Raw genomic sequence first — 60,948 nt, 5'->3', positions numbered from 1 at the left:
GGCATAGCCATTGTTTCTAACACTTTTGCACATTAGATTTCCCAGCTTCATGCTTTCCCAAACCTTTACAACTTTCTGAACGGCAAAAGATGAGATTTTGAAGGATATTAATGTCCATACAATGAAATTCAATGGTGTCCAAAACAACGTCGGACCCTATTGACCTGCACTGTATGGAGAAGGAAAAAACCCAACACAGTCTCTCAAAATAAACTTCTCTTCCATTGAAGAAAATGCATAAAGTTGGAACAATGAGTGCACCATCCCTTTAATGATATTGGTGCATAACTAATGAAGGAAACACTTTGTCCCAGGAAGATCATTTAAAGAGAAATCTTGACACGTTAAACCAGATGAAGCTAATCATAGACTTATATTCTGTAGCTTTTCGGCTTGCTTTTGACTTATACCTTCTTCACTCACCCCTTTTCATTTCCACAAATAAGATGAGAGATTGATGAAAAATTAGGCCACAGTTAAAACATGGCCATCTTTATTACAAGTCACACATAGGTTTGAGCCCTCCTGGACTGTTAGGGGGTGGGGGAGACAAATAAATAAAAGCAACTTGATTTAAGGCAATTCTAAAGCTTAGACAGACCATTGTATCAAGACAGGCATTAACCACTATTGTAAACAAGCTGTGGTTTGGGTTTACTGAGACTTTACTGTCCAACAAAACATTAGACTTACAGTTTGAGTGGGATGAACAAAAGTTTGGAGTCTAAATTATCAAAAACAACAGTTCAGCAATCCCATTCTGGGAGTTTCCATAAACCACAGGCTCTTAATGTCATGGCTGTTTTTGTTCTATGTTAATACATCTGATAAGCAATAAATAAATACATTTTTAAATGTAAAACTGCATTGAAGACAAATAAGGTTCGAGTGTCTTTACATTGCACCAAGTTCACAGTTCTGAAGTGTTGTTACATTCATTCATCCACGGAACGCTGCCCAGCGTTCCAGCCAGAAACAGAACTGTAGTCCTGACAGGAGCTTTACCACCCGTTTCTGTGGACAAAGAGGCATCTGATCGCCTCGTCTTGGTGATGGCAGTCACAAATAAATCAAGAGAGCAACGGTCGCTGCCCATCCCGCCTTCAAGCGTCCATATGGTCCGGTCTCAGCAGCTAACGGTGCTTGGCTGCTGTTTGCTCACAAAGTCTGAGATAAAGTCAAACTCGTTCTGTCCCAGGAAGAGTTCAGGGAGTTCCTGCACCCTGTCCAATCCTAGCTCCATAACCAGCGATGTCAAAACCTCTTCGTCGATCAAATCTGCGTCCATGCCGTTGAGACTGAGAGCCGGGCCGGCCATATGTTGCATGTTGCTTAGCTGGGCCTGACCCATGCGAAACTGTGCCCCGTTCCCCATGTGGTTGCCGTTCATGTGTCCCAGCGGGTGTCCATGGTACTGCGTGTTGAGTTTCTGAAGGTGCATGCTGGCCATGAGCTGTTGGGAAGTGAGACCCCCGCTCATGTACTGTTGTTGTTGTTGCTGCTGTGGCGGAGGCTGTTGCTGCTGCGCTTGGTGCATGTGGTGGTGCTGTTGATGCTGCTGCTGTTGGTGCTGCTGAACGTGATGTTGCTGTTGCTGCTGGCCCTGGTTGTTGAACATCATGTTCGACTGCATTTGGTGGTGACCCATCTGTCCATTCATAGGCCCCACCATATTGGCCCGCTGGCGCATGGCGGCCTCCAGGTTTCCTTGAGGCCCCGCTCCATAGTGCATCATCTGTCCGTTGGGCATGGCTCTCAGGCTGGGCTGGGGCGCGTGCTGCTGGGGGCCCGCCTGCAGGCCTCCGTTCATGCCAATCCGGTAGCCATGCAGACCCCCATTTCCCTGGCTGTGGTTCATGGGCATCATCATGTGCTCTGCCATAGAATCTCCCTTCATTAAAAACAGATGAGATTAGACTTAGAATTGAAGTGATGACAACAGAAGGAAGTCCTTTTAATCTCAGCCAAATCAAAGTAAATATGTGCAGTTTAATTCTATAATTCTAACAGTTTGTCAACATTCAGTAGTGACTACACTAATTTTCCCTCTATAGACAGGTAGGAGAGGTGTTTGACTATTTTTTTTCACCCTCCAACCCACCTGACTACCCACTCAACACACTACAACCTCTTAAGACCCAATGGTGCACATCCAAACAACACTTAAAATTGAGTGGGGTATTCCTCCCCGTTCTAAACCGTTCACACATAGCCTTATCTAATTTCCATCTAAATAAATGCTAAGTATGTTTAACCACTGGAGATAAACAATGAGGGTAACTGAAAACGCATTTGAATTAGGCTAAACCATTATTTTAGTAGAAGAAAAAAAAGAAACGCCCATAATCTATATTACAATGCTGTACTTTACACACAGAAAATTAAAGAATGCAAAGCATAAATCCAAAGAAAGTCACCGTGCAGTCAAGCAAACAATGGATCTGCCACCCTGAGCTCTAAAGCACTGGCGGTGTCTCAAAATCTACTGAGCTGCCTACCAAGACAGCGTTTTGGGCATCACGGACGCGTGCAAAAGCCCAAAAATGCTGCACGCGCTTTTAGCGACTATAATGCTGTCTAGATAGGCAGCACACTGTGTTTTGAGACACAGTCCGTGAGTTTCTCAAGCGTTTTGAATCTCTTACCCCGTGTCCTATGATCAGTGACTCCGCCGCGGCAGGACAATTGAGCTTTATCGGTTCAAAAGCCTCTGAAGAACTATACTTTATATTCCACAAGGTGAAGCTTCATACTCCAGCGGACCGACACACAAAAGAACGCTGCTCACTATCTTCAAACGAGTGTGTGTTTTCTGGGTCAACTCCACGGCTTATATACATGAGAAAAGCGGAGAGGTGGAGCTATCGTTGACTCTCTATCCTTTGTTGCCATTGGCCCTGCTGCTTAATATCAGTGTGCATAGAAACCCCTAGCGGTTTCTGTCAAACACTGGCCAATTTCTGTCCACAATTTTGGGTTGTTATTCTGTTTCTGATTTAAAGTGAAGAGGAAATCCCTTTCGAAGAAGTTGATCTGTGTGATGTAAAGCAAAGATAGATAGATAGATAGATAGATAGATAGATAGATAGATAGATAGATAGATAGATAGATAGATAGATAGATAGATAGATAGATAGATAGATAGATAGATAGATAGATAGATAGATAGATAGATAGATAGATAGATAGATAGATAGATAGATAGATAGATAGTGTTTATATATGTGTACAGTCTTGAAATGCTGAAATGTGTGTTTTGTGTATATTATGTCCATAATGTTGCAATGCAAATAAAGCTTCTTGCATCTGAATCTAGATAGCAAACATATCTAGCTGAAGACAAAACAGTTTTGGACTATTAATCTTATTGTATATCTGTAGTATATGTCCTTACATGTTGGTCTCCAGAGCTGTTTTTGTTTTGGTCGGTGTGAGTGTGTGTGATCTGGCGGCTCTGTGGCAGTCCATGTGACCCAGCGCTCTGCTGTGCTGTGTCTTTGCTGGGTGAGAGAGAGGGGAGGGGAAAGGAATGCTGGTGCTATTCTGGGCCACCGGCTGAAGTGGTGGTGGTGAGCATGCAAGGCTGGGCCGCATGTGCAATTTATTGGAAGTTGCAGATCACAAGGTAGACTAAATGGTGGGAGAGCAGTTCTGGTGATCTTAATGAAGATGCTGTAATGTAGCAAGACCCAAACTAGGCCCTGGTCACTTGCCTTGCTCCAAACACAACAACACTGGGCTTGTCTGTTTGGGAGAACAGGGAATCAACATCCTCTGTTTGGTCACAATAGCTCTCTGTTTACTCAGAGGTCAACACTGGTCAGAGCAGAACCTCACACCTCTAAAGTGCATTATCTCTTGACAAATTAACATATCAATTCCAGTGTCTTTGTTTCATGTTATTGCCAAGATCATGGGTGTAATTTGTATGATAATCTGTTAGCACCTTCAACAGCTTGCTGCACCTCTAAAGTGTTAAAGGCAAATTTTGTGGTGTTAGGAGGTATGTGACAGAAGTCACATCAGTTTCACATTATAGGTCCAAAGTTAAGTAATCATGATAAGCATAAACTGATTTTTATAGCAGTCCAATCTAGCCCAACTAAAATGTTCAGCTTGTACAGAACTGAGCAACAAGATCATCTTCAGCAAGACCAGCTAGTTCTTTTTGTTCCTTCCATGTCATTGTTTATCTGGATATGAAAGGTCATCAGTTGAAAATTGTTTATAGTATATAGGGCTTGCTCATGATTATAGCACTAGTCATGTGATTATGGATCATCTGGCATTACCAAACTCCTTGAAGAAAACTGTTCTGTATTGAGCTTCTGCTGCCTGAAGCATAAAATACATACTTTTTCAAGCAGTTAGTAAATAGAGGCTTGTTCAAAATATTTGCTCTATATATTATTTCTTTCATTTTTGTTGTAGTTTTGTAGTGTTTGTTTTGGTGTTTGGTATTTGAATTACTTATTTCATCTGGAAATTCCATTCATGTTTTAGGTAGCTGAGGTCTTTTTGTTTTTTAAATATTAGGTTAAAATTTTATGAATGTATAAATAAAAGTGTGTATTCTATGTGCTAGTCACCAAGTGTTTCAAGTTTCCCACCATGCTTTTCGTTCACTAGTTCATTTTATATGGTCCTGCAGTGCGACACAAATGCAGTGTTGTGGGAACCTCATTACAAGTAACCTGAGTTACGTAATCAGATTACTTTTTCAATGACCTAGTATAGTAACACATTACTTTTACATTTTCAACAAAATATCTGAGTTGCTTTTTCAAATAAGTAACACAAGTTTTCCCTTTTATTGACTGCCAGCTCTCCTGTCCCCATGTTGAGAGAATTCGGGAATGAGGTGCAGAGGCTCATCTAGACTAAATGTTAGCATGCATTTACTCATCTCGCTTGCACAAAAGCAGATTCACTATTCCTCAAAATGAATAAAAACAGTGAAATGGAAACTATTAACCAAACCTGCCATAATTAAAATGTTGAATAATACATAATTGATGTATTTAATCTAACTTTATCTTTGCTGTTGACCTTTGATAAACCAATTAAAAACCAATAAAAATCCCAGGATGTCCTTCAAAAAGAGTAGAGGTGTAACCCCGGCATCCTGGCCAAATTTGCCCATTGGCCTCTGTCCATAATGGCCTCCTAATCATCCCAGTATACTAATTGGCTTCATCACTCTGTCTCTTCTCTACCAATAAGTTGGTGTGTGGTAGGCGTTCTGGCGCAATATGGCTGCCGTCGCATGATCCAGGTGGATGCTGCACATTGGTGGTGGTTGAGGAGATTCCCCCTTCCATATGTAATGTGCTTTGAGTGACCAGAAAAGTGCTATATAAATGCAACAAATTATTATTATTAATTCAACCTGCTATCAAGCAAAAAATGTAGTTAAACATCACATTTGTGTTCATTTTTTGTTTTGTTTTTATTGCTGAAGTAAGTCATTTCATTTTTGGTATGAAAGGGCCTTTACATTTTCAAAAATAGAACTTTTGTTATTTTGTTATTTAAAACAAACAAACAACCAAGTCCAGCCCAGGAGAGAAAAAGTAGTACAAAAAATAACGTAATGCATTACTTTCCATAATAAGTAACTTAGTAACGCAATTAGTTCCTTTTTTAGGAAGTAACACAATATTGTAACGCATTACTTTCCCCCACACACTGGGGGAAAGGTGCCCTAGAACTTTTTTTTCAAAAGATGTAATATAAGTCTAAGGTGTCCCCTGAATGTGTCTGTGAAGTTTCAGCTCAAAATACCCCATACATTCTTTTTAATTTATTTTTTTAACTGCCTATTTTGGGGCATAATTAGAAATGAGCGATTCAGGGTGTGTGGCCCTTTACTTCTCGTGCTTCACGCCCCAAGAGCTCGCGCTTGCCTTAAACAACATAAAAAAAGTTCAAACAGCTAATATAACCATCAAAATGGATCTTTACAAAGTGTTCGTCATGCAGCATGTCTAATCGCGTAAGTACAGTGTTACAGAGTTTGAGGCTATGCTCCGTGGCTAACGGCTAATGCTACACTGTTGGAGATTTATAAAGAATGAAGTTGTGTTTATGAATTATACAGACTGCAAGTGTTTAAAAATGAAAATAGCGACGGCTCTCCGTTTCCGAGAATACAGTAATAAACAATGGTAACTTTAACCACATTTAACAGTACATTAGCAACATGCTAACGAAACATTTAGAAAGACAATTTACAAATATCACTAAAAATATCATGTTATCATGGATCATGTCAGTTATTATTGCTCCATCTGCCATTTTTCACTATTGTTCTTGCTTGCTAGTCTGTTGATTCAGCTGTGCACATCCAGACGTTAATACTGGCTGCCCTTGTGTAATGCCTCGATCATGGGCTGGCATATGCAAATATTGGGGGCGTACACCCCGACTGTTACGTAACGGTCGGTGTTATGTTGAGATTCGCCTATTCTTCTGAGATCTTTTAAACAAATGAGATTTATATAAGAAGGAGGAAACAATGGAGTTTGAGACTCACTGTATGTCATTTCCATGTACTGAACTCTTGTTATTTAACTATGCCGAGGTAAATTCAATTTTTGAATCTAGGGCACCTTTAAGAGACAAATATTACAAATATTTCATTAATTGATAGGAGTCTTTAAGAGGCCGTTTACATGACACCATTTTCAACTGAAAACGAGAAACATTTTATGCGTTTTGGCCATTAATTTACACAACAACTGCATTTTGGGGGACCGAAAAAGCGAACTTTTGAAATGTGTTTCAAAGTGCAAGCTTATCTTCTACATATAAACTACAAAACCCCGAATTTTTGAAAACGGTAACATCACATATGCTCATGCGTATTACGTGTTCAGTCTATAGGCATGTAGTGTTTCTTTACAATTGACATCGCCAACTACTGGTCTGGCATGCATAATACAGCTTTTTTTTAGTTGTTTTCGTGGATCCACATGGATGGGGATCATTTTGACAACGTTGTCGTCTGTACGCAAAAACGCAATGGAAAAACTTTTCAGTTTTTAGTACATCTTTGTTGTGTAAAAGTACCCTTAAGTAATGAAAACAGCATGTCACACCACATGACATGTTATCTTCTCTAAACTTTTAAGACTTTATTCATGTTGTCTCTTTTATATTTTGAGTTGCACCTCAGGCAACTAATTGCTAATGGGGATCCAAATAAAGAATACAATACAAAGACTTTCACCAAGCTGTGTGTACATACAAAGAGTAAGATCTCTGTTTTTAATAATCATTTATCTAGGGTCAGGTGTTCTGATTCACCAACAGAATAAAGCAGCTGTGGTTAGAATCAATATTTTACTGAGAATAATCACACCACATATTCACAATTACCTGTGCATTAGACCTCATCCGCCCCTCGGGGCAGATGCACAGTCCATTGAGAACTCAGCTGTGGGAGCTGCTTATTTACCTACAATGCCACAGCTCTGCAAGAGTGTAGATGTAGACATGGAGGATTAATGTCCATTGACGCACAAACCATTCAAACATATGATTAAGCCTAAACATGCCCGTGGATATCAGCAACACCACAGCCCTGAAAACTTGCCCTACAGTTAGTGGTTTAGCGGCTAGCTTAGACACCTATTTTGCTGGCTTGTTCGTACACTACAGTGTGTGTATCTGGCCAGCCGCGGGCTCGTCCTCCCCCACACCTGATTAGCAAAGAGGCAAGAAGCTGGAGGAGGGGCCAGCCAACTGCCACCAAGAGCCGCCTGCTACTCAAGAGAGGCTAAATACAGTTGATATTGAGACTGCAGATTGTATACGTAAAATTGACAGCTTTATCAGACTACGTTCACTACCATTTACATGTTCACCAAAGAATTACTGTTTGTTGTGGATATGCTAAGCTGTAGGCATATTACATACTTTTTAAATTCACATTCTTGAGCTTATTCTGAATGACTCATCAGTCCGCATATGGTCTTCATAATTTTTAATCAATATATATTAACTACATGCTCTTCATCTTTTTGACTTACACTGATGTCACTTGGATAACCAATATTGCTAACCAACAGCCAAATATCTAGGCACCGTTTAAGCTCGATCTGGCTCCATTCTAAATATGCGACACCCACTTTTCACCATCTAGTTAATTCCTGAAATTGAATTGTTGAATTTGGAAATACACTTCCGTTCAAAAGTTTGGAGTCGGGAAGATTTTTTTTTTTGAATGAAAATATTCAGCAAAGACAATGATTCCTGAAAAATTCTCTAACGTTTTCCACAAAAATATTAAGCAGCAGAACTTTTTTTCAACATTGATAATAATAAGACATGTTTCTTGAGCACCAGGATATTAGAATGATTTCTGAAGGATCATGTGACACTGAACACTGGAGTAATGGCTGCTGAAAATTCAGTGTATGCCCATCACAGGAATAACTGACATTTTAAAATATAATAAAATGGAAAACAGTTTTAAATTGTAATAATTTTTCACAATATTACTGTTTTTACTGTATATTTGTCAAAAACCAACCCCAAATGTTTGAATGGTAGTGTACACCACATTGAGAAAGTAAAAAGAGTAAATCATATATGTTACAGCATGCTATAGACCTTATGTAGCTCCGCCCCTTTTCAGCGCTGCGCTCGTTCTTTTGACTTCCGGTTTGTATTTCCACAGCGATCTTATGTATTTATGAATGAACTGCTCATTTTAAAATCTTCCCGGTCTATTGACATTTGTTAAGACATCTGCTTTAAACATAACAATGCTCATGATAACTTTCATTAACTCTATAACAGGTAAATCCACTTCACCAGCTAATTATTCTTTGACAGCGTTGCCATAGAAATATACAGAGCTACCGCAAAAACGGAAGTTCAAATATTCTAAAGATGGCGGCGCTCTTGTTTCTCTGGAAAATAAGGTCTATAGCATATGCAAGAGTTTCTCAGACACATTGCCCTGCTTTGCTATGAGAAGATCAGACTTACAGCCACCCCAACCCCCTCCAACCCAGTTACAGAAACACTTCACTATCTACCTTGTTTATTTAGCTCCAAAATGACCCCTTGCTCTCTCACACAAGATTTAAGCAGCTGGATATTGGTGCAAAGCTGTTGTTTTCGCCATTGTGTTTTCAATAGATTTCTTAGTAGGGGCTGGGAACTCGTTTTCATCAGTATTCTGGCATGAAGTTATTACAAATTGTAAGTAATATGTGTCAACAGGGTCACATCAGGTCAGGGTTTGGGTTCTGGCTGCCTTACAAGTGCACTCCCTATAAATACATGACGCAATTATGAGTTGCAACAGATCGAATATGATTTAGCTGTGCGATTTGTTGTTGACTTCCATGGAATGTTTGGCAATTTATTTAAAAACAGCTAAATCAGTCAGATTATTACATATGTGATAACATTTCTATTACGTGCGTCTTACACAGACAAGACTCATCATAAGGTGTGACGGCTGTAATATAACAAAACCTTTATCTTGTGACTGGCCTCTTAACTTCCAATGTCACAATTATTAGTGAAACAGTAGAAGGTGAAACAGTAGAAGGTCTGGCAATTTATTTAAAAACAGCTAAATCAGTCAGATTATTACATATGTGATTACATTTCTATTACGTGCATTTTACACAGACAAGACTCATCATAAGGTATGACGGCTGTAATATAACAAAACCTTTATCTTGTGACTGGCCTCATAACTTCCAATGTCACAATTATAGGGCATAGTTCAGATTTTCCCAAGACTGCGCTGTATGACAGCAGGAGCAGGACCTTCTACTGTTTCACCAAAACAGAAACACACCTGCTGGGCTTCAGAGAATCTTCTCCCCACCCCCACACATCCAACCCTTCCCCCAAGACCCTGCATATCCATAATGCTTTGTCTAATTCTACAGATCAACTTCTCCTGAAGCACCAAGACTTAACACATACACTTAGCAAACTAAAGAGTGTTACCACCCACTCAAGACACAGGCCATTGAAAGAGTTCATCTCAGTGCTCTAGAACCATCACAGGCGTTACCTTCTAAAGCTTAGTGGTTGGCCCATAATCACCAAGCTGCCTGTTGGAGCATTCACAGATAATTAAGTAAAAGGTGTTCCATTTTGTTGACATTTTGCTACATTTTGCTACATGCAGACATGGGTGCATGGTGGTTTCAGCACCTGCAGACCCAGTTTTGTTCACGCAAAACAATCTGTTTCAGTTGTGATGTGTGCACCATTTTTGCATGATCTGGTTCTCTCACTGCACAGCTGACGGGCGCAGCTGTGAGACCTGTAAGAATACACGTCCCATATTGTTGTTGTTCTAAAGGTGTGTGACTCAGTGTTTATGTCTCTCACTGTATACAGTGGAGCGGTTAGACAGAAAGCATTGTGGGTGCCCATGGCCTTGAATGTACAACAAACAGATGGTCCTTAAAACTATTTAACGTTTTTTTTTTATTTTTTTTTATGTTGTGTACATTATATATATATATATATATATATATTTGAGGATAAGTTCCTCAAATAAGTATATATTTATTGTATGTGAGCAAGACAGGTCAAATTTATTGTATGTGAGCAAGACAGGACAAGATCTCAGATTTAAACTGTCAGAAAAAAATTAATCTTAATTATGTCCGATAACACTTAAGCAAAGTCAAAGGTCAAAGTGTCTGAATAATTGTTGGTTCCAATTCTTTATCAATTTTACTGGTAGTCCACTGTATGAAGAATTTCTGGGTATAATATGTCACAGTTTACTTTATTTTGCTATCCTCACTTAAATTTTTACTACGCTATAGTTCATTTATGTATCAAAACTATCAAAAATGTCTGAATAATTTTTGGTTTGACTGTACAGTCAAACCAAAAATGTACAAAGACCTTTGAGGTGTGACAGGACAAAATGAGGGAGGATACTGATATTTGATGTTTAAAACTTGCTTTTTTTCATGCTAGGCTAATTTTATGTTAGATAATAATCTCAGAAAAAATGAATGAATTTGTGTCTATAATGCTTTAAAAAGTTACAGAAGCGGCAGAGTGCACCATATTCATGGCAAGTGTTTGAACAACTATTCATTCTTAATCTTCTTTGAAGACATACAAACAGTTGTTGATATATGTAACTGAGTTTTTTTTTATCTAAGATAAATTGAGCTGATAATGCAGGCACCAAAATTGCATGATAACCCAGTTTTTTCCCTGATTACTGTCACACTGAAATCACCCAGTTCTATGTTAGCTGTCAAAACCACCTTGTAAACTGTAACAAGAGTGCAGTGCTCTCAGTTTTATTTTCCTGTCATCATCGAACAGCGAAACTAAAGTTTGATTCTATCAGCACTCACTTGCGAGCCACCCCTCCTTACCTTATTTTGTGTTGTGGTGGTGAAGTGGCTGTGGGGGTGGGGGTTTGTTATTGTTCAGACTTCTCATACGAGAAATGTCTATAAATACACGCAATGCTTCCTCTTGGTGAACAGAACGCCCCATCACTGGGAAGTGGAGGCTGCTGGACATGGTGAGTCAGGGCCATGGGAGAGGACAGTGGGTGGATACACAGCCTCTGAGGAAGAGTCTCTCTCTTTTGCACTGGAGGGTCTTGTTTCAGGGAGCGAGAGCAGCTTTTGGCTTCTCTAAACCCCCTTTAGAGAGTGCCACATCCTGTTGAAAGCAGCCCTGAAAATGAAACTAGAATCATAATCATCACAAACTAGTGCACAAATTAACAAAATTTAATATTATCTAGCACTGTATACATGGTCTATACTGTACCTGTTCAGAAGTACAGTGAACTGTTAAACGGTGTTGAGATTCCCTTTCCACTGTTAGTAAATCACTGTTTACTCCACAGTTGTTCATGCCTAGGTACTGAAAGTGTTGATTATTTATGGGTTATGGAGACAGGGCTATCCATCAGTTCTCGTTCTGTGGATACAGGGGAGATCAATGACATGCCTTTGTGCTGTCACTATAAGGTTGTTTTTATTCCAAAATATCCAAAAGCTATGCGGCTATGCACCATAAACACTCTCCAAGCATTAATGTAACTGCATATTAAACATCCTTTATTAGTATTAGTACTGTAATACAATTTATTTTATGCAAAAGCAAACTTTTTTTTTCTTGGCATAGAGTACACAAATACTGGATATTTGGTATAAAATAAAATTTCAGAAATTACTACTTTGTTGTTTGTTTGGGAATGGGTTTGTGTCATACCAAAAATTGCAAAACAAAATAACATATTTGGAACAGATTTGAAATGTCATATTAATAACAAATTGAAACTCGCAATGTTTCATAAAAGAGAACCACAATTACAAGAAATAGAAAGTAAATGAGCAACTTTAGATGGTGTTGTTATGAGGAACAAGGCAGTGATTCCTTACCTTGGAAACTCCCATATGCATTCAGTAATGCCACGATTTCTCTGTGAGTGTCATGTTTATTCAATAGATGACAAGAAATGGTCTTATCTGCGGGAGCTGGATGTGATCTTTAAATGTTTGATGATCTCCAATCTTTTGTGTCATTTAGGGATTATTAAACCGTGGGTATTTTTCACAGGAATTTCATTACTGGGGTTTTGAGCTGTAAAAGGGGGTATTTGCATATGAGATGTAATGGAGCACAATGGTGACATTTTACTTTAGCCATTGTTTGTTGACATTTGAAAACGGCCTTATCTACCCATTGTGTAATCGCATAAAGTTTAAAAAAAAACACTGAAAACCATCACACTACTGGGAAACCCTTTTAATAGTTAATTTGACACTAGTTAGTAATGATTAAATAGTTGCAACTATGAAGCGGTATACAAATAAACTTTAATGGAATTGTGAATTAACAAATTGACGTTTAAGATATTTTTATGCCGTTTTGACTTTCGCTTTTCTCAATAGTTAATCATTTTATTTCACAACCGTTCCTCCAATCTCTGATCTGAAGGCACTTGGCATACAGCCACGACTAAAGATGGCTGGCAGCCTGAATAAACTGAGAGAGTGAGAGGGACCTGTATGGATAACAGATAAGTATCTTGCGTGAGAATCCTCGGGAGACGAGACGAGGTGGGAGAGAGAGAGAGGGAAAAGAGCTGAGCGTGCAGCGACGCTAAGAATGCTGCATGAATCTTTTATTATCCCCTAGCCCAGTTAATGAGGTGGTGCTTCTTTAATAATTAGCAGGGAGACTGAGGCGTATTTCCATAGCAGAGCCTAAGGATGCAGAGGGCATCGGGGACGGTACGAAGAATGTGGGACGCATCAGAGACGAGCTGGAAACCACATGCTGAGTTGCGAGAGAAAGATACACATGTGTTTTCAGATGCAGAAGGTCGTATGTGTGCTTGAGCAATGATCACAGTATTTACACTTGGTCTAGCTATCTGATTGGGATAAGACCCATCCTAGATGCCTCAGAAGGTGGTTTGAGACACACCCAGATGTATTTATACTTGCAACTCGGTTCAGGCCACATATGTAAACTTCACTCCCCCAAATGGAAATATGTCAACATACGGAAGTTTAAGAGACTCATTCAATTGTGGATGAGACACATGGATGGAGAAACCACAAAACTAAAACACTAACGGAAACTAAGAGAGAGATCAACAGAAAAAAATCATACCCAGCATTAGCATCATCATGGAAGTGAATGCAGGTTGGAAAAGTAGATCAAATTTATATCCAATCACATTCATGGAAGTATAAATGGAATATGAATAACCACAGACAGCAATCTGATCAATCAAGACACACAAAGTAACCAAATAGGCCCTATGAAGTTGTATTAGTGTACTTTTCAAGGCTGAAACTACTGTACATATGTAGGATTTGTAAAAAATAAAATAAAAAAAACATTTAAAATATTTAAAAAATTAAAAAATATTGTAACCTTTAGGCTCAAATGGCACCTGCCACCTTATTACTTGTACTTGTCGAGTTGTAAGAGTGTAAGATCCCTGTACTGTTTCGCTAAAAACACACAACATACAAAAGAACGAGCCAAGAGCCACATTCTTGACACCCAACCCCATTACCCTCCCCCACCAATATACACCCCTCCCCCACCAGAGCACACCGGCCTTCGTTCACACACACAGACTCTCAGGGGCGGGCCGGCTGTGCTGCTTGCCCTCGATGTGTGTGTGTGTGTGTATACAAGGTGGAGAGGGGGATGTTTTCTCTTTAGACAGCTAATTGACTCACAGATGTCAGGATGAGCCGGCACAGGGGTGTCAGCAGAACCAGGGGCCTCAATTGCATATGGCAGGGTATCGCGCCTGCCATACCTTGGTCACCCGGTAAATGCTAAAGAATTACACATCAAGATACAAATTATTAAATCAGTTGTAAATTAAATTTTTTTTAAATGGCAACAAAAAGAAAAGAACAACTGAGTTAGGTATAGATAGGCCAATTTGCTCTAACTCGTTCAAGCAAAAATTGCGATTCTGACTGTCTGACAACCGAGGAGAACAGAGATATTCACCTGAGAGAAGTACACACATACTTTTTTGAGGTTTATGCTGTAGGCCGCATGTCTTGTGTTTTATTAGCATGGATTATAATTGATATCTCAAAATGAGTTTAGATGAGATTGTGTGCTTCTTTTTTTTGGTCATGACAAATTCGGTCCTCCCTCGAAATCAGGTGTCCCCAAACTGTCAGTTAATGATTTTCCTTAGTATACGAATTATGTTAATTTAAAATACCCATATAGCTTACTCTATAATGCATAAGAAAACAAATTAGTGCAGCATAAAACCAACCGAACATCATTTCTTACATTTGATTAACTGTTAATTAATAAATTATAATTATAATAGCCTAAAGTGAATAGGCTAATTGAACATCACTAATTTGTTTTATTTAAAACTGAAATATTTGGGCATTCAACACTTAATTTAACACATAATTACATTAAAGATGATTGTGAATACATGTAGGGTAAGTGCAAGTGCATGTATAAACTAAGCTATCAGGCTAATCAGGTATCTATGCTATGCTAGTACATAAGCTACCTAACACAGACATAAATGGTCATTATAACAGCATTGAAACTGCATTTATCATAACATGATTTTGTAGGAATTGTAAACAGGAGCTAAAGAGAGTACCTATTAAAAGCAATTTGAACCAATTTGATGGGATCACGTGGGGTCCTAATGGAGACCTGATTTCGAGGGGGTGGGGGGGGGAGTATTTGTCACTACTCTGGCGCAAACTGTTGCTTACTTACATGGATGTACATAGGAGGTCGCGATTTTTGATTAATACATAAAACGTAGTAATAAAACAACAACAATATATGGCACAAGTTGCATGGGATTATTTTATGACACATTTGCATCCTCTTTTAAAGAAAAAACTTAATGCAAGTCACCATACTTTGTCATTAAAGGTGCTAAAGAGGATCTTTTCGTCGACTGAGAAACTAAAGACTGTTACTGAGTTTTTGAAATGAGCGCATACGTAAGAACAACCCCCCTCCTTCACAGCTCGATTCGAGGGAACGCCTCCCAAAACTCGTGCACAAGTATTGGAACACGAGTGTTTACCACCGGCATTCGCTGTGTCGTGTTAGTGGATTCATTACGTCGGACTCACCGCAGGTAACTCATAATCTGCAGTTGTTACTCCTGTCTCCTGACAAAAACATTGCATGCGGCGCCTGTAGAGTGTGGAAAGTTACTGGAGCGCGCAGCCGCGCACGTCTCGCACAAGGAACGTCATGGCAGTGATTGACAAGCCAGAGGACCAATCCGCGCACGTCTTTCACAAGGAACGTAACGGCAGTGATTGACAAGCCAGAGGGCCAATCGTTTACGCGATGAGCGCGTAAACGATTGGCTGATGTTTTTAAGGCCCTACCTCGTGCACAGATGATGTATATTAATATTATTACTTTCAGTGCACCTAATAAATAGTCTTTTATCAGTTAGTAAAGACAGTTTCAAGTAATATTGCAAAAATGTATAAAACAAAACATCCTCTTTAGCACCTTTAAATTGACAAGCGTGAGCAGGGCTTTTTTGTGTGCGTTTCAAAAAAGGTCACATTGGGTGAGTAAATAATTACAGAATTTTCAGTTTTATGTGAACCGTCCCAGAGACAGTCAGAGAAAAATAAGTTGTGAAGAGGTAAATAAAGTCCAAGTGGATGAAAGCTATCGTTTTACTAATGACTGCAGAGAATGGTGGAGTTTTTATGATTTTTAAGTCATTCAAAGTCAGAGGTTGTCACTGTGAATTTTACAGATTTTTAAATAATTCATTTTAAATAATTCTATTGTGTAACATGGACTTCACTTGACCGGTTTATGAGATCTTTTAGTCAACTGACGCCTCACACACATGCACACAGTCAAAACGGTCTGCAAACTAATTTGTTATGGCCACGTCAAGGGCATAGTTCTTCTGCTATAAATAAATCCAATGCACAAACAGAGTTTGCGGAGCATGAGCACACGACCGCTAGCCAATCAGTCCTCGTACATGCACATGCATGCACACCAAAACACACAAAAACACACCCAAACAGACACACAACACCTCATGAGATGCATTCACTGGTACAAACAAACAAACCATGCTGTAACTCATCCTAAGATGGTGTTTTTGGTGTTGAGCACAAGACAACCGTGAGGGTTTTAATTCTCCAGAGAAAAACTGATTTTAAGTGATAATAATAATAACAACAACAACATATAAAAGTTTCAAGACAGAGCTACCATGAGTCCTGAGGGTTTTAATCAAGACCAAAATGCTGATTTATTGAGATAAGACTATTTATAGTTTTTTTCTTCAGATTTCCATGCACATTTTTGATTCTAATCAAACATGGGATTCATTTTAGAGCTGGCTGTTTTGGCTTAAGGCATTTGCTGGAACCAAGGCCACTGAAAATGTGGCCGCCCATTGTTGTGTTTTATTGAGAAAAGACACCTTGCTACACAATATACTCTGTTTTTATGTCAAAGAAAGAATCAAAACTTATAGAGGTCTATTTTAAAGGGATTATTTGAAATGACAATGTGGCTTTGTTTTTTGTGCCTGACATAAAATTTACATTATTATGGTTTATAATTTCTTAATTAATATCTGTCATATAAAGTGATATAATGACGTCACGTTGAGCAGTAATATCTGCTTCGATGACGTCACAGCAGTTGTTATCAGAAAACTCCAAAATAATCAAAGATCTTGAGCCTCATGAAAAACAAGCGCATACACTCCTACACGTATTAAGAAATCCCTGTTATTTTGCAATGCCACACATAGCAAATCCCCCCACCAGACAAAATATCACACATTCAAGAGCAAAACACTCAAATCCTCCACCTTTACTCAGTGTGACTGTATGTGTGATTCCAAAAACATGCAAGTGTTTGTGCCACAAGTTACCCAAATCTCAGCTGAATGCGAGCCAAAGCTCACGTTGGATGTCGAGTCAACCCTATCCGCTGCCCACAAGTGCAAAGTTTGTATCCTGTTATTCTACTCGCCCACGCCGCTGTTGTCATCCTTTGCTAGGAAACTGTGGGGGAGATGACCGGTGCCACCAGCAGGGTTTTACTTCCAGTACTGTGGAGTGACAGGAGGCTGGAGAAAGCAACAGGACACACTAAAGGGCATACTGGAAAAAAAAGACATTGTAATCAGTATTTTGGTCTTGTTGTGTATGAATGTCATTAAATAATAATAAGATTTCAAACCAATAGTATGTATGATATACTTTCTGTGCAAAAATAGGTTTCAAAATATATAAATACAACTTTGTTCAAAATGAAGACAAAGGGTATTTGGACACCTTCTAGACGTTAAATGTTGTTGGGACGTATGATAATGTGATGAACTAACCTGTGGTTACTCTACTAAGACATCTCTGTGGGGAACTTGAGGAGGAAATTACTTCATATATCCACTAAACATGACCTTGAGACCAGCTGGTTAACAGAAACAACTGGTTTAACCGAAAAAAGAACGCTTTTCGAGAAATGGTTTAAATCTTTTGTTTTCCTGATGCCAGTTGGTTGGATATTTTGAATCTAATGCAATGACATACAGACATTTTTAAAGACATAAGTGTTTGAATACATTTTGGAGCAGCTATTCTCTAAAAACAAATGTTAAATTCAGTTCATTCAATTCAGTTCTGTATTGTATAAAAAAGTATATACATTACTTTTATTATACAATAAAATAAATATATTTGACATATCCAGTGTATTTTTCTCACTGAGCTTGTCATAATTGATAGAGTTACCTTAAAGTCATGATGAAACAGAGGTAGTGACAGATCTGTAACAGCTTATTGAAAAATGTTAGTTCACCCAAAAATGAAATTTCTGTCATTAATTACTCACCCTCATGTCGTTCCAAACCCTTAAGTCCTTTGTTTATCTTCTGAAGACAAATTAAGATATTTTTGATGAAATCCAAGAGGTTTCTGATCCCTCCATAGAAAGCAACGCAAGTACCACATTCAAGGTCCAGAAAGATAGTAAAGACATCATTACGTGACCACAGTGGTTCAACCTTAATGTTATGAAGCGACAAGAATACATTTTGTGTGCAAAAACAAAACAAAAATAATGACTTTATTCAACAATAATAGTTTTAATGAGCTTCTCTTCCCTGTCATTCTCCTATGCTCTTTACGTTGTAGACAAAGTGCAGCGCTTCCAGGTTCTCAAACTCAGTATTGGCCAATAATGAGCCGGCGTTCTGACGTAGAACCTGGAAGCGCTGCAGTGTGTCTACAACGTAAACAGCATAGGAGAATGACGGAAGAGAAGAAATTGTTGAATAAAGCCCTTATTTTTTGTTTTGTTTTTGCGCACAAAAAGTATTCTCGTCGCATCATGACATTAATGTTGAACCACTGTAGTCACACTGACTATTTTAATGATGTCTTTCTTTACTACCTTTCTGGACCTTGTGGTGATTACGTTTCTTTCTATAGGGGGATCAGAAAAAATTACTAACTCGGATTTCATAAAAAATATGTTCATTTGTGTTCTGAAGATGAACAAAGGGCTTACGGGTGTGGAATGATATTAGGGTAATTAATGACAGAAATTTAATTTTTGGGTGAACTAACCCTTTAATTGCATTTTGTGAAGTGGGCGTTACACTCAACAATGAAGGCGGGTCTGAATACAGGTTTGTGGTTGATTATGGGTGGGGTTTAAGCAGACTAAATAAAGTCTGCTATATGTCACCAGAGAGAACTCTGTCATTCACTGGACAATCAAGTTATGGTTAAGGTCAAAAATTACATCAAGTGATGAATCATTCACTATACGATCAATAAGATGCATTTAGAAAACAGAATTTTAATTTCATGCCGACTTTAAAAATGTGTTATCAATCAGGCAGCTAACTATAAACATGCTGACAGTTTAACTAACCTGCTCAGTGAGACTCTTTTCAAACTGACCGTTTGAAATCTGCAATAGTGCCCCTTATGATAACATGATACATTATGAATAGCTGTCAACACATTTTGGAATTCAACAACATACCAAATTAACCTTAAATATATTTATATATAGCTAGGAGAGTTTGCATTCACATTTATTACAGGCCTTAATGCATGTTCACACCAACAACAATAACTGTAAAGATAACTATAATGTTAAGTAACTACTGTACACCAAAAGTGTATCAATACATTACTCACCAACTGACAATAATGTTCTGTTTATAAGCGCATGTTGCAGTTATGTTGCCTGCCACTTTAAATGCTCGAGCTCTTTGAGGTCGGGTGTTTTTATCATTCATCAGCTAGAAAAAAAAACATTCCTCTGCAAGTGATTCTAACAATATTATTCCTTCGTGTCATTATCGTTATGACTGTGGTGTGTGGACTTTCTGTTTTCATAGTATTAGAACAATTATTAAAAGTTTATAGTTTGAGATATCATTATAGTTATCGCCCTTGGTGTGACAGGCTCTTTAGTCATGAATGTAAATGCCCACACTATGTTCTCACATGCTTTGTCATGGGAGTACGTGCTCTTGCATCACAGGAAGTGAATATGAACACTGTGACCAACTGCATTGCATGATTATCATCATGTGTTTTGTGCATCTTGTTAAGTACATTCAACAGAAATTGCTGCCTTTATTGGTTCTTGATTCAAAAGGAAAGAAATTTGACAAGCAATTATGTTAAAAGGAAAACACCTCTTTAATTGTGCTTTTAATTAGCCACCTTTAATGGTTTTTACTTGCTAGACATTGTCTTTATGTTCATGAGCCTAAAGTAAAAGACAAAGACCGCATGGACAGTGGAATATGACAATGGAAACCGATAAAGACATCTACCTCAGCACTATCAAAGTGGATAATGCTTCATTAGCATTCAGCCCCATGTGCACAATGATGACATTATCATCAAAATGAGCTGCAGCTTTGTTGACATGCTGGTACTGCTGGGGTTTCCTGGAGCTTTTGGGAACAGGATGTAGCTGGTAGCTCACTTAACCTCTGGTCTGGCCATAAAAATTGCCAGAGCTAAATGAAAAAGGTCTTCGGATTGTTTTGTTTTTTTGGTTTTGTTGTTGCGTGTGTAGGCCCTGCATTGTCCTGATGGTTATTATTTCCTGTGATATTGCACAATTACTTATTCTACCACAGGGAAGAAATGCAGAATGTTTAAATTCTGAACATTGTGTCAAAAGGGGTGTGCTGAAACATCAAGGTTTCGATATTCATAAACACACACACAACAGGATTTGGAAACAGACAGGAGGCGGTTACTTCCTCTCGTTGAACAAGACGAGACATAAAAGACAGAGAGACTTCCTTTCATCTCTGATACAAAATTATGAATTTTGAACTAATCTGATACTACATGCTTGTAAGCGATACCATCGCCAATAATTCAGGCGAGAAAATTAATTAGGAAAGCATGCAAAAAAATGAATGGCAAGGCATCGCCAAAAGTTAGACCACAGAGGTTTATGCCGTCAATGATCTTAAGCCATACATTGTCAGAGTGCTCCTTCTAAAGAATACTGGATGGCAAAATCAATACGTATATTGAGTGTCACATGATTTCCTCAGATGACCTTCACACAGTTTGGATGAATGGTGTGGAGAATCAGTAATGCGTCGGCCGTGGCCCATGTGATACCTCCCAATTGCAGCACAAACACATGTTTGTCAATCCTCACAAACACTCTACTATTTGTTTGTCTGTCTCCTGCTGTAAAGGTCTCCCTCAATCAATATGTGCATGTCTCTGAATACTCAAACTACACTACGACAGTCAACCATACATCCTAAACTACCATACAGTAAACTACACTTCGCTTTACTAAAGTCAACCTATTAAGGCTTACTGAAACCTATAACAATTAAAATAAACAAGACATTATTGTGAGATATGGGTCAATGACGTTACGCTGTTTTTTTGTGTCCATAATATGGTTTAGTTAAATGTAATCGATTCTCATTTTTACGAACCGATATCGATTCCTAAATCCCAAGAATCGATTAGTCTAGTCTGTTTTCAGTTGATAAATGAGCAGAATATGTAGCGCCTCCCATCCAATAAATCGCAATAATCTTTGTGCTTTGTTACTTTTGATATGAAGCAAATTCTCAGATTTCAAATGACGTCCATCTTATTATGAGATTCAAAAAAATAAATACAGTTTTGGCGCTGTTTAATGTGGCGTGACAGATCGCTTTAGCGCCTCAGTTAAAGAGAAGCGGCAGCACGGAGCGCATATGAACATCCTCTCCTCCGCTTTAATACCAGTTACAGCGCAAAATAAACATGAATAAACATCTGAAGGTATGTTAAAATATACAGTACATCTTACCGAAATTCATATCATGTCTCGTGTAATAGATCAACCTCGGAAAGACGTCAATAAAACAGCTTGTAAACAATGTCACGTCACATTTACCTCAGAAAAACATATTCAGTGACCATAAAATCATTAGTCAGCTAGAAAAGTGAACTCTAGAAAGCAACATTCTGATAAATATAGCTATGAACCATTACATATTCATTATAATTTTTTTAATGTTCTTTAATATTTAATGCATGTTTAAATAAATCAGTTATGACAGCCGCGATTTAAATGTTTATATTTCAAAAAAACGAACTGGAGTAGAAATATGATTATGTAATTCTAAACTTTATTTATAATAAAAACATCATTGAGTGTAATTTAAGTGTTTGCATATAAATAAGTTAATTTAACCTTCAATATTATTATAGTAGTACCAACTGACTTACATGTGTAGCTTACAGCATTAGTTGAGAGATTTTTTTCCTTTAGAAAATTTGCCATGTACTGTAACAAATACTACATCCAAAATAATCAATATCGAATCGAAATCAAATCGAATGCACGTGAATAGTAATTGAATCGAAACGTGAAAATTGTGTCAATACCCAGCCCTAATAAAAACTATGTACCAAATAATTGATCTTGTTTAAAAAAGGTTAAATTACCAATAAATAAATTCTCAGTATATAAAAGTAAATGGAACACCATTGTTCTGGATATTATAATTAATTTGGGGAGTCAAGTCAAATTCCTGAAGTGTCAAGGTGGCATAACCACCTTTCAGTGAGCCATTTTCTTAAAATTGTGCAAGAAGACCATGTGACATGAGTATTAACTTTTTAAAATATTCCCATCAAGGCCATGTGCTTAGGTGTCCATGATAATGCCAATTTGAACTATTTTCAAGTGTTTTTTTTTGTTTTTTTTTATTGAGAATTTCACCTTTTTTAAACAAGATTTTAACAAGTTTTTACGGTTACACCACAATGACATTTTTGCAATCATCCTCCAAATATTCTCCCAAAATGAATTAAAACAGACTTGGTCCTCAAAAAAGAGAATGTATGCAAGTAATTTGCTAATTTATTTTGAAATGTTAACCCTTTTAAATTTAATTAAACCATATGGACACACACACAAAAAAATTGCGTCACGTCATTGACCCATATACAGATAAAAAGAGGATGAATTCTTGTTTTCTTGGTGGCACAGTAAGTAAAGCAGCCTAATGGCTTTTTAAGAGTAATGATTCACGCAGTTCTGAGAGTCATAACTGATCTGGGATGCGTTTCCCAGAGCCAACTATAGTCGAAAGTTCCGTCGTTACCAACACAACCGAACTTGCAACCATAGTTGGCTAACAATGCTTTTGGGAAACGCACCCCGATTAGATTCGGCAAGTTCATTCATTGAACGATTTGTCAGACTGGTTCGTGAGTCATTTTGAGCGGTTCGATACAAGAACCGACTCATAAGATTAATCTGTTTGTGAAACGGAAACGGTCCACCACAAGAGGAGTGTGTTTGTTATTGCGTGCAGAGCGTGAGGAGCGGTTAAAGTGGTAAAGGAAACACTCTACCTATAATTACGTATATTTCACACTTTCACCCACTTATTTCCAATCTGTGACCATTTCCACTCACAGTTTGCGGTGTCTCCATTCACATCTTCTATTGAAGTTTGCTTCACCAAATGCATTCATCCTGAACAACCTGCAACGTCATCAAATACAGACGCAAATAGTGTCGCGCCAGTTCAGGTATGGTGACAGTTGAGCAAATAAATATATTTATTAATTTATCATTTGTCATACTCAAAACTCCCGAATTAAGTGCTAAATGTTTGTTGTTATTAAAGGATTAGTTAACCGAAAAAGGAAAATTCTGTCATTACTCACCCTCATGTCGTTCCAAACCCGTAAGACCTTCGTTCATCTTCGGAACACAAATTAAGATATTTTTGATGAAATCAGAGAGGTATATGACTCCATAGACACCAATAACCACCACTTTCAACGTCCAGAAAGGTACTAAAGACATTGTTAAAAAAAAAAGAAAAGACGTGACTGAAGTGGTTCAACCTTAATTTTATGAAATGATGAGAATACTTTTTTGTGCACAAAAATAAAACAAAAATAACGACTTAATTCAACAATATCTTCTCTTCTGTCATTCTCATATGCTGTTTACGTTCAGCACTCCCAGGTTCTACGTCAGAACGGCAACTCATTATTGCCTGGCTCCTGCACAAATGCACTGAACTTAAACAGCTTATGACACAGAGGAGAAGATATTGTTGAATAAAGTCATTATTTTTTTGTTTTGTGCACAAAAAGTATTCTCGTCACTTCATAAAATTAAGGTTGAACCACTGGAGTAACATTGACTGTTTTAACGATGTCTTTAGTACCTTTTTGGACCTTGAAAGTGGTGGTTAAATTGCTGTCTATGGACAAGTCATACCTCTTGGATTTCATCAAAAATATCTTCATTTGTGTTCTGAAGATAAACGAAGGCCTTATGGATGTGGGACGACATGAGGGTGAGTAATTAATGACAGAATTTTCATTTTGGGTAAACTAACCCTTTAATATGAATATGAAATTGTCTTCTCAACATCTTAAAACTTTTTTATATAGTAGGTAAAAAGCAGCATGTGAAGTACACAGAAGACCTTCCAGTGAAATTCTGAAGTGCACATCAAACGGACACTTTACTATCCCATAAGGCAGCGGGAGAGGGTGAATGGCAGTGAAGCAATATAACAGATGCTGGTAGGTCACATGACAATGACAACATGACGAATGTAGTATATCCAGATTACATTCATTGGCTGAATCTCAAGTGGCACACTTCATAGCACTTTCGGTCTTGTGGATTTACAAAGTCCACGAGACCGTAGGGTGTCCCATTCATCATTTTAGGTTTTCAGAAGGGTGCTCGCGAGTGCCCCCTTTGCTGCCGCTATACGCCCTCGATGCGCACTTCAGCTGAGCCCGCAAGTTTGCGAGCTACGCAGAGGACTTTACCTAGCAGTCAAAACGGCATTACGTCATGAAAGTGCAGACTCAGAGGAAGACTGCGAGTGTTTAGGGTGCCATTTGTGATCCAGCCATACTGTACACATTCATACTATGGCCTTGTCCCAAATGGCACACTTCATGGGCACTTGCGGTCTTGCAGACTTACAATGGTCGCCGCATACTTGCGTCCGTACAAGACTGTAGGGTGTCCCATTTGTCATTTTAGGTTATAGGCCAAAATGTGCCTTTGATGTGCACTTTTGCCGAGCTTGCGAGCTCCACAGCAGACTTCTACCCGACAGTCAAAGCAGAATTACGTCAAGAAAGTTTGGACTCAGAGGAAGATCACTAGGGCTTAGGGTTAAATTTTGGACAGGGCCTATATACAACAGACTTTTTAATGGTCATGATGTAAGTAGCTTACTTATTCAAAATTTGCACCTATTCAGAGAGTATGTGATCAACTGTTAACCATTCACTGTTTGATTTTAGTACTACACTTCACTTAGTACTGAGGTGGTGCACAATGACTGATGAGTACATATTCCTCCTCTACTTCCATTGATGTACCCTTGTCCCCTATGCTGTATTCAGTGCCCTTCAGACTAAACAAACATGTTCCCTGTGATTTGGAATCTGTCACGTCACTACAGTACAGTAAACCGCACTGTACCTTACGACAATCAACTACACAACAATAAACTGTTGTACTAACACATTTTCTCCCCTGTGTGTAGCTGCATTGTTGTGTTAAACTAACATTATGATCCATTTTAATGAGATTGGTGGAGAAAATTGAGGCATGTATTCTGAAGTGCTTTTCAGGTGTACTGAAAATAGATTGAGAAAGATTAATGTTATAATTTTAGCGATTGTATAATCCTCTTTGATTGTAAAGCCGAGCATAAATGTGTTAAATGGACAGCGTTTGAGCTGCATTAATAAAACGCGAGGCAGCGATGCCAGATGAGAGAGAGACAGTGAATGGGAGCACGCTCTGTCTATATGTGGGCCGTCACTTGTGTGGATGGTGATTTCCATATCAATATTTGAGGGCTGGTGAATAATTTATGTACTCACTGATACAATGAATGCTGAGCTGAAAGATACTTGCTACCCCTCCCACCCCCCATTCTGTGCTCAGCCCTCAAGGGTGTATATGTGAGAGAGACACACACAAACCCAGTGGTTGTAATGGTCAGCGTTCATTGTTGAGGGGTCAGTCCTTTCGGTCCACTCACTTCAATTCTTCTCTGCTTCGTTGTATAATCGATGGGTCGCTGCTTCTTTCAGAAAATGTGCCGTCCAAAAAAAGACATCTGCTCTGTAAGAGAATGCCCTAATTATTCATGACCATTTAAGCTTTGAGGAGTTAGTCTGTGTAGCATATGTGTCCTTCTCACTAGCGCATTGTTCGGACCTCACTAGTTAAAGACTCGTTCATTGTATTTTTCTCTTTCCCTGACAATAGTGTTAAGTATTCATGCAAAGGAGCTCTGGATTCTGCCCAGAAACCTATTTTTGGATTCTCTCTTGGTTTCACAGACTCACGTTTTTTTTTTTCCTCTTCTTGTCACTGCCCTAAATCTTTCAGTGTCTATCTGAATTCTTTTTTTCCCTCTATGTGCCGATCAATATTGGTAACACATCCACATTTCATACATATTGATATTTCGGTAACTCCTTGGAATTTGCATGTCTGGAATTCTGTAAAACGAATTCTTGTGGCCACCATCACACCCTCAATATAATCCTGCAGAATCCGACAGGCAGCAATTACAACAGAAGTCGCACACACACAACTATCATTTGCACCTGGGACATCACCTTGGCTCCAAACAAAGGAGTCTGCTTCTTTGTGTGAATGTGTGTGTGAGTGTGTGCTATTGTTGCGCCGTCAACGCCTGTTATTCACAGTTCTCGTACGCAGTCAGCCCATGAGAACAACAAATCACTGGTCAGTGTCAGAGGTCAGACTGATTAGACCCATGTTAATGTCATGCTAATGACTGGATTCACTAGCCTAGATATCAACAAACACTCACAACTATGTTTTAGAGTCTGAAAACATCCCCGAGGATGGGGTTTTCATGACATGTATGATGATATGCACATGTGTAACATTGTCTCTCATCATTGTTACATACGTCATTGTAAGTGGAGACTTAGCCTAGTTAATATGAGATAATCTAACCAGAGGAGCTCTTCTCTATGTTCTCTTTAGTGTCAGCACTTTGCATGTCATAATCACAGTAGTAATATGAGATTCTGCAGAAAATGTGGGAATTGTGCCAGCAAACTTGCCACCATGATGCTAGGGTGTTTTGTGAGGTTGCTAGGGTGGTGTTAGATGTTTGCTATGGTGTTGTGGGTGATTATATGATATTCTGGTCCCTAGATATAGCTCAAGTTTCTATGTCCAGAAAAGCATACCTATCTTTTCTAAGCTGGTCAATTTGAGGCATCATTCATGTGCAAAGCACCAACTAATATTTTATAAGTATGCTTTGGTTTTCCATTTTATGCTTCTTAATTTGGGGAAAAAATATAGGAATTACTATTCTCTATGAGTGAAATAATTTTGCAAAGGAGAGAGCAGAGAAAAAGACTTGATTTATACCTTGAACCTTTAAAAAAAGAATAATAGAGGAGTGAAAAGAGGAGTTTTAAGTTATTTTCCAGCAAAATGCGGAGAAAGAGATGTCTTTTCATACTTTCCTTTCGAGGAACTCTTTTTTTTTTTTTTTTTTTTTGGAAGGATCACAAAGGACAAATTAGGGAACAAGGAAAAGACTTTTCGAACTGTGTTTGGGGAAATATTTCTTTTGTTTGTCATACCAACAACAGGCCTGACTGTATTCCTTCTTATTTCTATTTTGCAAACTCTGATCTCATTTATTGATGTAGCAATAGCTACACTACTTCCTTCAGTTGTAGTGAAATTGCTGTCTCAATCCTCCTTACGAGCTTAGACGTTCAGAATAGTGATAAGCGTGCCTGAATTTGATTGCACTAATTTGAGTGTCCTTTAAGTGGCAGCACTCACAGTTGAGCTGTTGTTTCCAATAAGCAGCCGAAGAACAAGATCGAATATGCTAATAAAAACAACTAAAGACGATGATGGAAATAACAGTAGTAATTGTGCACTTGTTTAAACACTTGTGCTAAGAGGCCAGAACACTTTACCTTGAAAAATCTAACAAGAAATCTAAAATACAATCAAACAATAAATGTTTGATTTCACAATCTAGATCTTTGTGTATATACTATTATATGTGACAATTTATAAGACATTAAGGGCCAGATTTGTTAAACGGCAAATTAGCGTGAGAGCGTAATCCCAAAAAAGTGCAGATGGGAGTAGAACGTTTTAAAGGTGCCCTAGAATTAAAAATTGAATTTACCTCAGCATAGTTGAATAACAAGAGTTCAGTACATGGAAAAGACATACATTGAGTTTCAAACTCCATTGTTTCCTCCTTCTTATATAAATCTCATTTGTTTAAAAGACCTCCGAAGAACAGGCGAATCTCAACATAATACCGACTGTTACATAACAGTCAGGGTGTACGCCCCAATATTTGCATATGCCAGCCCATGATCCCAACATTATGAAAGGCATTAGACAAGGGCAGACAGTATTTAACGTCTGGATCTGTGCACAGCCGAATCATCAGACTAGGTAAGCAAGCAATAACAACAGCGAAAAATGGCAGATGGAGCAATAATAACTGACATGATCCATGATATTTTTAGTGATATTTGTAAATTGTCTTTCTAAATGTTTCGTTAGCATGTTGCTAATGTACTGTTAAATGTGGTTAAAGTTACCATCGTTTCTTACTGTATTCACGGAGACAAGAGCCGTCGCTATTTTCATTTTTAAACACTTAATAATAATTCATAAACACAACTTCATTCTTTATAAATCTCTCCAACAGTATGTAATGTTAGCTTTAGCCACGGAGTACTATCAAACTCGTTCAGAATCAAAATTAAACATCCAAATAAATACTATACTCCCATGACCCGAAGCATGCATGCAGCATACATGACGAACATCTTGTAAAGATCCATTTGAGGATTATATTAGCTGTGTGAACTTTGTAAATGCACTGTATTATAGAGTCGCAAGCTCGATGGGCAGGGAACACAAGATTTAAAGGGCCAGCAGCCCCTGAACCGATGCATAGTTAATGATGCCCCAAAGTAGGCAGTTAAAAAATTTATAAAAAAAAATCTATGGGGTATTTCGAGCTGAAACTTCACAGACACATTCAGGGGACACCTTAGACTTATATTACATCTTGTAAAAAAACGTTCGATGGCACCTTTAAGCGTGATCTACTGACACAGACACAGGTGGATCATTTCCATAATGACCAACACAATCTACCAAGAGCAGTGCAAATTAGCATGTGGTTAAAACATGCTTTTTTTGGGTGGTAAATAATGGCGTAAACTTTAGTAAATCACCTTGCGTGATTAATTTAAAGGTGCAGTATGTAATAATTCTGTCCGCTATAGGTTGCTAGAGGCCTATTCAAAAAAAGGTGTAGCTTGATGATGCAAAGTTTGAGAGCGGAATCTTGGGACATGTAGTCTCCACCTCAATGGACGGTGCAAAAGAATAGGGATTGGACCCGGGAACAAATCATGTTCATGGATGTGATTATTAACATTACTGTAGTATGAAGCAGAGCAGGACCGAACGTTGTGGGAGCTGAACGAGGCCGCTGGAGTGATTGCGCAACACACACTTCAGGAGCAGCGGAACTTTTATTATGCCACAGTTGCCGGCTCCGCTTCCACTATTCCAGTCATGAGTATGAGGTAACGCAGCTCTGTTTATCATATTTGATACATTTGAGTGTGTTGAAAATGATGTTATAACGTTACTCTGTGCGTTCGTTCGGCGGCTGCTGTGAGACACTTGTTTGAGACACACTGCAGTAAGCTATAAAAAGCTATAAATTCTGTCTATAAATATATCAAAACAGTTGTTCCCTTGTCTATATAAACGTGTAATATATTAAAGCGTCTTTGGTGTTTCCATGGTTTCTACAAAATAAAACCGGAAACCGAGGGTTAACGCGGGTATGACGCAATTGACAGGCGACTCCTCACACGTCCCGGAGCCTTGGTTAAAATTGCAATTTTCTCATGATTTACAAATAGTTGGAAACATTTGGGATATTGTAAGTACTCAAGTGAACAAAATATACAACACTGGCATAGTGGTTTTTGGATATTTTACTGCAAAATATTACATATTGCACCTTTAAATACTCTCTTCCCATCTGAAATAGAATGTCCTACAAATGCATAAGTCAGCCGCAAAAATAACCGTGTCCACGCCTTTTCAGCGATAATTTTCACTGAGTATCTTTAGTTAATCCTGACAGTAGTTTTTTTAACGCCAAAAGAGGGTTTGCGCTGGCGCAAGCTCTTAGTAAATCTGACCCTAATAGTTGTAATAATTTGCTCAACAGGTGGGCTAAATTGTTCATGACTACGACAGACAGAAAAGCAAAACATCTCCAGGCTTTAAAATTAACCCTTTTTTCATTCATGCATATGTTTCATTTCTAAAAATTCCTTTGACTTGGTTATTTTTAATAAAAACTCCAGTGCAATGGCCACATCTCAAAATCCAATAAAGAAACGATTTATAGAACCAAATCCCTGTTCACACTACCAGAGCGATAAAGCGACATGATCGTATTCAGTTCAGTAGAGAGCTGGCTATTTCGAGCGACAGTGACCATTGGAGACAGGATGCAGGCGTGTCCAGCGACATGACAAAGTTGAGATATGCTTGACTTTATGCAAATGAAGAGCGACTTACGGTAGTGACAAATATTTAAGTGAGTGGAGTGCATGTGATCCGTCACTACATCCTGTACTGGAGTGTCATGGCAAGATGGAGAAGTTTATAAGCTAAGTATATAAATTACGTTTTAATTTATCGGTCAACAACTTTCCTATAATTTATGATTTGCTTCTGTATACGTACGGTGGTACTCGCCATGCTGACCTCCAAGCGTAGCGACGCCACTGCCAGCCAGTGGCGACATGCAATGACAAACTTTACTCAAGTCCTTGTCCTACATTTTTTTCTTTTTTGATAATCTGTTGCACTAAGGAAGAAGTGTGTGTCACAATACATAAGAAAATATCTACTGCTATTTCAGTTTCATTGTGATTTAAAAATTTGCCCGTCACCAGTCATACCAAAATGAAGCCACACGATCGGACTTTTGCATGAGGGCGAAAAATTTCCCCACGCAGATTTTACTTATGTTGAAGTTGGTCAAGTGAAAATCACTGCGTTGACCAACAAAAAGTGACTTTTGTGTGAGTATTGCTTACTGACAGTAGACCTTAAGAATTTTTTTCAGATCGTTAATCCAAAGTATGAGCAATAATAATAGTGATGTTATCACTAGTATACCTAATTGTCAGAATACCTTGACCACAGTTTCCCCAGTGCTAATAGAGGAATAGGTGACCAACTCACGCTCATCTGTAGTCTTAACGAGGTTTACGATCAATAAACGCATAAACAAACGAGTCAGTGAGACGTAGGCAGCAGCCTGTTGTCAGTCAGCGTTTTCCCCCAACAAAAGAAGCTCCTTCTGCTCATCTGCTACCAAACTCCCACCCACCCCCAACTCTGCTCAAGTTGCACTCCCTGCATACCACTTACTTTTCTCTCTTATTCTGCCCTTTTCTTCCCTGCACCCCCTCCTCTCCTCTCTCATGTTATCTTTTGTCAGGCCTTCCTCCTCTCTCTCTATCTGTCACACCCCAAAGCTGTCTTGCGTCAAGAAAACAGTAGCATTAACCCACTGAGAGCTGTGATATTCATGTTCTTTTAAACTCCACAAATCAAACAAATATTAATATCATCCAGTTGTAGCTGCATACGGTCTAAAGATATACGCTTTGTATGATACTGCTTTCTTCACAGCTCAATTGACTTCTTGTACAAAAGTGAAACCACATTTTTTTATTGCGTCTTAGTTGGACACTTCATTTGCTGTTCAGCCAGCCGTGAAAGACTGCACTCTGGCTTTCTCTGTTTTTCTGGCCTGCCCTTCCCCCCTATTGCACAAAGTGCCACACGCTTCCTGTTTACACTTGAAACAACTGGACTGGGAGAGAAGAGACTAGCTGTGTCATCGTTGAACCTCAGGTTTCTTTTCTATGGAGACATGCACCATGCATTTTTGAATCCACCTGCTGAATTCATTATGAAGAGGCAGTTTGATTCACAAATGTTCTTAGGAATGTTCTTTTGTCATCATTTATTCACCTTTATATAACTCCAAATCTGTATGCTGTAAATGATTTTTGTTTTCCACAGAAAAACTAACAGGCATCATACAGGCTTAAAACAAGTAAATGTTTTTCTTTTTAGTTGAACTATTTCTTTAATGGCCAGGGTAGTATTGCTTTTTGATACTAAACATCTTGTCCTCTCTTCTTCATCCCTTTGATTTTCTCAGACACATTTCCTCAGTGGACAAAATGACGTAGACTTTGCCATAAATGTGGTTCCATAGCTGAAATGTCTCTCCTTCCATCTTTAACCACCATGACAATTTGATCATGGACTAATCTGAATATTTGCCCACTTCCTGTCAACATTTTAGCTTGATAATGACTGATATCAGACCCATTGATAATGATAAATTTTACAGTAATAAACTAAAATTACAGTAATAATGTTTTAATGTTAATAAAATTCTTTCATTGAGGACATTAAATTGATCTAAAGTGACAGTAAAAACTTCTATTATGTTACAGAAGATTTCTATTTTAAATAAATTGTTCTTTTTGAACTTTCTATCAAAGCATCCTGAAAACAAAAATGTATTCCAAAAGTTTCCACAAAAATATGAAGAAGTGTTTTCAACATTGATAATAATTAGAAATGTTTCTTTAGCACCAAATCAGGATATTAGAATGACTTCTGAAGGATCATGTGACACTGAAGACTGCTTAAAAAACAGCTTTAAACAGGAATAAATTACATTTTAAAATATATTAAGAAAGAAAACCTCTATTTTAAATTGTAATAATATTTCACAATATTACCATTTTTACTGTGTTTTTTGTAAATGCAGCTTTGGTGAGCGTAAGAGACTTATTTCAGTTTCAACATTTTTCAAATGTTACCAACCCAAAACCTGCCATGATGCTTTTCGATTTTTCAGGTCATCTATTACTTAATGCCAAATTTCTACAGATTTCAAAATTGCCCTGTTTTGGGCTCATTTTCATTCATATTGTGAGAAAATACATGGCGTTTTACATCCTCCTCTTCCTCCTAGTTTTTACGCTCCCCATCTACAATCGCATAGATGAAGAAATTGCATTTGAAGTTTGTGATTGTGCAGGCTAATATCAATTGGTCCTGAATGTCTGGTTGATTTACAGCGTAACGCGCAACCGTATCACTGCCAACATAACTGGCAAGAATATTAGATCACCATTTCGTCTTTTTCTTCTCCGTCACATTGGACGCAAGCAAGAAACTAATTCAATTAAAACACCAAAACAGACGTCCACCAGGAAGAGAGGGAGCAAGCAAACATGGCAGCGGACATGCGTCTCTTTGTCTCTTCGTAATTCACTTAGACCGGGGGTTATCATTTCACCCACACGTGCTGCGCATTTGAGACATTGTGAAGGAGTCAGGCGACACCTCGGGCCTCTGCTGCTGCTTTCAAACACATTATTTCTTTATTTTCTGGCCTTCCTTCAGTGTTATCTACGAGTTGCTCCAGAGAAAGACCAGACGCATTCACAGATGCTCAAACAGCATTTACATAATAGCCGCTGTGTCCACTCTCTCTGTTTTGTTTTTCTGAGAACATCCAATCTAATTGTTTAATGCCTCAGTCTCAAAGTACAACTATTATTTTAAACACTAATTTGTTGTAAAATTCCGCCGTAGTGGTTGTTTCGTGCTTCCTGCAGGCTGTATTATGTAAAATCCTGCTGAATGTCTGTGACTAATAGACTCATCTCTATTATGAAGGCTAATTATGGTTGAGGAGCAGAATGAGATGTTTGTTTCTCTCCTCGATTTAGACCGCCATAGCTACCTAAATCAGATGCTAACGTCATGAGAAACAATGACTATCTCTTGTTATCCAAGAATAGTGATGTGTACCCCTCCATTTGTTTGGTCCACTTAAATACTCATAGGACTCAAACAGGAAAACAACACAAAGGTCAGCTGAGAACGACTGATATAAACCCTGCCTTTGTCTAGAGGACATGAACTGAAGGTCATGAGATGTTGACTAGAATACATAAAAGCTGTACAGGAGGCAGAACTGTGTTTACGCAACTTTTATATTGTGACACTAGTGTTGGAGTTTACTTTCAAGCATGCAGGCGATCTGAGGATAATCTGCAGCACTTCTAATTTTCACTTTGAGTAAAACAGTAAATCATTGTGGCTGTTGCTATTGTTTTTTCTTTTGTTTTTTTTAGCAATGATTCTACAGTAGAGAACAACACATTAAAGCCTATTCAGGGCTCAAGCAAACAAGCCTATTCAGGGAGAAAAAAATGACTATCAATAGCAAGACACTTCAGAGCCATTAAAATGAGTATCCAAGGTGAATACACCATTTGCAATGCAATTGTTAGCGCATGTGCTCTGATTTTTGTTGAAGTTCTCTAAATTTCCAGTTGTTCGTGGGTTTAACTTTTTAATTAAATATTGCTGATTGTCTTTTATTTAATCATATTTTTCACGGTGCAATGCCTTGCTCCATATGGATTATATATATATATATATATATATATATATATATATATATATGGGTGCAGGACACTATACTGTAGTTCATTTATGTAAGTGAGGATAGCAAAATAAAGTAAACTGTGACATATTATTTCCAAAAATTGTTCATACAGTAGACTACCAGTAAAATTGATAAAAATTTGAAACCAAAAATTATTCAGACACATTGACCTGACCATGTTTTGCTTGATTATCTGACATAATTAAGATAAATTTTTTCTGACACAGTTTAACTCTGAGATCTTGTTATATTTTATTACCATTTTTAAAACTGTAGTGAATAAACTGTATTAATGAATAAAATGTTCAAGGTATCTGAATAAATTTTGTTTTGACTATGTATATGTATATATATATATATATATATATATATATATATATATATATATATATATATATATATATATATATATATATAGACATAGGTGCCGATTTATGTTTCTGCCGGTGGGTGCCCAGTGCCCCACATCAACCTCCCCCCCATCAACCATTATTTGCATTATATCCGTGCAGCAATATGACAATTTCGACCCAAAAGCACATTCTTTTCACGAGTGTTGTCGCGAGTCATGCTCTCGCAAAGAGATCTGATGCAAGGAGAGTTTGAGCGCGCACATGTATCTGATCGAAAGCAGAGCCATTTGTGCTCGCGCATCACTTGGATGCGCTCTCGATGTTTGCCATTAAAATATCGCCATAGAAACGGCCTTAAATAAACTATAAAAAAGGGTGAAGATCATGTCTGAAAGCTCCAATTGATTTTCTATTGTTTAAAATCAATGGAGAATATCTCGTATTTTTCCGTGGGTGCTCGGGGGCTGGAGCACATGGCGCCTATGGACACACACTCACTGGCCACTTATACTCTCATTAACGCAAATATCTCAGCCAATCACATGGCAGCAACTCAAGACATGGTTAAGATGATCTGCTGAAGTTCAAATAGCGCATCAGAATGGGGAAGAAAGGTGATTTAAGTAACTTTGAATGTGGCTTTGTTGTTGGTGCCATACGGGCTGGTCTGAGTATTACAAGAACTGTCTACCTACTGGGATTTTCACACACAACCATCTCTAGGGTTTACAGAGAATGGTGCAGAAAAGAGAAAATATCCAGTGAGAGAAAATGCCTTGTTATCAGAGGAGAATGGCCAGGCTGGTTTGAGCTGATAGAAAGGCAACAATGACTCAAATAACCTCTCGTTACAACTGAGGTGTGCGGAAGGGCATCTCTGTACACACAACACGTCAAAGCTTGAAGCAGATGGGCTACAGCAGCAGAAGACCACACCGGTTGCCACTCCTGACAGCTAAGACCAGGAAACTGAGACTAGAATCCACAAAGGCTCACCAAAATTGGACAACTGAATAATGGAAAAGCATTGCTATTCTGATGAGTCTCAATTTCTGCTGCAGTGTTCAGATGGTAGGGTCAGAAATTGGCATAGACAACATGAAAGCATGGATCCATCCTGCCTTGTATCAACGGTTCAGGCTGGTGCTGGTGGTGTAATGGTGTGGGGGATATTTTCTTGGCACCCTTTGGTCCCCTTAGTACCAAGTGAGAATCGTTTAAATGCCACAGCCTTCCTGAGTATTGTTGCTGACCATGTCCATCTCTTTATGACCACGGCGTTCCCATCTTCTGATGGCTACTTCCAGCAGAATAACACGCCATATCTATATATACATATAGAAGACAGTCTCGTAAAGAGCGAAGGAAATGGCATTATCACCCGGATGTAGGTCGCTTACACAGAGGTTACAGGTTCAATCCCAGCAAGGCATGAGCCAGTAATGGACCCTGGAGAGTTTCTAGATCATAATCCAGTCATGTTACAAGTGTGCCCTTGACTGAAGTGCTTAACCCCAGGTTACTCCAGCGGGGCTGTTCTTGTAATTAGTGTGCTGTCAGTTTGAATGAAGAGCATTAGCTAATGACAACTAACTACCCATGTCTACCCTACTTTAAGGTCACATTACAAGAACTTTTCATGTGTGTTGAAATAGCATTTAGTTTTTATTTTAATAAGGTACAAGAAGTGGTCACAGTTCACTGACAAATAACTTTTGAATCTGTTTAGTTAGAGAAGGGCATGGCAAGTCATTATCCTTGTTTGTGTAAACACACACACACACACAGAAAGTGAGAGCCAAACATGGTCTTTGTATTTTCCATTTTAATAACACAAGCCACATAATAATGCATAATAATAAAGAATCTTAATGTCACTGATTAATGTTTTTGGACTGGTTCTCATTTGGATTCAGGCCATGTAAGCTGCAATCCAGCTGCAGCAGCTTTTTATCATCATTTTGGATCCAGCTTTAAGTTCCTGACCCAACGTAAAGCAGCGTACGCTTATGATCATTCAAAACATTCAACTGTAGATTAACTAAGATTGGTAAGGGTTCCTGCGGTGCCCTAGTGCAGGCAGTGTACGTGCTTATCATATGACTGAAAAAGGAAAGGATGGGTTCACTGCACTGTGTTGTTAAACAAGACAGTGACCCAACACCCTACACTGCTCTCCAAGGCACTTCTTGTTAATCGTTTCCTGTCATTGTGTTTTAGAGGAAGGGGAGTGGAAGCGATCTGTTTTCATTTGAAAAAACAGCTTGTTTGTTAATTCATAGTTTCTGACAACCTCGCAGGGCTGTTGTTCGTCACTTTTCTTAGTGTGCTTTTGTTCGGCAGAAGGTTGTGCAGTTCCAAATCGTACAGTTTTTAGGACCTGCGGTAAATAATCGGAGTGCAACACGCTTTCCACAGATTATTTTCATGCAAAAAAAAATCACTTGGTTGAGTGTATTGCTGTGTGCGCTTTAGGTGCCAATTAACTGAATGGTTGGTACAGGAAATCCTGAGACTGTGAAGTAATTGTGATAGTCATAGTAACAGTCTGTGAGGGACTATTGATCGGATCTATCGATTGTGAGAGCTGAAATCAGTAGGAGCAATTTGCCAAGACAGGAAAATGGAGAAATGTATAGTGTGTCCTCGATTACCATTAGGAACCATAGTGGATATTTCTCATGCACGATGAAGAACAAAGATGGAAAAGCATTTGGACAAGGAGTAACTGTCCTAACTGTAGCTCAAAAGGTCAAACCTTTTATCTTGTGTGCTGTGAGAAATTTATGAACAGTTTACTGGACACACACTCCTTCTCTGTAACGTTCACTTCTGATTTAGAAACAGTTTGCATGGATAGGTCCAGCTTTTCTTTTCACCACTACTATTTTGTTCAAGTGGATATGTTGTTCTACTAGATTTACTCATTGAAAAGGCACATCCATACATGAAAAACAAACGTTTTGCTATTCGAAAAGTCAAAAAAGAGTTGTAGCATTTGAAACATACAATTACTGAAACTATGTACTGGGAGCCTGTGTTTCTCAAAATGTTCAGGCCAAGTATTTTCTAGCATTGGACAAGTAGAATTATCTTTGCTTAAAGGGATATTTCACACATAACTGAAAATTCTGTCATTGTTTGCTTACCCTCATGTTTCTCCAGACCTGTATGACGTTCTATCTTCCACGGAACGTAAAAGACGATATTGGGAAAAATGTGCTTATACAATGAAAGCCAACTAGCACATGAAAGTGAAAGTGACCAACTATTGTAACCCATACTCTGAATTTGTCCTCTTAACCCATCAAAGTGGTGAGTAGTGAACCCACACACACTGCAAAACTTGGACACACACACTCAGAGCAGTGGGCAGCCATTTTTGCTGTGACGCTGGGGGAGCAATTGGGGGTTAGGTGCCTTGCTCAAGGGCCTCAGTCATTGCCGGTATTGAGAAATGAAACCGCAAACTTTGAGTTATCAGTCTGGCTCTCCAGCCATTAGGCCATGACTGCCCCAATAATGAACAACATGCACATAATACTGAGCTCATTTTCTAAAAGTTACTAGCACTTTGCTGTGTTTAAGCTACAGACAAGTGTTAAGTATTGAAACTGAATTGAATACGGAAGGCGGTCTGGCGGAAGCTAGATATTTTACTTAATAACTTGTTAAATATGGATATTTTTTTACGCATCGCTTTGATTCAGAAGGACTAAATTAACCTCCCGGAGCCATGTGGAGTACACGTTTATGATGGATGAATGTGAATGGAAGAACTTTCTTCAGCTCATGCTCATGACCCCTGTTTACTGCCATTATAGAGCTTGGATGCATCAGGATATTTATTAAAATATCTTCGATTGTGCTCATCAGAAAGAAGAAAGACATATTCACCTAGGATGGCTTGAGGGTGAGTAAAGCTTGAGCTAATTTTCATTTGAAAGTGAACTAATCCTTTAATAAAACCTTGAATACATTGTAAGTTGGTTTCGATAAAAGCGTCTTCAGAATGCCTAAATGTGAAATGCATGATACTAGCAACTTCAAGAATATGAATTTGATTCCCAAGTAATGCATGAACTGATGCACTTTAAATGTAAGTCACTTTAAATAAAAGCATACATGTACATGTGCCTATAAACCATAGGAGCCCAATCCTGTTCCTGGAGATTCACCTGCAGAGTTTACTTCCAACACTGATCCAACACACCTGTCTGTAATTATCAAGTGCTCCAGAAGATCTTAACTAGCTGCTTCAGTCGTTTTATCAGGGTTGGAGCTGAACGTTACAGGAAGGTAGATCTCCAGGAACAGAATTATAAAGTTTCTTAAAAAGTACATATTGAAAACAGGTGAAATTAAAAACCTGGAGTTGGAGTGGAGTATACTCTGGTCAGGCACTTACCCTCCTCCACACTGGAACAATAAGGGTCAGTCCTTTCTATTAGTCATTACACGGCCTCTGACCAGAAAAAACAGCCAGCAGAAAGGGGGACTTTGTGGGGGGCTGTTTCCTCAAAGTATCCCCTTACTCTCAAACAAAAGGCTTGTTCAGTCTGCTGAGTGTCTGAATGTGGAAGACCCTGAGAGGAGACAAACCAGTGAGGATTGGTTGCGAGAGTAAATCACTTGCATTTTTTAGGTTAAAAAAGTAATTTTTTATAATTAAAAAATGTACAAAACATGAAATAATGAAAACATGAAATGAAAATTTGTTTGTAAAATATTTGATTATTTTAAAATTAATTTTAAAGGGTTAATTCACCCAAAAATGAAAATTCTGTCATTAATTACTCACCCTCATGGCGTTCCACACCCATAAGACCTTCGTTCATCCTCGGAACACAAATTAAGATATTTTTGAAAAAATCCGATGACTCAGTGAGGTCTGCATTGACAGCAAGATAATTAACACTTTCAGATGCCCAGAGAGCTACTAAAGACATATTTAAAACAGTTAATTTGACTACAGTGGTTCAACCATAATGTTATGAAGCGACGAGAATCATTTTTGTGCGCTAAAAAAAAAAAAAGACTTTATTCAACAATATCTAATGATGGGCGATTTCAAAACACTGCTTCATGAAGCTTTACAAATCGTTTGTTTCAAATCAGTGGTTCGGAGCATGTATCAAACTGCCAAAGTCACGCCCCCCAGTTGTGAACCATTGAAATTTCGAAACACTTATGATGTAACGAAGCCTCGTTTACTGAAATCACGTGACTTTGGCATTTTGATACATGCTCCGAATCACTGATTCGAAACAAAAGATTCATAAAGCTTTGAAGCTTCATGAAGCAGTGATTTGAAATCACCCATCACTAGATATTCTTGAATAAAGTCGTTAATTAGTTTTTTTGGCACACAAAAATATTCTAGTCGCTTCATAACGTTAAGGCTGAACTACTGTAATCACACATGAACTGTTTTAAATATGTCTTTAGTAGCTTTCCGGGCATCTGAAAGTGTTAATTATCTTGTTGGCAATGGAGGCCTCAATGAGTCATCGGATTTTATCAAAAAATACCTTAATTTGTGTTCCAAAGATGAACGAAGGTGTTACGGGTGTGGAACGGCATGAGGGTGAGTAATTAATGACAGAATTTTAATTTTTGGGTGAACTAACCCTTTAAATGTTTTTTTATAAAGCAATAAAACAAATCTAAATTGAGCCATTCTCTGATATTTGTGATGCTATGTATCATATATAATTTTAAGAATCTTCGATGATGTTTTTTCTCAAGATAGTACAATTCGATTAGAACAAATCTAGGTCAAAATATGTCCTGATAGATGGAAATAAATGGAGCAGCGACAAACACAAACCCATTATTCACAGCTCTCCTTAGTCAGTCCTGGCCTTTGTCTACAAAACCCAGCCAACAGTTTTGGCAAGTGTGTAATCATTCTTCTGTCTGCATAATTCAAACGTGGCACACATGAATTATGCACACAGCGGAATGATTAGCGTCTGGATTTAGCATCGGGAAAAATAAACACTGAACAGTTTTAATTTGCGAGAGACTCTCAAAGGTTATGTATTTCATTGGTCTGGAGAGCCTTTACGAGAAGAGCAATATCAGCAGAACTAGAGTTTTTAGATGCGATCTTTTAGATACGAAACTGTTGTTTAAAAGGTAGATAGACGAGGTGGTTTGTGCTTGAAGGAGATCTCTTAGAGGGCAGGGGTGATGATATTGAGATATAATGACATAGTTGAGAAGTGCCATGTTGGGTAAACACAGGAAGGGCCTCATTGAGGAAAGAAAGAAAGAAACAAGGAGGGGTGAGAGATGAAAATAAAGCCCGGAGGAGGAGTGTGCCAGCAAGCTGGTGTTGGTGTGCCTCAATAAAATGCAAGGGGCTTCAGGCAGGACACAAGCCAGGGCTGACTGCCTATTGTATCAGCGAGACGGTCCCCAGAGAGACGCCTTACACAAAACACCCCATCCCATCCCAGAATGAAGAATGTGGCATCCGACTACTGCTAAACAGCAGACATCAAAAGCTGAGGATACTCCACTGGTCACACCAGTGAGGATATCCAAATTAATAATTAGCCTACACAATGCATTTTTACACTAACACACATTGACGTCATTAAGTCAAGTCACCTTTAAGCCCTTTTTACAATACTGATTGTTTCAAAGCAGCTTTACAGTGATAACAAGAAAATTATGCAACAAAGTTTGTTTTGGCTGAAGAGCAGCTCTAGAAGAAAATAGTGTCATTGTTTAGCTGGAGTCAGTTCAGTGTTGATTTAGTTCCGCTGTAAAAATCATCAGTTATTAATTACAGCAAATTACATTACAGCAAAACAGCTCCCATCACAAGCAGAAACAGTTTTTCTTTGATTAGACATTTTGGTGATCTGAATCAGAGGTTTTCAAACGTTTTAATTCTAAGGACAACCAAATATTATATATATCTCCTTGTGAGGGACCTGTTTCCTAAAATATGAAGTCTGCTATGTATTTTAGTAGATACAGTGCCAACTGTAATATTTACACATTTATACCACAGTCATGATATTTTAAAAAAAACAACACGTTGTTTACTAAATTAAAGGTGCCCTCGAATTAAAAATTGAATTTATCTTGGCATAGTTAAATAACAAGAGTTCAGTACATGGAAATGACATACAGTGAGTCTCAAACTCCATTGTTTCCTCCTTTTTATATAAATCTCATTTGTTTAAAAGACCTCCGAAGAACAGGCGAATCTCAACATAACACCGACTGTTACGTAACAGTCGGGGTGTACGCCCCCAATATTTGCATATGCCAGCCCACGTTTCCAACATTATAAAAGGCATTAGACAAGGGCAGACAGTATTAACGTCTGGATCTGCACAACCAAATCATCAGACTAGGTAAGCAAGCAAGAACAATAGCGAAAAATGGCAGATGGAGCAATAATAACTGACATGATCCATGATAACATGATATTTTTAAATTTATATTTGTAAATTGTCTTTCTAAATGTTTCGTTAGCATGTTGCTAATGTACTGTTAAATGTGGTTAAAGTTACCATCGGTTATTACTGTATTCACGGAGACAAGAGAGCCGTCGCTATTTTCATTTTTAAACACTTGCAGTCTGTATAATGCATAAACACAACTTCATTCTTTATAAATCTCTCCAACAGAGTAGCATTAGCCGTTAGCCACGGAGCACTATCAAACTCATTCAAAATCAGAAGTAAACAATATAACAGTATACAATACTCACATAATCCGACGCATGCGTGCTGCATGCATGACGAACACTTTGTAAAGATCCATTTTGAGGGTTATATTAGCTGTGTAAACTTTGTTTATACACTGTTCAAGGCAAGCGCGAGCTCTGTGGGCGTGGACCACGGGATTTAAAGGTGCCGCAGCATAAAATCGGCGTGTTTATAATGATGCCCCAAAATAGGCAGCTAAAAAAATTAATTAAAAAAAATCTATGGGGTATTTTGATCTGAAACTTCACAGACACATTCAGGGGACACCTTAGACTTATATTACATCTTTTAAAAACATAATCTAGGGCACCTTTAAGTATTTGTCATTTCTTAGTGATTGTAATAAAGGCAAAACATAAAAATTAAAATATTAAAAATATTTTATATGAAGTTTCTTTCTTTATTATTGAAAAACATTGACAGTTTTTATTTTTAATTACATTTATTTTTATATTTTCTGTTTTCAATTTAATTTAATAATTTACTAATTATTAGTTTTTGTTTAATATGTTTATATGCTTTTTATTTTTTTTATTTTATTGATTTAGTGTTTAGTTAAAGTTAAACTAAGTGACAATTAAAAAATGTTGCCTTTGCAACTAGCTAAAGTTAAAAAATATTTTATTTATTTACTTTCAACTAACGGAATGTTATTTAAAAAAAATTATGTTTTTAGTTTTAGTTAACGATAATAAACCAGATGGATGGATGGATGGATGGATGGATGGATGGATAGATAGATAGATAGATAGATAGATAGATAGATAGATAGATAGATAGATAGATAGATAGATAGATAGATAGATGTTTTTTATATACATTTATTATACTGTGCATCTATGTTGATTCGTTCACATTCATTCAGTAGCTTTTTCTAGACCATTGATCTCATGTCATCAAATATGAAATAAAATAATCTTGTTAAGTATATTTGTCAAAGTACTATATTCATTTTAAGAAGTAAAACTTTTAAATAACTTTTCCTACAATATGTAGCATACTTGGTCTAATATTCTGTAACATGATTCTATTCTTTTGTCTATTCAACAGTTCACAGTAAAGTTAATAGACATTAGTATCGACAGCTGGGCCGTTTAGGAGGCACCTTCAGCCACTGCTACTGGTCAGGCCACAGATTCACCTCCCTCATTATTAGATTTAAGAGTTCCTGCGGTGAGTGTGGAACTGTGTACTCAGGTGACTGGGGGTAATTACTACAGGGATCCGTCCCTAAGGCACGCACTGTAAACGACAAGTAGGCCTAATCACTGGACAGGATGACAGGGGAAGACACAGGAAATAGCATATCTAAAAGGGAGGATGAAAGAAACGAAAGTGCAGCATGGAGAGAAAACCAAAAAAGACTGTGCGACCCCCCTCTAAGTTCATAAATGTTCACAAGCAGCTGCTGTTTCTGAATGTGATGCTCGAGTATTAGTCGTCTCCAGATTGAACGTCCACGTCTTATACTTCCTCTGGGACGTCTGAGCAGAAGTGTGGCCTCTCTGTGTGCCCGCATTGTCATTTGCACGCATGCAACGATGCAGTCTCGGTGAGGCAGGTCTGAATGAGGTTCTTTGAGCTCATCCATTGTAAGAGACAGCTGGCCCCCCTGTTACTTCTTCCCTCACTGGGGGGCAAAGGGCACCCGGCACCAGGGGATTGTGTTTCCCGTCTCATTCATCTCCATTGAGAGAGAACGGCTCCCTCTCTCTGCTTCTCTCTCTGTCTGGGTCCCTCAGAATGACACATTGTTGTTGAGCAGATGACGAGGGTTTGCGCCACAGTCTCAGGAATGTGTGGCATGACTAAAGACTTTTTTTTTTCATGTTTGGGACCGAACATCAGTGAGGCCTATTCACACCATGCCTGAATTTCGATATGGAAAAACCCAAAAGATTATAAAATGAAACAATGGATCTCTATGAACAGTGAACATTTGTACTGTGATGAATTGCTTTTTATTTATTCTGAGGGTAGGACTTTTTTTTTTTTTTTTTTTTTGGGATGATGAATAATTCATTCAGGTATTCTTCTGCAAATTATTCCATAGGAAAAATGTATTTCTTGGATGTTCTTTTTATAGTTCAAGATATTTACATATATTTACATTTGCTATAATGGACTGTTTTTTGATGAAAAATGCAGTTAAAACAGTAATATTGTGAAATATTATTGTTATTATCATTGCAAATATTTTCAAAAATAGTTTACAATGTTATTTGTTCCTGTGATGGCAAAGTTGAATTTTAAGCATAATTTCTCCAGTCTTCAGTAACACATGATCCCTCAGAAATCATTTTAATATGCTGATTTGGTGCTTAAATAACATTTCTCATTATTATCAATGTTGAAAACAGTTGTGCTGCTTAATATTTTTGTGGATACCATGATACATTTTTTCAGGATTCTTTGATTTCTACCTCAGAGTAAAAATAAAAAAGGTAATTGTGAAATAAATTTGCAATCATGAAAAAAAAAAAAAATCACAATTGAGAAATATTGTCACATGTGAGAATTGAAGATATGATTTCCCTTCAATAATATCTCAATTTAATCTCATTGTTGTCCATGAAGAACAATTTAGATATTTACATTTTTCATTATTTCCTTCTGGACATATATTCAACATTATAGACAGAGTATGTATCCAAATACATCAGTTTAGAATAAGACATTTTTGAATAGCTAATTAAGGATTTCATATCTGCCGTCTTGTATTTAGTTCCTCACCCCCCGGGGCTATACATAAACAAACTGATATGATATCCCCCATTACCAGAGGAGGTGAGCTATCACAGCGCAAGTCAGTTTGGTCAGAATCCGTGTGGCAGAAAAAGTGGAAAGGAACCGAGTGACCAAACTGGGGTATTTGAGCTATTTTAAGTCATCCGTGTCTGTCTCTCTTAGATCAGGCTCCAAATATAGCTCCCCTACATCAAGCACTCAAAACAAGGCTCCTGCTCCTGGGCTCAAATCCAGTTATATAATGTCATCCTTATTCAAGAGCAGCTCAATCTCTCCATCTGGGGCTGATCTCAGATGCTACCTTCCCTGTTTGTTTCATTCTTCATTCTGTTTAGGCCCCTGCATTTATTTACGTGCTGCTGCCAGTACAAGGTCAATTGTTTGTGACACATGTTTTGAGAAATGACAGTGTAGGAGGTTGTTTGCTTCCATTTGGATGCGAAGAGCAAATTTAGGAAAAACAAACTGGGTGCAACCCAGAGGCCGCCCTCTGTATCCTGTCATTTTTTAATACAATGGAACCAGGGGAAGTTGGAGAAGCTTCCCAGAGCTTTTTAGAGCTGTGTTGTGTCGCTGGGCTCCGAGGCTCCATCTAAGATTAAATTCTCATTACCAGGGACAATGTCCTCTGTGTGAAGTCACTGGTCAGAGCGATGATGATCTGTTCCATCTGTTTTTCATCATCTTCACCAGCACTCGAACACCTGCACCAATGGCCAAGTGTACAGAAGTGTATTGTTTTTGTTTTTATGAATTTGTAAACAATACCTGAATATAACCCGATGAATCAGAAGCTGGTTAATTAAACCAAAAGTTCAACAATACAATCTTATTTAAACATACAGATTACAAAAGCATATATTTTAATATATTTTCATACATACACTGCCATTCAAAAGCTTGGGATCAGTAAGATTTTTTAATGTTTTTAAAAGAAGTGTCTTATGCTCACCAAGGTTACTTTTTGTTTTAATTTAAAAACAAAAACAAAACAAAAAAACAGTAATATTGTGAAATATTATTAAATATTATAAAGAAATTAATGCTCAGCAAGGATGCATTAAATTGATCAAAAGTGACAGTAAAGACATTCATAATGTTACAAAAGATTTTATTTCAAATAAATGCTGTTCTTTTGAACTTTCTATTCATCAAAGAATACTGAAAAAAAATTCTACACAACTGTTTTCAACTTATTTATTTGCATGACCTCAAATGTTTTATTTGGAAATATATTTACTTGTACCTTGAAGTACATTTTGTAATATATTTTGGCAAATATATTCAAGCTGAAAGTACAAATTTAAGTATAAACTTAAGCTGCACTGTTTGGAACATATTAGTCTTGTTTAGTTTTCATTGTAACCTTTTGCCTTACTTCTAGTCATTCATTCATTGTCATGAATTTCCAATTAGTCACACCTGTTCCCTGTTCTGTTGATTACCTTCCTCACTTCAGTGTATTTAAGCCATCAGTTCTCCTTTGTTCTTTTTTTTAATGTTACGTTGATGTTTTGTAGACTATCGTTCTTTGTGTTTATTAAAACAGATATTTCTTGTTCATCATGCATATCTTTGTGAATTCAACTACAAGCAACCCGGATGTGGAAGACATGGAAGAAAGGATTTTGATCAGCGAATGTAATAATGGACATCCCCGCTGCGATCCCTCTGCTCCAGCGGACCACTACCCTGACTTCTCGCTTTGCGTATTCTACAACAAAAGCCTTCAACAAGTGGTTGAAGGCATGCCTGCCTGCCTGTGCAAGGTCTTCGAGGGAGCTTCGCCGAGCATATGGAGTGGGTGCTGGACCAGCCAGCCATCAGCCATGCCCTTGGAAAAGACAGAGACCACCACTGACTCTGAGCCTGAGCCCACCGCGAAGATTGAGCCAGAGCAATCACCAGAGGCTGTTTTCATCCAGGAGCTTGAGCCCAACATGGAGTCTGCACAGGTATGTGAGCCGGCAACAGTGCCCGTCGTCGAGGGCATATTGGTGGAGCTCATTGGGATGGATTGCCCACACGCCTAGCTCCAAGTCATCGCTAGTTAAGCCCAGCCCCAAGTCTTCATCGTCTAGCACAAAGTCTCCTTCATTGTGAATGGTCTTGCCCAGCCTCCCTCCTCCACTGCCTAAGCCATCCAGTTCCTCTGCCTCATCTCTGCTGTCTCAATCTGTTGCATGGATCCGCCTAGAATGGTCAGCACCCCCTTGGCCGTGGATCCCTCTGCTCCACCACAAGCCTCCAAGCCCCAGACTCCACCTCGGCCCTCCTACCCATCAGCTCCACATTGGCTAAATGCTCCCTCGGCCCCACCATGGACTGTCGTCCCTCTGGCTCCACCTTGGCTCATTGTCGCTCAGGCTTCGCCTTGGACTCCCTCTGGCTCCGGCGGGCTCCTCCTTCCCTCCGGTTCCACCATTGTCGTCACTCCCACACCTCCACCTCGGTCACTCCCGCCTGCAGCTCCGCCGTGGCCCACCAGGCCTTAGACATCACCTTGGCTCTTCAGCTTCACGTTGGTGTCCACCTCCACCGTCTCCACCGCAGTAAGTAATTTTCCTGGTTCCTCCCGGCCTCTCCAAAGCTCCACCATGGACCTTCATGTCTGTGCTCTGGGTCATCCTCCTGCTCCTCCTATCTCTGCTCTGGTTCCTCCTGTTTCTGTCCTAGATCTTCCCACCTTCATGTCTCCTTGATTCAACTACAAGCAACCCGTGACGCATATATTTGAAATATATTTTGGCCATGAAAAATATATTTTTTGCTGTATGGGTATTACTGTTGTGCTCTGGCAACTACTCAAATCTCTCTAGCAACCTCTTAGCAACCACCCAAAACACTCTAGCAACACCTTGAAACCACCCAGAACACCTTTGCATTATAGCGGTGAATAATACAACTTTTTTATGAAAAAAAGTTGTATTTTTGACAGGCTCCATATTGATAGGGCTCACACTAACATTTTTTAACACTTTTTTTGTTCTTCTCTCATAGGCTTTCTTACTTTTAACTTGATTGACACCCCTTTTCCTGTTTATGCAACATATTTTTCTGTCTGTCATATTGTGTGTACGTTTCTATTTTCTTCCGTCTTGAAGCTTGGCCTTGATACTTCCTTAAATGCGTATATGAGAAGATCACAGCTGTGGTTGTTTGTATGGAATTGGCGTTTCTGGCCGACGTAAAGAAAATTATGTTTGGGTAGATTTTGCAGTAGAACAACTTAAACATTTTGTTTGTGACATGTAGTACTTTGTGTTTAAACCCCCTGTGCCACTGACAGACTCAAGAGCAGGTCTTTTGTTTGTTCCATGTGCAGGTGCACTGCGAAAACAGCCACATTGGAGGAGTGGTTTGATATAGGAATATCCTTTGTCTGCTGGAGGTTTGTTGATTCTTTTCTTATGGGTGGAGCATCAGGGCCGCATTGTGACGCTGCAGTTTTGGGGAGCAGCTGGGCTCGGGGCAGGAAGATCCGTTAAACAGGCACCTTTTGTGGATCAGCTGTTTCTGTCAGTGCTTTGTCGATCTCCATTGACTCTCCCTCCTCCTTTAACCCAGACCAGAGAGTGGTTTTGACATGCTAATGCCATGCCTGCAACGCACAGCCCAGCTGGAGAGCTCTGCGCCTTAGATGTGGAAAGTGGTGGGGAGAAAGAGAGAGAGAGAGGCACCAGGATGAAGCGTGCCACAGTCAGGGATTATGGAAATGATCCTGTGTCTTTTTTTAGGCCCTCACACAAACTCTCTCTCTCTTTCAGGCTTGATACTGTACTTGAGCTGAGAGATTGGGTCAGCTTTAAAAAAGCTCTGATGTATGTATTCAGATCAGAGTGCAATATGGGAAAACCTTGGACAACTAAATGCTTTATGTTTCTCTGGGCAGAACATACTTAATATGTGCAAAGCGAAGGTTGCCATTCTAGTATTGTCAGTGTAAACAGGAAACTTGTATGAGATGCTAGAGTTCCTCTTTCTTGATGATTTTTGTTGCTGCACTGACAAGTTATATTTGCCAGTATATAGTATACAGGGTTTAAAAGACAACGCCATGGGTAGTTGACATAAAAATTTAAGCAAGGACAGTGGAGTCTTTCAATATAACATGATGTACTTAATTGAAAACTTAATTTAAAAAGCAAATTATTTAATAAATTATATTAATTCATTAATTAACTAATTAAAACAATTATAATTATTATTGTCATTACTAAATATTTCTATTAAATATTTTAACAATATTTTTTTTATTATTTATAATTACTGTAACTGTCATAATTTATTATTGCTATTATTAAATATTTAATATAAAATCATTTAAAAGCTATTGTTTATTAATAATAATAAATATGAATGGTTTTATACTTTATTAATGTATTATTATTACTATTATTTGTAATATTTATATTAATTATTTCAATAAAAAGCATTTCGTTTCTTTTTTAAAGAGAAGAAATTACATTATATATAGCATTTAAGTTATTTTTAATAACTATTGTCTTTCAAAGTGTATTTATTATTAATATTATTAATACTATTATTATGATTATCATCATCATCATTGTTTATATATATAATTAAATATTTCTATTAATTATAGAAATAATAAAAATATTTATTTTATTCATTATTATTAATACTTATTGTTACTATTATTATTATTATGTGTTATTTGTCTTTATTATAGTGTCTCAATTAATTTATGTCATAAAACATTTGTACTTTTGAAAATGTATATATATATATATATATATATATATATATATATATATATATATATATATGTAAAATATATGTAATATAAAATACTAACTTGGAAAAACAAAAAAGAATTGGGACATGGTATTTGTCAGATACCCAGTTATTAAAGAAGGTGGGAGCTGAATTGCTCACTTTTATGTGGTCATATATGGGATTGTTATTGGCAAAGTGGCCATTCGCGAGAACACCGCAGGCGAATTGGCACCTAACTGCACTGAATAAATGCTTCTGTCAAATCTGTATGAAACTAGCTTCCAAAAGGCATTTGTGGTTTGTGCAAATATATGATAAATGCATTCAATATGCATGGTAATACCATGGGAAGATTTGAACACATCTCCACAGTACACAAGATGTGTAGTTGTGGAACTTTATATGCATGAAGCAGAATAGAAAGTTGCATGAAACAGAGTAGAATGTTAGTTGGTCTGTTGTTGTTGTTTTTGCCATGTAAATGAATATAGTCATAATGTGACCTTGTTTAAAAACATATGTTATTTTATTTCCAACTGAATACCTTCATGTCATTTGACACATTTCTCAGAGTACAGCAAGCTCAGTCTGCCTCCATGTCCTCCACCCATACAGCGTCTGATTGGCTGTAGACATCCTCACCCTTCCCATGGTTCTCCACAGCAATCTGTCAGTCCCGTGTGACTGTGACATCTGCGTATGGGCGACTGGAGGATTAACACTTGACAAAAGGGCGGCCTGCAACCTCCACCATGACATGCTTGATCCTTTTTGTAGTTTGTTTGAAACACACAAGCCAACATCTCAGATGCATTTGCACGTTATGGGATTTGAAACTAAATGTGTTTTTTTTTAGGCTTTTAACCTTTTGTTTACATGGAATTGTCCAATGCAACTAAATCCATTCCTTCTGGTATACATCTGTGTGATGATAAAAATAGCAACAGCAATAAACATTGCTTTAAATATTGGAAGCAATGAATTGATTTCCAATACATATTTGAATTCATTTGAGATAGTTTACAAAACAGGGTTATTGTCAGCTCCATTGTCTGTTTTTTGACCAAAAAATCCTTCTACAGTGCTAGTTTTTTGTAATATGTATTTAAATCATGCAAAGGTACACTGTGCATCAGAGATTTGTAGGTCGTTTTCCCTCGCTGTTTTGACTCCACGGGTGAGGACACAGTCTCTTGGACGGTACCTGGGCGACAGGTGGTGAATCAGCAGTACTTCCCTCCTCATTATGTGGCCGTGTATGTGCGTGTGTTAGCAGCAAAGCAGATTAGAACACAAAATTAGCCCAGAATTTTGATTAATTTATGTGGAAAATGTAATCTTTATGGTCAATCAATATATGGAGAAATTTTTTACTCCAGTAATCTTTATGGTTTCCTCGTTGAAACTAATGGCTATCATATAGCTCAAATGGTAACGGTCCTGAGTTTGATTCCAAGGGAATGCATGTGGTGTTATAAGGTGTAACTTAAGTGCTAGACTGTAATAACATCATTTGTACTATTTAGCTACAGAAAACTACACTGATTCATTTAAGAGAGCAGTATTTATCCAGCATGAAAACAATAAAGAAAACTATTATGGTGATAGAATATAAATATTTATGCTGTAGTACAATTTTTTTTTTAAGAAAATAATACTTTTATTCAGCAAAGATGCATGACATTGATAAAAAATGACAGTAATTGATTTATAATGTTTCTATTTCAATAAATGCTGTTCTTTTGAACTTTCTATTTATCAAAGAAAAAAAATGTAGAATGATTTCGAGAAAAATATTAAGCAGCACAACTGTTTTCAACATTGATAATAATAATAATAAAAGCAGAAAATCAGCATATTAGAATGATTTCTGAAGGATCATGTGACACTGAAGACTGGAGTAATGGTTGTTGAAAATTCACCATTATCATCACAGGAATAAATTACATTTTAAAATAAAAAAACAGAAAACAGTTATTTTAATTTGTAATAATTTTCTTTCAAAATTATAAAAGAAAATATTAACGACTCAAAATTTGAACAGCTGTATATATAGTTGCATATAGCCTATATGTATGTGTGGCAAGCAATGCGGGGCCGAGAGCCATGGGAATGGATCAAGGTTGGTGGCACGAGTGCACTGTAAAAAAAGTTCAGAATACTCAAAACATTTAAGTAAACTAACTAATTTTTTAAGTTAGTAGAACAAACTTAACTTTTTTTGTGGCAAGTGGGGCGGGGCCGAGAGCCATGGAAGCGGAGCAAGGCCATTGTGGTGCACAAGTGTCTCTCATTAACAATCACGTCACCGGCATCCCCACCTCGCACAACTCATCGTAATTTTAATTACATACAGTTCATTTACATAAACATCACATTCAGATCTTGGATAGCAAATAGTGATGTCCGGTTCGCGAACGAATCGTTCTTTTTAACCGGTTCTTTTCAGTGAACCGGTCAAACCAGTTTTCAGAACGGTTTTTGGATCATCAGTACACAACCGAGAACCTCTTATTCGGATATGTCCGATTTGGGAACCGGTGAGCTGATGATACTGCGCATGCGTGTAATTTTCAAGAGAATGAAAAGCACATTAGTCAAGTTTTGTTGAACATCAGACAGTGTGATAATATAAAACATACTGGAAATATGTTTATGACTTAATTCAAAATACAAAAATTTTATGTGCTTTTCCAAATACACCATAGCAGATTAATAGCATAAAATACTGTAGCCTACATAATACTGTACATAATAAACTACATGCCAACATGAACATAATATTTTGTACACAGATCAAACTAATGTTCAGAAATAGTTCTACAAATTTATTTTTCTATATTAATATTTAAAAGCAATATAGTGAAAGTTGTGCAGTTGTGCTTTCAAGTTATTTTTTTTAAAGATTGGAAACATTTATTTGTTTCATAAATAATCCATGGACAGCTTATTTAATTTCTAAACAAGGTGATATAAAGATTTTTTTTTTTTAAATGACGTAATCAAACTACAGCAAGAGCAAACAAGCGACTCCTTTTGAATCGCTCTCGCGGTTCTCGAATCTCAATCTCGTTCTCGAGTAGAACCGGTTGCAACGGTTTTCGGATTATCAGTACACTACACACAACCGAGAACCGCTTCTTTCGGACATGTCCGATTTGAGAACCGATGAGCTGATGATACTGCGTATGCGTGATTCAGCGTGTGATTTGAAGCTACAGAACAGTAACATCACAGCACAGGTTAACTATGACAACTGATGCTATGAGAGGACTCGAATGAGGGGCCAATCTGGCGAAACGTAAGTTTATTTAATTACAAATAAATCGTAATGTAAGAGGATCATGGTCTGATGAAGACTAATTTATTCACTTTATAACTATAAAACTTTGTTTGCACATCACTGCCTGTGTCCTGTGTTTGGATGCTTTAGATGCAAAACTAAATTGTAAGAAACGCTTCAGATTATAATGTTTTAGTTGACTGATGTTATGATTACTGACTTTATATATTTGAATGTGTTAAGTTTTTTCATCCCGGCCCGCGATAGACGACGTCATCGCGGATGACGTCATTACGTCGGAGCGTAAAAGAAACGGTGAACCGGTTTTTTCAACCGGTTTATTGAATCGAACTGTCCGAAAGAACCGGTTCGCGGAAAAGAACCGAACTTCCCATCACTAATAGCAAATATGCTATTATAACTATTAAAGAGACTGTCATTATATACTTGCATGTATATAGTCAATCAACATACAGTATGGCCTTAAAAGTTTTGCAGCCCATCCTCAACCTAACCACAGGCTCTACTCTTCACCACAATGGTAACCCTACAAAAAGATACATAACAGAACCACCTGTAAATCCCAACATAACACAACATTAAACACTAACTTATGTTTTCCTTTGTTAATCTTGTGCAACAACAACGCCATATCGCAATTACTGTAACTACAAAATTCTGGCTCATAAAAAGCATTCACGTCCTTGTAAAGCTCGTAATTATAGCTTGTAAGATGGGAGTTTTCTGAAAGCTCCCACATGTACCACCTGACTGCTGTATATTCATTTAGGCGTTAATGAACAGCTGAACAGCTGACATGAACAGCTCCGAATACAACGTCACGTGTTGTCATCTCAAGATTCCGGTAAATACGAGGAGTTTGTTATTTATACAGTCTGACGCAAAGCATGCTGGGATTTAGAAATCTGCTGCAACTCAACTCAATAATATTCAGTTCACCTTACTACAAAGAAATTTTGAGTTCATGCTTTTTTCTATTAACTACAATGAACTTTCATTATTATTTGAGTAAAACAAACTCATTTCATTTAATTAATTTCACTGTTCACTGTTAATGAGCGTCACCCAAGCGCCATACCGGTCCCGAGTCCAAAGGAGGAGCTCCGGAAGTACAAGCGACGAGAGAGGACCAGCCAGGCTTGAGACATTTATGTTGGTGTTTTATGTTTATATGCAGCAGTCGTCTGTGATGGGCTACCGCTTTACATTCGTTGTTGTTTATTTTTGGATAAAAGATTGTTGAACGTTCGCCAGTTCCCGCCTCCTTCTTGCAAACCTTGTTACAAAAAGTTTCCGCTATGGAAAACTTGTATAAAACAATTGGCCTAGCAAGACAAACACTGCAACAATATTACAGTAATATTAACACTGAACTTCACTGAGGTCATTTCCACTACAACTGATAAATGAGAGGCAAGATGCAGCAGATCTGTTTGTATGAAATGTTGTGTGATATGAGCAGGGGCGGATTAAGGTGGTCAGGGGCCCCTTAATCATTATGCTTTACTGGAAAAATATATTTAGTGCCATACATGGTCCACATGCAAATAAGGTTAACTGGCATACACACACACACTGAGACAGCCAATACTGGAGTTTTTCATCTACATTCCTTCAACTGGTGGACCACCACAGTAAGAAAATTACCACCACCACATAGGTAAAATGGGAAATTGAAAATCATAATCATATACAGTATAGTAAACCAATATTTAATACATGGCCTAATCAGCGTTCAAGCGCACGCATAAAACTTGCCACAGCGCACCGGCAAACGTAATGATTATGAATGTGTAGTGAAAAAACACTATATGAATGTTTCATACAGATTACATAATCTGAGAATATGTGTTTTCCATTTGAATTGGTTCAATTAAAAGTAGACATTTCAAGCTTTCTATAGATATATTTCTCGTGTCTGTGAGGGAAGTACGGTTCATGTTTGTTACATGCTTAATTTCACAGAACTCATTTTACAAAAGCACAACGTTTTCTGTTATTGTGAGTTTAAATAAAAGTAGACCCTTTACACTTTGTATTACTCTTATCTGTTTGACCAAAATGACAGAGTATTTGCATTCACACTTGGCATGTTTGGTTTCGATAAAAACAAACCCTGGTGCGATTGCTCGGTTAGTGCGGTTCATTTGATCATATGTGAACGCTGCCATCCGAACCCTGGTGCGCACCAAACAAGCGGACCGAGACCGCTGAAAAGATGGGTCTCGGTCCGCTTCCAAACGAACTCTGGTGCAGTTCGAATGATATATGAATGCAACACGAACCAAGACATGTAAAGGGTGCTCTCCACACAAGCATGGATACGCACCTAATAATAGCGCACATTTATCTAGCCCTGCGTCTCAATCAGCTCCCTAGGTCGTGAATCAGTATATCATGTAAATTAATGTGGCTGATTCCCTGATCAGTCCCTGACTACTGAACTAGCCCAGCAAGCAATTTTATGTCTAAAAGACGTCTAATAGCCGTCAAAAACACAACCCTGACCTCTAGGCTAAAACGAGGCAAAATTTGGGCAGTCAGTGAAAATCGAATAGACATCTAACCATAACCCAAGAGTAGACTGGTCATCAATTAGACCGCTGTTGAACGACTACATATTTATGTATGTCTAATAAACAGTGAATATTGGTCTAGGCTAAAACAAGGCGGCTGGCTGTCAGTGAAAATTTAATAGCAGCCTAAAGAATAGCCTAATCTAACCGCAGCCCAAGAATAGACTAGTCATCAAATATACAACTAATGAATGACTACATATATACATATTATAGACAACAAAATAATGTCTAAAGGATACTTTTCACTTAAATATAACAGGTTCTCATAAATGATAATCCATTCAAACAAATTAAATATAAAGGTTTTATTTAGAAAAAGAACTTACAAATACAATACAATTATATATATATATATATATATATATATATATATATATATATATATATATATATATATATATATATATATATATACAACTTTACAAAAAATTACAAAAAATGTTAAATAAAAAAGGTTAACAATGTTTTTTGGTTGGTTTTACTTCCATAGCATTCTTTAACTCAAACTCTGTTGCCGCTGGAAAGTTCATCTGCCAAATAAGAAAAGAAAAAAATGCATGAGAAAAGCATTGTTGACATCAGGGAGTCATTCTCTTTTGTTTGGATGCACACTAGGGCTGGCCAATATAGTTTTTAGGAATATATGGATATATTTTGCAAAGCAATATAGATTGAGACTATATCATTTAATATAGCCTGATGTCACATTAAAAGAATTTATTTAACCAGTTCTTAAAAAAAAGATAAACATTGTATTGTAAAATTTTTTGACATCAATTTGACGTCAATTTTTGGACATCAAATTGACGTCAGTTTTTTGACATCAAATTGACGTCAGTTTTTTGACATCAAATTTTTTGATGTCAATTTGACGTCCACATGCTGATGTCCAATTGATGCCGAAAAAAATATCAAATTGGCTTCAAAAAACAGGTCAAAAATGCAAATCAAACTGATATTCTTTCGACCACCAAAATAACGACACAAAAGCAATGCAATAAAAAAAAATACAAAGTTCTGTCATGAAACTCTAAATGGGCAGGCTAATAGGTCCTTAACTCAACTGCTCGTAATCACATAATTATATCTATAGGACACAGATGATTGGTTCTTGCTGTATTAGTAGCCAATGAGCTTGCATGCTCAGTCTTCAAATACATGAGTAGCATTTGCCTTAGCAGTGCAGCACGCTTTCAGAAACCCTCCACCTTCCCCAGCACCACCTGTATAGATCTGCTACAGGTAATTCATGTACGCTATATTGTACAGCAGCAGTATTTTTTATATATATATTGTGACATCAAATTGATGTCAATTTTTTGAATTCGAATTGACGTCAATGTTTTTTTACATCGAATTGACGTCAGTTTTTTGACATCGAATTGACGTCTATTTTTTTACATTGAATTGACGTCAATATTTTTTTACATCGAATTGACGTCAGTTTTTTTACATCAAATTGACATAATTTTTGTGACATCGAATTGACGTCAGTTTTTTACATCAAATTGACGTCCACACACTGATATCCAATTGATTTCGAAAAAACCCCATTAAAAGAGTTAGAAGATCAACCTCAGTGGAGTTAAACTTGAAAAATTGTGTATATTGACGTCTTTCCGCATTTGAAACAACATTCATTCTCATGTTCATTCATGTTTATTTGATGCTATAAATGAACTAGTAGGAGGAGATGATTGGTTTATGAGCCTCTTGAGCTGAGGCGCTACAGCAATCTATCACGACCATGGTCACGGCATATTAAAGTGCCACAAAACGGTTTTTATTGTTTGAATTTCTTAAAAAACTACACAGTTTGAAAACTGGGACTTTGTTTAATATCATAAGTAACCTGCTTTGTCTTGTCTGTCGACGTGTTGTCAGTATCCCCTTCGCTCCACAATGTATTTTTCACTTTGTGTGGCGTGACAGAAGTATGGCTTGTCGGAAAAAGCAACAGTAACTAAGGGGGACGGGTCTTTGCGAAGGGTCAGTTGATGTTAAAAAAAATATCAAATTGACGTCAACAAACAGGTCAAAAATGCAAATCAAACTGATATGCTTTCGACCACCAAAATAACGACACAAAAGCAATGCAATGAACGAAATATACAAAGTTCTGTCATGAAACTCTAAATGGACAGGCTAATAGGTCCTTCACTCAACTGCTCGTAATCACATCATTATATCTATAGGACACAGATGATTGGTTCCTGCTGTATTAGTAGCCAATGAGCTTGCATGGACTAGGCTAACTAGCGGACTTGTAAAGTTGCTACTACTTACATGTTTCAAGTGATAAGCCGTATTTGAGGTCGATAAATGATAGGCGAATGTTTGGATTTCCTTCCATTAACGATCTCTCCCTCACGAACTGCGTGACTTGTATCCAATGCCTTGAAGTATCAAGCCAATTTGGGATTTTTTTCAGTATATCTTTTTTCACATTGTTCTTTTAACATTCTTTTAACCACTATCATAATTTCTTTCGGACATTTGCCTCAATGCCGTCTAGCAATAGCAGTGACGTAGATGAAAATTATTGACATGATTTGATCAGAAGCTGATTGGACAGATTTGACCCAAATGTCACATCTATCCAATCACCTTTTTGTTCGCACTTTAGTAAATTTAAAATAATAAAAAAAATAGTCTGGCCAATCCGGGGCCCCTGCACACGTAGGGCCCCTAGGCTGCAGCCTAGACAAGCCTGTGTGTTAATCCGCGCCTGGATATGAGGGACATGAAAGTAGCGCCGTTTTCATTTAACCGGATGAACGGTGGACATGGGTTGACAGCCCACCACAGAATGCAGCATTTTACCAATCAGAATGTATTTCACAAAGTCATGTAATAATATTATTTAGGCTATATAACTGAACTAATACTGCAATATGTGCCTTAAACGACAAAACAAGTCTTAACACATAATATAGGGAGTTTTCGGGAAACAAAATTGTGTAATGATTCAAATGTATGAGTATTATGAAGTATCTTTGAGGGGTTGTGAAATAATGTTTCTTGAGACTGCCTTTGTCATGCTGTCTACTCTTCAGGAAGGGATGGTACTTTTTGTTCATATGTACATAACAAAATGATTAGATAAGAGACAGAGTGACAAAGAGCCTCTTGTCCACAAGTTTAACATCTGACTTATGAATGGTGTGTGCTCTAGGTTTGCTGGCGCAGGATCACATGCTAGATGTTTCACCAAATCTGCATTTCATACATGACATTCATTAGACAGAGAGCAATGTTCAATCAGTGCACTGTATACTAAACAGCACTTCACCTTAAAACTGGTTTAAAGACCAGTATACAGCCTTGAAGATACTTAACTTTGTTCCTCAAGTCAAATCTCATTCGCTCAACATGAACACACAGTAGTGTATACACTTGCAGCTCTTTGTTTAAACAGTTATCTGCTTCTTGTAGCTGTTTATGCTAAATACATGAGCAGGGTGTGCTTACACTAAAAAACAAACAACCATGTGTTTTCACTTAATTGCTCAATCCTCTAATTTCCAGACCTCCCCTAACATAACCACAATGGTGAAGTGTGGTCTATGTCAGCTCGTAATAACACAGGTGACCAGGCACTGCTCAATAATACCTCAAAAAGGAGGGCAAAATAATACTGGTGTATTACAATGATTTAGGCATATCTATCGTACCGTGTTTGTTTGGTTAAAACGGAGATTATTCTTTCAGCACAACACACTCTCTCTCTCATTTCACCCGCCTTCATAATCAAATTAGGGCTCATTCCAGACAGAGGACTCTCGTCTTGCACAGGCGCACAGTCGACTACGCCCTCCAACTGCATTTGTTTTCCTGGTAAATTGTGGCTTTTACTGAGAGGATGTTGTGGGTGGATTCTGAGCTCACAGGCCTGTAAAAGTGGATATTAGATTGTCTTCGTTCTGTCATGCCAGTGAGACAAAATAGTTGTCATTATAGTAACTTGTATACATTACAGACCATTTCCAAAAAAATAAATGGGGGTTCCTTGGCATAACTGTATAACTTAAAGGTGCACTCAGTCATTTTTTTTTCCTCTTTAAAAAAGTTTATACATGAAATTAATAGTGCTTTAGAGTCTGTTATTTCAACCATGAAATGCATGGCATTTTTTAAGCTTAACAGTTACAAATAAATTAAATTTACAAACATTTAGATGCAAAACAGCTTTGCGTAAATGTCATTGCATAAATACTGCTACTATAATTCATATTCTTTTTATTAATAATAATGGGTAACATACAATACAATAAGGATTAATTTGTTGACATTAACTACATTAGTTAACAAGAACTAACAATAAACTATTTCTACAGCATTTATTTATATTAGTTAATGTTAACATCAGCATTTACTAATACATTTCAAAAGTTGCATCTGTTAACATTACACCACCTTGGAATTATAAGGTTCTGCATTCTGAGCTGTTTTTAGATATTGAGCTTCAAAGTTTTTTTGCATTCCATAACCTTTTTGTTTTCTAAAAAAAAAAAAGTCCCAAAATGTACACAACTTTAAAAAAAACATTACATAATGTAAATAAGTTGTCAAAGAATATGTGAACAAATCAATCAGTTTTGACAAAAATGTCTGATATAGAACCTTATAATTCCAAGGTGACGATTATGCACTGACAATAACATGAACATTTTATTTAACTAGCATTAACAAAGGTTAATAAATGCTGTAAAAATATGACACATTATTTTACAGTGTCCTTGTTCCACATGTTACATGTAGTTACTAGTAATAACTATAAATTATGCATAATTACATGTGACTAACC

The 60,948-nt window shown here is 37.7% G+C and overlaps 1 protein-coding gene and 2 long non-coding RNA genes across 3 annotated transcripts; 1 reads left to right on the top strand and 2 right to left on the bottom strand.

The window, feature by feature from the left end:
* Positions 1 to 454: 454 nt before the first annotated feature.
* cited4b (Cbp/p300-interacting transactivator, with Glu/Asp-rich carboxy-terminal domain, 4b) lies at positions 455 to 2,821 on the bottom strand. The gene is made up of 2 exons (XM_048153231.1): positions 2,646 to 2,821; positions 455 to 1,891 (listed from the first exon to the last, which is right to left on the bottom strand). Exon 2 carries the CDS (start codon positions 1,880 to 1,882, stop codon positions 1,127 to 1,129), a length of 756 nt encoding a protein of 251 aa, XP_048009188.1. The 5' UTR covers positions 1,883 to 1,891; positions 2,646 to 2,821; the 3' UTR covers positions 455 to 1,126.
* Positions 2,822 to 10,855: 8,034 nt separating this feature from the next.
* LOC125244100 lies at positions 10,856 to 23,576 on the bottom strand. The gene is made up of 4 exons (XR_007179225.1): positions 23,479 to 23,576; positions 17,426 to 17,657; positions 11,791 to 11,943; positions 10,856 to 11,694 (listed from the first exon to the last, which is right to left on the bottom strand). It is a non-coding gene; the product is annotated as an uncharacterized LOC125244100 (long non-coding RNA).
* On the top strand, positions 22,666 to 38,944 carry LOC125244099. Its single transcript, XR_007179224.1, has 4 exons — positions 22,666 to 23,396; positions 23,481 to 23,594; positions 24,474 to 24,608; positions 38,203 to 38,944. It is a non-coding gene; the product is annotated as an uncharacterized LOC125244099 (long non-coding RNA).
* Positions 38,945 to 60,948: the final 22,004 nt, after the last annotated feature.

The sequence above is a fragment of the Megalobrama amblycephala genome, linkage group LG13 (genome assembly GCF_018812025.1).
Source record: "Megalobrama amblycephala isolate DHTTF-2021 linkage group LG13, ASM1881202v1, whole genome shotgun sequence".
In the NCBI taxonomy this organism is placed as follows: Eukaryota; Metazoa; Chordata; class Actinopteri; order Cypriniformes; family Xenocyprididae; genus Megalobrama; species Megalobrama amblycephala.
This window is presented reverse-complemented; position numbering and strand designations above follow the sequence as displayed.

Bases quoted from the DNA above. Each gene is read 5' to 3' on its own strand.
- cited4b (XM_048153231.1), bottom strand. From the start codon at position 1,882: ATGGCAGAGCACATGATGATGCCCATGAACCACAGCCAGGGAAATGGG.